The 72,089-nt window shown below is 43.2% G+C and overlaps 1 protein-coding gene and 2 long non-coding RNA genes across 4 annotated transcripts; 2 read left to right on the forward strand and 1 right to left on the reverse strand.

Annotated features, from left to right (window-relative positions):
• The first annotated feature begins 21,463 nt into the window (after window positions 1–21,463).
• On the forward strand, window positions 21,464–29,293 carry LOC136009437 (uncharacterized). Its single transcript, XR_010610560.1, has 3 exons — window positions 21,464–21,735; window positions 27,172–27,283; window positions 27,921–29,293. It is a non-coding gene; the product is annotated as an uncharacterized LOC136009437 (long non-coding RNA).
• An 8,217-nt stretch (window positions 29,294–37,510) lies between these two features.
• On the reverse strand, window positions 37,511–41,019 carry LRATD2 (LRAT domain containing 2). Of its 2 annotated transcripts, none has more exons than XM_065668947.1 (2): window positions 40,920–41,019; window positions 37,511–40,205 (listed from the first exon to the last, which is right to left on the reverse strand). In XM_065668947.1, exon 2 carries the CDS (start codon window positions 40,198–40,200, stop codon window positions 39,301–39,303), a length of 900 nt encoding a protein of 299 aa, XP_065525019.1. In that variant the 5' UTR covers window positions 40,201–40,205; window positions 40,920–41,019; the 3' UTR covers window positions 37,511–39,300. The 2 variants fall into 2 exon arrangements, with proteins under 2 accessions (XP_065525019.1, XP_065525018.1); XM_065668946.1 differs by lacking the exon at window positions 40,920–41,019 and adding an exon at window positions 40,561–40,823.
• Window positions 41,020–64,731: 23,712 nt separating this feature from the next.
• LOC136009438 (uncharacterized) lies at window positions 64,732–66,155 on the forward strand. Its single transcript, XR_010610561.1, has 3 exons — window positions 64,732–64,866; window positions 64,971–65,029; window positions 66,033–66,155. It is a non-coding gene; the product is annotated as an uncharacterized LOC136009438 (long non-coding RNA).
• The last annotated feature ends 5,934 nt before the right edge of the window (window positions 66,156–72,089 follow it).

The following is a 72,089-nucleotide window of genomic DNA, read 5'->3' on the forward strand; positions in this document are numbered from 1 at the left end:
GAGTCTCACAAAACAATTTGAAGTTAAGCATAGCAGAGCTTATTCTGCTTAAGTTATCAAGGGATTTTACATAATGACTAATTTAAAAGCAAATGCACAAATTAACTAAATTCACATGTAAAGGAATATGCTTCAAAAGTTACCACATTTTTTGCTGTCTGGGATTCAGTGGATAATTAAAAAACCTCAACCCTCTTGCTGATCATCAGTTGAGAAAACGTGTAAGTAGGTTTATAGAACAAAAGGCGAAGGCGCTGCCCTCGGCATCCTGTCTAGACAATGAGATGACCTTATTTAAACTGGTGCAGTAGGGGGCATCTCCTGGGACTTGGAATCTATGGTAGTGAAGAGGCTAATTGCTTGAGATCTAATCAGAGATGTCTGAATATAGGTTCCAACAGGGAAGGTGTCCAAAATTTGTATGTGCTTGGGGAGTATTTTCAAAGAAAAAACTGAAGAACCTGGGAAGGAGGGCTGCTTAAGCAGGCAGCTGCAATTGCCTTGTCTGTTGCTCAAGCTTTCAAGCCTGCTTGTTCTTCTTGTGCTCTGCTAATGAAAACCTTTCATAGAATTATAGAATAGTAGAACAGTTTGTGTTGGAAGGGACCTTAAACAGTCATCTAGTCCTACCTCCCTGCACTGAGCAGTGACATCTCCAGCCAGATCATGTTGCCCAGAACCGCATCCAGCCTGGGCTTGAATGTCTCCAGAGATGATGCAACCACCACCTCTCTGGGCAACCTGTGCCAGTGTTTTACCACCCTCATTGTAAAGAAATTTTTCCACACATCCAGCCTGAATCCCCCCTCTTAGTTTAAAGCCACCACCCCTCATCCTATTGGACAACTCGGTGGATAAAGAGCTGGCTGATGACAGCATACAAAGACCTGTGGTCAGAGGCTCCATGTCCAGCTGGAGACCAGTAACGAGTGGTGTCCCTCAGGGACTGGTGTTGGGACCAGCCTTGTTCAACATCTTTGTCGCTGACATGGACAGTGGGATTGAGTGTGCCTTCAGCAAGTTTGCCAGTGACACCAAGCTGTGTGGTTCGGCTGATATGCTGGAGGGAAGGAATGCCATCCAGAGGGACCTTGACACGCTTGTGAGGTGGGCTGATGCCAACCTTATGAAGTTCAACCATGACAAGTGCAAGGTCCTACACCTGGGTCGGAGCAATCCCAGGCACAGCTACAGACTGGGCAGAGAAGAGATTCAGAGCAGCCCTGCAGAGAAGGACCTGGGGGTGCTGGTCGATGAGAAAATGAACATGAGCCAGCTTCAGTGTGCGCTCGCAGCCCAGAAAGCCAACCGTATCCTGGGCTGCATCAAAAGGAGCGTGACCAGCAGGTCGAAGGAGGTGATCCTGTCCCTCTACTCTGCTCTTGTGAGACCTCACCTGGAGTATTGTGTGCAGTTCTGGTGTCCTCAACATAAAAAGGACATGGAACTGTTGGAACAAGTCCAGAGGAGGGCCACGAGGATGATCAGGGGACTGGAGCACCTCCCGTATGAAGACAGGCTGAGGAAGTTGGGGCTGTTCATCCTGGAGAAGAGAAGGCTGCGTGGGGACCTCATAGCAGCCTTCCAGTACCTGAAGGGGGCCTATAGGGATGCTGGGGAGGGACTCTTCATTAGGGACTGTAGTGACAGGACAAGCGGTAACGGGTTCAAACTTAAACAGGGGAAGTTTAAATTGGATATAAGGAGGACGTTTTTACTGTGAGGGTGGTGAGGCACTGGAATGGGCTCCCAGGGAAGCTGTGAATGCTCCATCCCTGGCAGTGTTCAAGGCCAGGTTGGACAGAGCCTTGGATGAGATGGTTTAGTGTGAGGTGTCCCTGCCCGTGGCATGAGGGTTGGAATTGGATGATCTTAAGGTCCTTTCCAACCCTAACTATTCTATGATTCTATCTCAACAGGCCTTGCTAAAGGTCATTTCCAACGCTATACTATTCTGTGATTCTATGATTCTATATTTCTTATAGGCCCCTTTTTAAGAACTGAAAGGCCATGCACAATAACATCTCCCCAGAGTCTTCTGCTCTCCAGGCTGTATACCACCATCTTTCTCAACCTGTCCTCATAGGAGATTGTACAGTTGTGTTGTGAGCCATACTGACGAAATAAACCAGTTGAAAGCTGAAACTTTTTCTCTTTATGTGTTTTCCAGACAGATCAGTTCCTCAGTCTGATGGACCACCAAAGGGTCTTGCACAGGCACAGCCTTAAGAATGATGCTAGGACAGAAAGGAATAGCAAAGAAATTAAAGTGTAATTACCCCTTTACTGACCACTGAATACATAATTCATGTAAACCCATGCTAAGAAATATGTTTATATGTCTTCTTGACTTTCAAGCTGGCAGGTAACTATTGTAATAGACTCTGATAAAGTTTAGTACCTCTCTTTTCCCCAGTCCAATGTAAAGACCAAGATGTTCAGCATATTACCAGGAAAAGAGGAGAGACTAAAACATTCTGGAAAAGCTACATCATACTTCAGTAATTACCTAATTAACCTGCTTAATCTGATGAAACTAAAACCATGATCAAATTGGCTGTCATTTAATTATGCTCTTTTCACTAATATTATTAGAATATTTCTTAGGTGCTTGGCATAGCTCATTTAGTGTAAATTATGCTCTGTTTAAAAAAGCTGTGATTGTGGGAACGTGTAAAATGATCTTTTAATGTTTTTTTCACTGCATCATTCAGTCTGTGTTTCAAAATCAGCTGTAGATTATAACTGAAAAGAAAAATAAGTGTTTATGACAAGGATTTGTACTTCTTATAATTATTTTCTCCTGGGCTTTGAGGTACATTTAACCATCCTAGTGAAAGCATGAGTCTTAGGATGATCCATAGTATCACTATGAAGATCAACAGGGGAAATAATAATCAAAAGCTTGACCTGAGGAAGGTCTGGATGTTTTGACTCAGCAAAAAGCTTCAGCACAGAATTTGAAGACAGAATACATTTTAATATCCTGAAAAGTAATTTGTTGCACAAAGCAAGCACTGAAGCAGTATGTGTGTATATGTATGTATATGCAAGTACTCTGTATTTGAAGAATTGTAGCTGTTTCAGATGATGTCTTGAGAAGATCTGCATGATTGTTTTAATCAGCATTCCTTGAGATAACATCATTCTCTGTGGGCTAAGGAGCTACAGGAAAATTCTGAAAACATGAAGGTTTTGATTTTAAGCTACAAAACATGGATTTTGTGGCATAAATTCCGTTAGTGTGGGATTGTGGAGGAATTTAAATTAGTGTGGAAGTGATTGTTCTAGACTTTTGAAGTTCAGATGTGCAATAGAGCACAGAATGGCAGCTACCTGTGAAGCTGTGCTGGGTCTTTTTACCTGCTAGGATCACCACCTCTGCTCTCCCAGTTCCGTCATGTCCTCTTTTTCTTCTTTCTGGCTTGTGTGTCCTGTGGAAGAGTCAGTTCATACATCATTGTATCATTTACAATGCAGCTGGACTCTTCCAGAGCCTTTGGGGGATCTACACTGCATGACTTGAAGCATCCAGCTGAGATGCTTAAATCTGAAAGCTTTTTTCCCCTGCTGTGTCAGCAGTCAGAGGAGGAAGAGGAGCTCTTGCCTTTTCAGGCTTATTTAGGCACATACATTCAGTTCTTGGCTGGATTGCCCTCTCTCTCCATTGACCACATAGGGAGCCTCATGAGACCAATGTCCTGCATTGGGCATCTAACATCTGATGACTCTAAATTGGCTTTGTGTGCTATCATGATTACAGGGTTTTTTTTTCCTTCCACCTTTATTTACAGCTTTAATAATTTCAGTTATTGTTTTTGTAGTTTCTATGACCTCTCTTTTTGACAGCAAGATGCAGTTTTAGGTGTTCCACCTTGGCCATATAAGTTAGTTTTCTTATTCTAATAATTCACATCAGAGAGCCTTCATCTGCAGTTCCAGTCCACTTTCTAAGCTGCTGTTAAGTACACTCTCCAAGGCCCCTATGAAGTAGGAAGGGAACGCATAAGACCAACATTGAGATCCCACTGCAATTATCCACATCTGAGCTGGAAAGTGTTGTTTGTTAAATCAAAACACCATGAAGTTACAATTTCATTGAAGTCATAGAATCATAGAATAGTTCTGCCAGCTTAAAAAACATCATCAGAGTAAGAAGTGGGTTTAAGATGAGATTGCTGAGAAAGTGAAGTCATAGTTAAAGCTAATCTGGGGGAATAGTATTAACTCATCTTTGCTTATAAGAATGCTGTGGGAGCTTCACTGACCGGAGATCCAGCACATCCTAATTCTTGTTTGCTGTCTGGTCAGCAAAGTTTCTGCAGACAGAATTTTACATGATGCCTCATTTGCGAAAGCTGTCCCCAACTTGTGGTCTGCTTGACTTTTCAAACTTACATAAAATAAATCCTCCCAGGTTTCTTAGCATAGTGGAAAATTATTTAGCTTTAGACAATAGTTATTTTTAATGAGTTTTGTCTATGTATTTTAGTTATGGCTTTCTGGACATAAGCCTGTGTTTAGGGTTTTTTTTTTTTTACATTAAGCAGTCATTTTGTAAGCAGTGAAGCTAAGCTGGTGTCATATATTATGTGCAGCTCCTGAAATTAGTGACTAACAATTCAACCTGAAGAGCAGCAAATGCCTAAAGTGCTTGACATCAAAAAGACATTTGTAATTAGAGTTACCAACTGATCTGTTCTTTTATTAGGGACTGTCCTTTCCAGAAGGAACAACCTTCTACCTTTGTGCTAGCTATTTCCCTGGGAAATGAAACAAGAACATTGCTCTTGAACTCAGCCATCTTGTTATCCTTGAGAAACAGGAGATTTGATCTGTTAAAAAGTGATGTGTGATTCATACCATTATATCCTGGATAGGATGCATTCAAATATTTTTATTTAAGGTCCAACCAATGACTGGTTTGGGCACAATGCGGGCTTACAGCCTTTACATTTTTGCATTCTTTAAAGTATGCTTGCAAATAATATTTTAAAAGTACCTGAAGCTTCCACTATATTTGAAACAAACAAAAAAAAAAAACCAAAAAAAACCAAAAAATATTTTTGCATACATATGATTAAAATTTGAAGACCCTTAAATGGCTGCATGAAGTAGATTTCTGCTGGAACGGAAGGCAAGAAATAAAAACCCTCTTCGATGCAGCAAAATTTTATTTGATGTCCTACAGTTCCTACTTTGTCTTTTACATTTCTATTATTTTAGAAAGTGTTCTCTGGCATATAGTTTCTAATTCAGTATTTATTAGAAGCACATTTATGTTCATATAAATCTTTAACTAAAGAAGACATTAACCACCTTATTCCGATTACTGCTATCTTCAGGCACAGCATGGATCTTGTCCTTTTGCTCCATAAGACCAACCCAAAATTTGGAATATTTTAGAATCCATTAATTTATGACATTAAAATGCCACAGCTGGACTTCACTTCGAGTTTTAAAAATCTTCTCTCTGAAATAAGAAGCAAAAATTAAATCTATGGTGTGAGACCTATTCTGTTTACTCAGTGTTGAACCTGTTATTATAATGACTACATTAGATTTTAGCTTCTTTCAAACTTACGGCTTCAGTGTTTCAATACGAATAAGTGCTGGATCTTGTATTCTTCTTATTAATTTTACTGTTTATTAAGTACCATGCCAACATGGGGTAGTTTGTAATAGCCACTATTTTCATGATGTGCTCTGCAAAGTCTGTTAATTTATGATGGTGATAGGATAGCGTTTAACAGCCAGACCTGTCAGCACTTCCTTTGAGGTATCTCTTTAAGACCCCAGATCCTGGCATTGTGCAAGAGAGGGTAATTTTCAAATAGCCTTCTATCAGCTTCTACTTTCAGAGATGCATTTTAAACTGCCAAAAATGATATTTGATATTTCAACATTTTGATATTTTTAAAAGAGAATTTTTCTCCTTTTCTGATCAATATAAGTAATGCTTTTTGGTTTTAATATAATGAGGGTGAAGTTGAAACAAGACATGCTTAATTGAGGCTGGCTGTCAACCTTCTTAAAATTTTTCATTTGCAAAAGTTCCATTTCGTTATCAATATGCGGTGGGGAAAATATATCAAGATCTCAACAAGCAGTTGCAAATTGGGAAAAACAGCTAACCTGTCAGACTGCGGGTTAAGCTGAAAAGGAAGCTAGGAAATTTGGCTGGGTGAGAGTTGTTGATTAAATATACTTATTCTATGAAAGGACAATAAATGTGTAATGTTATTGTGGCATCTTTATGCACTCAGTTTAAAATGAGAACTGTAATTTAATGTGATCATAATTCAGACAACATACAATGAATTCCTCTTCTTCTTCCCTTCCTCATTTTTCAGGGGCTAAATAAAATAGAGCCTTTCTTTGAACATTTTAAAGATTTTACTACTCTTGGGCTGCCTGGATACTTGCTTTTATTAATATTTTATCCCACATCTTCCCTTGCATTACATTTTTTGTGGCAATGCTTTAATTAAAGGAAGCTGAGGAGTAGAAGAATTGTTCTTCATATCTTCAATTGAAACAAAAGTGCTTTTGGTGCTGTTAACTTGAGACTGGATAGTTCATGTTTGAGGTTTAATTTATATCAATTATAATGACCATCCTGCAAGACTAACATGGATAAATGTTAAGCAGGAAATACTGCTATGATTTCCCATGCACAGGTGTACATAGTTTGCAGAGTCTTTAATACTGGGTAGCTAATGAGATATATTAATATTGTGTGATAACAGCCACCTATACGACCCAGGTTGCAACATGCCATCCTTACTAACTCCTGTATGTCCTTCTTGCATGAGAGTGAAATGAAGGCAACATAAATATATCTGACAAAGTCATCAGGGATTAGAAAACAGAATCCAGCAATAAATATGGTAATTAGGCAATTTGAGACTTAAAGCACAGGGTTTTTTGAAAATGCAATTTCGGGACTGAGAACCAGCACTGAAATTTTTACCATTAAGGAGAATTATGATAGAACTGAAACTTTTTAATGACATTTAAACATTTTTTATTGGGAATTTAATAACTTTTCTGCTCATGCTAGGGAAATTTTAATGATGAAGCCATGTATAGAGAGTTTTCTGCACACACCAGTCCTCCCTACTCCGTCTGATCTCCAGCAGCTGAATTTGGTCCCCTCCAACATTCTTCCTTCTATTGCAGTGTGACGATGGGGGACTACTTAGTTAGCAGTAGGAATGTGGAGTTTCTTGATTAAAAGTAATTTTAGACAGATAGCACTATAACTAATTTCACGGATTTGATAACTTTAAATAAGTTTTGCCATTTTACAGTATTATGCTCCCCGTTAATATCTGCACACATTTTTGTGGTTGGTGTTTTCTATTATGATAACACATTAATAACGCAAATAGTTTGACGTTTTGTAAGTATGTGCTTCCTATTAAAGAAGCTATAATGACTTTTTAAACAAAGGTTAAACAACCAAAGCCTAATCTAAATGTGTGAAAACAGCAAAAGTTTCTTTTCATGAATGACATTTTTCTGCCATGTCACCTGTGCTCCTTCCTGCTCTCCAGTCTGTCATCAGCTGCAGAACTGCTCCTCAGCATATGGGAAAACCTCTTAGGCTTTCAAGCAATGGCAAAACTCAAATAGGAAACCTGCTAATGGCACCTTTGGGGAGTGTATGATGGTAATTTGGTCTCTTGGTGATGAGCCATAAACTCTCTGGCACACTTGTGGGGACCATACTAGGTATAATCGCAGACTTACACCCTTTCAGTAGTCCAGAGTATGAAGGGGTGGTGGAGGCTTTTTTAACAGTATCTGCAGCAGTGCTATGTTTAATTAAGACCCATTGCTGATGACTAACAACAGCATAACTAAGCAGGCCTCACTGTGACTAGCAAAAGTATTAAAACTAGCCTTGAAAGCTGTGGCAGAGGGAGGAGTAGTTTGTAAGGATCTGTGCATCAGTTGCATTTCATCTCTGGCTAAACATAATGCAAGGTGCTCCAGCCTGGGGAGCACGTGCACTCAGCTTGGCAGGGCAACTATAGACTCACACCACCACCTCATTTTTGCAGTGACCTCTGTCTCATACTTTAGATGCAGGCTTTACAGTGTAAAATGTACATATGTGCAGGTGAGGAGTGCTGTGCTGCTTTTGAAAGTGTATAATTAAAGATGAAACACTGAATTGCTTCCTAGACCCTAAATCTGTACACAGAAAAATACTCAGGCAAATAGTTCAGTCAGTTCTGAGCCCTTTTGCCAGGGGTAGGGTAATCAATATATCTGTTTCCCCAAAATATGCTTTCCTCCCATCTGGTTGCAGTGCAGGAGAGGGGATGAAGAGAATTATGTGCTGGTAACAGTTAATGAATGCTTTGTGTACTACTCAGGAAACAGACCCCCTTATTTTTAAATCTCTTCTGTGCCACTTCAGCTCCCCAGACTGATCAGTATCTCTCAGACAAGGCTTTGTCATCGGATTGTGGCCAAAGCATATTTTGGAGTACACAATACTAACAATCTGGTACACTGCGGATAAACCCCCCCACACATTTACAACGTTGTGTGTTTAAAGACTAATCCTGAAAGGCATTACTTTGTATTTGCAAATGTCTTCAGGGCAAGTCTGGGTATTCCCGATGTCCTCAAGATAGTTACGCCCTGAGCTCCCTTTCTTGGCATTTAACAGCATCCATGATTTCTGCCTGAGCACTGTATCGTACTTTTTCTTCCTTCTCCTGTTTTTTTACATTAAAAATACCAGCCTGAATCATGTCTATGTAATTCAGCTATCTTTGCTGTTACTGCTTTTGTGCAAAGTCAAGGTCAAGTTAAAAATTATCTCAACTGGGCAGCAAATCTGCAGTCCACCTCATAGCTTTGGATTGGTCTTTTACATTACAGAGCACCAAAACAGGTGGAACAATACAGAGGGGAAAAATTGCTATCTATGTACATCTACTGCACCATTACAGTTTTCAAAGAAGGAGCAAACAATGCTTTTCCATTAAAAGGAATAATTGACCTTGACACTCCAAAACCTTTCAAACCCCTAAACAAACCCATATCCATTTCCAGCCCTGAACTGATCCATGGGTGTTCCCTTGAAATCATAGCGCCTTGATTTGATGTTTATAGGTAAATGCTTTAAGTAAGGATAATGAACCCAGAAAGGAGGGAAGCAACATCAATCCCAGAGCACATTTGGTTTCTTGGAATAAATCCTTATAAGCTGGTAGCACTGTGATCTTATGTTGCTTTTTGTCCCTCAATTTTAGCATCACCACAGTTTGCATTGCCGTCTCCTACCGTCTCTGTGGGACTGCAGGTTCATAAACCAGTGAATGAATTATATTCACCCATTTGTTTAGTTTTATCGTCTGTGGCAGATACGATAAGGAAAATAACTTTGTGTAATAAGGAATCTGTGACTGATGCTATGTATGCTGGAAATAATATAAGTCATGGCTGCTCCTGTGTGGGTGACTGAGTGGAGTTTGGTGTAAAGAATTCATACAAATGCGCCTGATTTGTGGCATTTTTGCAGCCTGGAACCACAACCACGTTTCATCACTGTTTCCTTGGTCTCAGTACTTCCTAACCACTTCCCCCAGTTCTCTGGTGCTGCTGGTTCCTACTCACTCTCTGACCACACAGCTGCAGCCATCTCCTGGCTGCAGGTGAGGACCAGAGCTGCTGCAGGACCCAAGCACCACTTTGTCCCCAGCCAAATGGCGCTTGTCCCAGCTTTCCTGTGGAGCTGGATCCAGATGCAAATGCCTATTCCTAAGCAGCTGCACTTCCCCTGTGTTATTCAGAAAGGTTCTGCACTGGCTTTGTGGTATAGCAGAAATGGTCACAACTGGTCCCTAGAGAGACCCCTCAGCCTGGAGAAGGCCCCACACTGCAGCAGCAGGGTATTTCCTGCAGAAGCTTCAGCCGTTGTCCCCAGAAGTAGGTTGTTCCTGAAGGACGCAAGCTGGGGAAAGGCCTGTGCCTCAGCTCTGTTCCCTGTAGCATGCTACAGATTACTTCTGTGTGTTGAATGACTTGAGATAATCAGTTGTGACCTGTGATATCTCTAGTGGGCACCCCTCAGGGCATCTGGGAGAGCTGCTTTCTCCTCTTGATCACTCTCGACACACATACAACACCAATAAAAGGCGGGGAAAGGTGTTTTAGTGAAAGGTCTGAGATTTGGGAAATGTCTCAGCGATATTTCGAAGTTTTTGGTTTCCATTTGGAATATTTTTGGTCTACCTAATTACTTAGTAGCAGCCTTTCCATCATAGAGACCAGCTGACCAAGGGCAACAATAGAAAATAAGCAAAGGTCTGCAAGTGAGGTTGAGAGCTTGGCCATTATACACTGGGAAAGGTGAGTGCATTGGGGGCAGTTGGGCTGGTTTGTTTGCATAGTTTTAACTCCCTGAATGGAATTTTGTGTGAAGTCATGGTGAGATGCTCCTATCTGACCCTGCACACTGGACCTGAATGGAGATGTAGCGAGGTGGGTATTGGTCTCTTTTGCCAAGTAGCAAGTGATAGGATGAGATAAAACAGGCTCAAGTTGTGCCAGAGAAAGTTTAGATTGGATATTAGGAAAAATTTCTCCACTGGAACAGGCTGCCCAGGAAAATGGTTGAATCCCTAGAGGTATATTGTAGATGGGGTACTTAGGGATATGGTTTAGTGGTGGACTCAGAAGTGGTAGGTTAATGGTTGGATTTGATGATCTTCGAGTATTTTTCCAACCTAAATGATTCCAGGATTATATTCTATACTTGTATGATTCTGTGACACTGTGCCTTGACTACTAAGGGCTGACTCAGTGCTGGAAATTCAAACATTGAGCTATAATACTCACACTCTAAAGAAAGAAAAAAAATTATGTGCTAATAATATATTTTACAGCAGTTCTTGGAATATGGGAGGTGGAAGTGTAGTAGCCTGCCTGGAGTCCAGTATCCCTTTTAGTTCATATAATATAATTAATCTTACACATTTTGCTTGCTCTCTGGGCATTGCTCTGGCTATTTATTATGAGGAGAATAACACTACCTTATTTTACCAAGCCCAAAGGATCCAAGATTTTATAGGATAAGACCAACACCTCGGTTTCTAACTGGAAGTTAAATGGCAAGCAGTGAGGACTGCGGATTTCTAATCTTAGTGTCTCTCCAGTGAACCACTACATTTAATAATCAAGCTGCTTGCCGCCTTCGCTCCAGTGCCTGAGCAGTTCCAGAGCATGGCCCCACGTGTAGTGTATTTCAGCAACCTCGCTAATTTAGTTAAACTGGTGGAGGAGCTGGTCAGTTAAAACAACACCCACAACACGCATTGCTGTGTATGATTTGGATGTTAAGGATGGGATGGGATTTTACAGCAGCTAAGACTCTTCAATACATTTGCATGTATTATGTAAATGTCCTTGAAAATATATTGACATATATTAAACATGTGAACTCTGTAATTTGCAGTACAATCTCCTCCACTGGAGGAGTTTCTATGTGGAAGCGAGTTAAGTTTAGCTCGAAAATGCACATGGTAAATGTTTATACAATTAGGCAGACACACAAACCATAAGGCTAATTATTTTAATTGATTCATTTCAGTTGTGCAGACCAATTCTTGGAGTAATTGCTTGACAAATCTTAATTGATTAGTTTACTTTTTTTGGAAGGCATTATTAAAGAGACCATTCCCTGTGGGGAAATTCATTTCCAAGAGAAATAGATATCATATATAGCTAATGTCCCAGGCATTGTCGTGGCTCATGCTGTTCAGGGACAAAGTGCTGCCATCCCAGGGAAGCTTTCTCACCATCCAGTGCTAAAGGTGCTCAGCTGAACGGTGTGGAAAAGAGCTGTTCCTGCAGTGAGTAATTCTCAAACATCCAAGTGCCCGTGTGGGCCTGAAAATGGCTGAGCAAAGAGCAGGAGCTGCCGCCACACGAGTGCGTGTGCAGAGGATGTGGTAGCAGGGAAAGCAAGAGCTGCATTTTCTGCGTAGGAGCAGCCTGAGCTGCATAACTTTACTTAAAATGAAGGTTGCAGAGAGCTTCACCAAGGAAACAATGCTTTTCCCAGCAAAGTCAACAGGAAAATATTCCAACTATTTCAGAGGAGGAAACGTTTTGACTGAAATCTTTGGGTCTGCATATCTTTATATAATACGGCTGTATATCTGTTCCATGAGTGTGTGCGTGCCTGGGTATGCTAGCTGAAACTTCCAGAGGAAGGATATGAAAGTTTCTGGTTTGTATTTTCTGTGGTCGGACTAGTTCAAAGTTGTTTCTTTAAACGAATTGTTCTTAAACCAGGGAGCTCAAAAGCCAGTGCTACACAAGGAAGGCTCATGCATTGTTCACAATGGTTTTATTGTTCGTGAGACTGGCGCATGGATTAAAAATAGTGAACCTGTCAATTCACTTCACCACAACCTTCCTACCAAAACGCAACATCCTTGTCCCAGATTCAACAGCCCTACGAAACAAAAATTAACATTAGGAAATACATTTGTTTCTTTTTTGAAAATAACAGAATAGCTTTTGCTGAAAAACAGGGAGAAAAAAAACAATCTGGGGCAAGAAGCAAGCATGAAGTGCTTAAGCCCAAATGGATAAAATGAGATATAAGCAACTGAACACAGAGATTTATCATGAAAAACGTTAAGCAACCTTATCTCTCTCTGTGTTGCTAGCAGCTCCATCTGTTACACATAGTAAAAATACTGAAACCAGGAGAGCAAACACAGCAACAATCAACTTTATTTATTGAAATAAAGATGCATAAAACAACACTCCTATATCAAAATGTCCTAGAGGAAGAAAGCCAATCTCACCAGGCAAGGTTTCCCAGTACTGAAAGAACTACGAAGGGAATTGCTGGAGGCAAAGAGCTGCTGTTGTGTAGGAAGCAATACACCCTGAGATACAGAAGACAGAAGGATTTCTGACACAACAGAGGCTTTCTATAAAATATTCCAGGATGTATTTTCTATGGCAGTATTAGAATTCTCTTTATTATTCTCCTTTCTTGAAATGAGCTGTTCTGAGAGTACACTGGTCAAAGTGATTTGCCCTTTCCCTAGGAGATTATAAAGTGGGAATCTATTTTGATAGTTAATCATTAAATGGAGTCCTTTCCATATTCAGGAACAGAACGTTTCCTAAAAGAAACGGTGACTGAAGTGAAATGCTATGTATTCCAGCAACCTCGGCTTGCAAATAAGCTGACGGTTATGCAAGCAATGGCACATGTGGATCAGGTACTGTCTGAATAAGCAACTGGAACCATTTTGTTTACAGTGAGCTAGTACCCATGGCACCTTAGGAAACAGGCAACTGCTTCTGTGCAGGTTGTTATCATCTGGGTTATCTAAAATATGCTTTCTGCTGCACTTGTTGCAGGTCTTCAACATTTATTTGTTCTACACGTTCCTGGACAACTTACTTCAATTGGAAGTTCACTCAGGATGTCAGTAATCACACTGAAGTATAATTTTCTCTTTTCCCGGGAAGAAGGAGTAGACATTCTACATGAACAGCCTGATTCAGCTCCCTTCCCCAGCATTGCTGAAATGAGGCTGTACAAGCACTGACACCTCCATTTGCAGCATTCATTGCAGATTCCCTAAATCAAGGATTGATTTCAAATCAAAACTTTTCCCAAAGCAAAAATCAGTCCTACAAAGGCAAATACATCATTGCATTTGATTCAGGGAACTTCTGATCAAATACAAGAAACTACTTCCTCCTAACTAGTTCCTTTCATACCCAGACATTATCAGTGATGGTCTAAAATACTGTACATAGTTATGCTAAATTTTATAGCCATCTGCTTAGCTGAAGCAAACTTTGTATTTTTTTTTCTGGAAATATGAACACAAAGAAATAAATGTGAATTAAATATTTGTGGGACTAGTGCTTGCATGTCAATGTTTGCATCCCTATCCAGAATCTTTAAAAGAGCTCCTGAAATAACCAGAGTTCCAGTATAACACAGCAGAATATGCTGAATTACTTAGCCGCATCACCACATGTGGCTGGTGTGTGTGGATATGTATGTGCTTGTGCACGTAGGGAGCAATTTCTATTATACTAAACACAGGAAATAACAAGGGTGGAGGCTCTGCTCCACCAAACAGCTGACTAGTCCTGATAACCCTGGTAATGACTCTACAGAGTTTCAATGTACAACCCAGGTGCCATCCTGCAGTCAAGAATCAGGTCCCAGGATACTTCCGCTAGTCTTCTGGTACTGGCCCACAGTCATTTTGCAGAGGCCTCAAATACCATGTAGTGAATGAACCCTAACCTGATTTCCTTGTAATGTGATCGCGGCTTGAAGAGGTTCCAAAGCTACCTCGATGTTCAGAAGAAAAACAACGGCATGACACAAGGTTGTTCTCTGTCCTGCAGACACCCATACTCTAAATGATTAGTATGCTTCTTAGCATAGCTTTTGCCCACACCTATTAGTGGTCACCTGCAGATTGCTCTGTCCTGATCTGGGGCCAACATAGACCAGTTGTTGTGGGTTTGAAGATCTTGTGCTGGGGTCAGGGGCTTGGAATGGGGGAATTAGCTGTATGGACGTAGACTCTATAATACAACTTATTCTACTTCCTAGGACCAGAGAATGGTCCCTGGTCTGTCTTACTCAAATACATGATCTGAAAGATGTGAGGACAGCTTTTTCATATGAAGCTTCTGCATCACTAAGCCTTGAAATTTCAAAACCCACTTTAAACAAGAAAGTTGACATTTTGCACCTATAATATTACCCCTCCTCCCCAGCACAGATAAATCTAAATGAACTCTTACCTTCTTTCACATTAACACTTGAGCTGTGATTGCTCCAGTCATAATTCAAGGAACTGTTCTGTAGTTTGGAATGAGCACAGCTAATGACCTAGTTTTGTTGCCAGGGTTTCACTAATAATTTTCAGCTCTAGGAAGATACTAGGAAATATGAATGTGCCATGTTGTTCAAAAAGTCCTTATGCTCATAGACTGCTAGTGTCAAGTACCGTGGTTGGTCTCCAGCAGCAAAGATCTGTCTGAGCTTACACAGGTCATGGAGGTTGTTGAAACCATCACCCTTTCTCCCCACTTCAAATGTGAAAGCACATTTTTCTCACTTCTGCCTGTTATGTTTGAGCTCTACAGACAATCTTGTTGTCCTGGCTTTAAAAGTTTGTATTATTTGTTTGATCATAGAACGGTTTAGGTTGGAAGGGACCTTAAAGATCATCCGGTTCAATCCCCTGCCACAGGCCTTCCACTAGACCAGTTTACCCAAAGCCCCATCTAGACTGAAACTTTTATGCTTTTTGTTTTCTTTTCCCAGCTATCACAAAAGAGTGAACCAAAGTTTTCCTGTGAGATTGGTGTTCCATGTAAATCTTCCAGGAGTTCACCTGAGTGAAAGATTTACATAATTTCCTGCACTCACCTCCGTATATTCCGCTCTAGTTTTGCAGGGATTGGTTTAAACTCGCCTTGTGTATCCATATCAGAGGTAAATATTCCCTCAGATGTTGATGAACCTGTGGTAATAATTTAATATAAGCAGCTTTGCTGTGGTGGGAGTGAGGTGGGCAGAGAACCGATGCCTGTGACGTTGCCCCTTTGTTGAACCTGTAGTGCGGTGCCTGAGGGGAAGCGCACAGGATCCTGTCTGTGATGAGGATAATCTCAACCCAAGTAAAATTGTAATGAATTTTCCTTCTTTCACTGGAGAATTTCAGGTTCTTGCGATACCCAGTTGTACACCCCCATGTAGCATTTGCACAAGAGGCTCCCTCACCCCAGTTATCAAATCCACCCAACTACATCTTCTTTGTGTTTTGCCATTTACCTTCCATTTCCAGGGGACTGCAGTGTTTATCAGATTTATGGACTTGTACCTCTGTAATTCTCACAGAACTGGATGGTCATGAGTTGCTCTCCTTATGAACCCTCCAGGCTTGGTACATGGAAAAGGCTTGCAAATTGGTTTCTTCTTTTTCCACTGTGATTTCTTGAGGACACCATTAACAGATACAGTATGATTTTGGCTTTTTTGTTGTGATAGAATGAACACCAACGCATTTGCATTTATAGTTTCTATCTAGGTCGAAACAAGCCTGTGTCTATAGGTGCTTGGTTCAGCTTGGTGCTGCTTATCTGAATGCTTGCTGGTGAAAGGAACTGCAGCCCCTTTAGAGCCTCATTAGAACTAATTATTTCCACCATTGCTTTGTTGGTTGCAGTTGCTTTTATGTACAATAAATTGTACACATACAGTATGATCCCTCTGCCTTTTCTCCTCACAGAAAACAAAAATTGATTTTTTCCCTTTCCCTGTGTTCTCTGAGGGTGGAGACTACCTTCAAGGCAGATGCTAGTTAGCATCTACAAGCTATGGTCCTGCTCTTGACATTGATGTATTATATGTAGATAATTTGCATCTACAGGTTCATATAAAATGAACCCAGGGCAAGAGTCATGATCTTCAGAGACGGTTTTATGCTCTGCTTTGTTTATTGAGTCAGATTGTGTGTCCCTGAATTCTGACTACTGCTTATGGAATTGCTAATCCAGCATCTTTTGGTCAAGCTCTGTTTCCCTCTGCCACATAAAGCCTTTGAAGTCTTTCATCACTAATACCACACAGCTGCACTGAAGCATGATTGGTTTCCAAGACATTTCTCAGTACATGTTCATTTTGCTTTTTATCTCTGGCATTAATCTCCTGTTTAACTTCCTTATTCTATTATGAAATTTGAAGGTGTCTACAATGCTGCCTAGCTTTGAGCTTTCAGTACTCTGCTGAGAACCTTTACAAGTCTTGTGGACATATGGTTCCTGGTTTCTGAGATTGCAACAAGGCACATCATAGGGCGTTAACTTTTACTGCCACACATAGTGAGAAAATTGCTTTCTGTTTATCTTTATCTATAATCCTATTTGCAAGAAAATAGGGGCTCAACCTTTTTAACCTTCTGAACTTTCTGTATACTTTCAGACAGCTGCTATATTTCACTATCTTCCTTTTTCTAATCAACCTGTTCATGAAGTGTTATCTTCTATTCCCAAACAGAATTTCATTCCTTGAATTACTTGGACTGAATGTAAAAGAGATAATATTTAATCTCTTTCTGTGTGAATAACAAACAGTGTATTCATCTATCACTGGTCAAAGTGAGCAGTGGATATGCATCATGAGTGTTTCTTTTAAGCAATGGATCCATCTTGGGGAATGTGAAGTATCTGTTATTTTCTTTTCAGTCTGAACTTCTGATTGGGCTCATGGTAAGTCAACTTCACAGACAGAATGACAGAAATACCAGTAAAAATGCAAAAAATAAGGCACTGCTAGTCATATGCAGTATTTATAGTAGGTTAGTTCGTTTAGTGTCCAGCTTTTGTTAGCCTGTTTTGCCACTCTGTCTGTTTATACAGTTACACCCAAAATGTTAACTTATGATGCACCATGCTACTGTGGTTTGTGTTCTTCATACTATATCACAGATCAGACGAGAGATTCAATGAATCAAGAGAGATTCAGTGGCATCTACAGAGCAGATGGTTTATTGGTTTTTCATTAGATTCATTACAATTACAAGATTCGTTAAAATTTTACTTGGGTTGAGATTATCCTCATCACAGGCAGCAGTATTGGTTTATTAATCAATATATCAGTTGGAGATCTGTCACTTTATATGTAGACATACATTCATACATACAAGAACTATAGATATCCCCTACATATCCTGTATATCTATGGTCATTAAGTTCCTTATACTTGAAAAGGAGAGTTGATAGATGAGGCATGATGAGTGTCCAAGTGATTATGTGCTTTTATTTTACAAATGACACCACAGATCAATGAAATAAGCCGAGACCCTGCTCCACAAAAAGTTCAATACTGATTCTGACAAGAAAAACGCACAACTATGCTCTATTCTATTCTATTCTAGTCTAGTCTAGTCTAGTCCAGTCCCTATTCTTTTAGCCTGCACACGTGTGTATGCATATGAATGTGTCTTTAGAGTGTACATGTGCGCTATGCAATATACACATAATATCAGCTAGAGTATCAGCTTCCTGTACAGCAGAAGCTGTATGGGGAGCATGAACAGGAGCAGAAAAACGTGTGAAAACAGCTGTCTCTAAAAAAATCCCTTGCCTCTTCTGACTGCAGGTTGCCAGTGTTTCCTAGAGACTGCACAAGCTACAAGGTTGTGCATTATTAAAAAGGAAGGCATATAAATCCCTCATGAGGATTCAACATGAATGTGCTCTTTAAAGAGAGAGGTTGGTGATGCCTGTGCTTGAATGTGTTATAAAATTGTGCATGTGTTGAAATCTGGCACTTTTCCACGCAGCACAGTACTTGCACTGAGCAGTCATTCGATGCCTCAAAAACATCTCTGGCCAGATACTTCATTCAGTTTAATCCTTCACCTTGCCAGGACTTTTGCAAGGCATTTCATGCTAAATGCAATGTGCCCTTCAGCTTCCTTTCTGAAACCATCATCCAGCTCTATAAAATACTCCACTGCTCATATTTATTGGAGGATATCAGCTGTAATGTAGAATACATGACAAAAAGTTACTGTATGGATCCTGATTATCTACCCAAAGCAAATACGGACTTTCTTAGAAGTCTTTAATATTTGTCATATGCAAAGATACTTATGGTCCCTTCCTGTGTCCCCCCACCAAGGCAGTGCATGGAGGTGGAGGAGGTCAGATTGGGGCACCAAATTTAAAGACACCCAGCAAAGTGCATTCACCACAGCCTGCTACAGACACAGCTATAGCTTCTCAGCCCTCTTTTATGGTGCTGCTTAACATGATGCTGAGAAAATTACATAGCCCTCTTGAGACTACCACAACTCAAACTTTACCTGCAGGGCTGAAAAGCTTCTTGGTTACAGGATCTGTTTGCGGCTACTGTCATTGCTTGGCATGTGTGGGTGCAGTTCTATAGGTGTTTTCTGCCTGGCAGTTACCAAGACTGTGGTTCCGCTGACTAATCAGTGAGTTTCTGGAATTGTTTTTTCTGTACATTTTCTGCTCAGAGATTAAGCTGAGCAGAATGACAGCCCTTGATCTGCTCTCAGTTCAACATGAGGGAGGAAAATTAACACAGACGTGGGTGGAAGAATCAAGAACTGAAGTCTAAATCAAGAGGAAAGGCAGGTTTTGAGATGGGCTGATGAGTGATACAGTAGGTTATGAGCAGTTTAAGGAAGAAGGATGAGGTAGCACAAAGAAAGGCCATCTCACATCATAGAATTATTAAGGTAGTTTGGGTTGGAAGGGACCTTTAAAGGTCATCTACATGGTTGGTGAGTGCCTACATTGCTTTATTTTGGTTTATAATGATCACCCGTTGCTGCTGCCTTGCTAGAACATCTCAGAACAGACATCCAGTTCACTATCTCCACTACTAGATTTCGTGGGTTACAGCCACTGAGCACCATTGCATGCCACATCATGTTTATGTGCTGGACTAACACCTCCATGTCCCCTAGAAACTGATTTACCTGCAGAGGGAGAAGAAAAAAGATCATCAACAATGCAAAGGTGCTAATGAGCTACAGGAATAAATTAATGTCAATAGAGTGAAAATGGATCAAGTTTGGACAAACTGAAATACTCCAGCAATGAGTTTGGAACATTAATAAAGACAGAGGGAAACACATGAAACCAGCTCTACAGAGTGCAGGAGTTAACAGACAAGTAACACGCTAGTGACACAGAGATAAGCCACTTAGGCTGTCAGCTCATGATATATTCATCAAGCCATCTCAGTTTAGATATGCTCAGTAAACCTTTGCCTTCTTAGAGTTTTTACCATCTATGCAGTATGTTTTGGTTATTTTTAAATCTCTTCCTAATTTCAGGGGAAGGTTAGATTGGATAAAAGAAGGAAGTTCTTTCCTGTGAGGGTGGTGAGGCACTGGAATGGTCTGCCCAAGGAAGCTGTGAATGCTTCATCCCTGGCAGTGTTCAAGGGCAGGTTGGACAGAGCCTTGGGTGACATGGTTAGTGCGAGGTGCTCCTGCTCATGGCAGGAGGCTTGGAACTTGATGATCTTAAGTCCTTTCCAACCCTAACTCTTCTATGATTCTAAGAAAGAAGAAGGTACTCCAGTCTGTGATCTGGCTGCTCTTTTCGTAGCTAGAAGTCACCTTTATACCTAAACAGCATCTATATTGAGCTAAATGCTCTTTTTTTCTCAGTCATCAAAGCTTTGGCATGATAAGACAGCCTGAGTTTAAAGTTCATATTGAGGGGAATGACATAATGGGCAGCATACAAGCAAGAAAAATATGTAGTATCTATTTTTCCCCACATCTAGAACCCCACTTTGTTTATGGTCATTGGAAGTAACCAGCACCACTCAGTGGTAATAGTAGTGATGGCTCTTTAAACATCCAAGCACAGCTACTAGAGTGCAAGACTAAGTATACACACTAGGGCGAAGGTTGTTGTGGAGTCTATAGATTTCCGTATAAGCTTACCCTGCAGTAAACCAAAGCGAGTATGTGCTTAATAACCTAGAGCTGTCTCCTTCTGTATTTCAAGGATGAAGAGCACTGCAACTACAATTAGTGGAAATAACATCTACCTAAGGTCCAATATTTGGTAGGTAGAAGGTATTAGGAAGTCACCTTTGTTCTTTAAGTGACTTACTAAATGGAGGACTGGATGTCATCTGTGGGGCCCAGCAGTCATGTCCATATGAGAGGATGAGGGGTTGATTTGGCCGGTGCTGCTGTGGATTTCTTGTATTCAGGCTCTCTGTTACAGTCACAGCAAATGCAGTCAGAGATGCCTAAAAATGACTGGCTGCCACATGCAAACTAGGGTCCATGCTCAGGATGTGGAGCTGGCAGTTCAGTGATACGTGCATCGCCTAACATTTGGTGTTCTCCTTCAGCCACCTGCTTTGGATTTTTAGTTAGAACATGAGGAGAAGACAGCAATCATTAATAACAGTATTAATCACTCTAACTGGGGTAAAACATTATGCAGTTACAGAGCTTTTTACTCAGGTATCTCAGCCAACACCAATCCCCGTAAAACCTGTGAGCCGCATTAGGCAACTGAGTAAGTATTTGCAGTAAGATAAGCCCAGCAATTGTTGATGTTCATGTTTTTTCTTACACAGCGAAGAACTGCAGACACAGAGTTTACCTGTTTATCTCCAGTTATATTTAAGAATCTTGAAAGATCGTGGAACACAATGGTAACAGTCACACTATGATAACCACAATGATACTAGAAGGTAAAATGTTTTGTGTCTGATTGAGATGGAGTAGCTTCTGCCCAAGCTTCTCTGTAATCAGCATTTAGAAGGATATATATTTACTTTCTGTCATAGCTCCTGCAGTGACCTCCAAACAAGAGTTAAAATACTGTTCTCCTGCGTGTGGGAGGCCAAGTCTTCTTCCCTGAGCACTGAGCAGGATGCATGCAGCTCAGTAACATCCACGCATTTTACATTGGTAGCTGCAGAGTTTTGTTTCCCCAGCATGCTCAGTGCTGAAATGCAGCCACCTCCAGGTCAGAGAGATCTGTCTGGCCTCAGAGCATTGCAGAACAGCCCACAGGGGCACACAGAAAGATCCAAATTCTGATCAAGGACAGGTTCCTCAAGTGGCCTGTGGAGGGCTGAAGTCTTGGGAGCTCCACAGTTTACATGAGCTGAAGATGTGACTACGTATCTCTCAGGTATGATACTGAGTTTGCTGAACCATGTATTAATTCTTTAACTACCAGCTTCTGTTTAAAGCCATGTATATATTATTCTGATATGCTTTATTCTCAAAGCCTTATGCTGATATGAAGTGAATCAGAGTAAGTCAGAACAAACTCTGTGCAGCAGTTGTAAAAACAGTGGAAACTTAGAATCATAATTTGCTCTGTCAAACTTCCATGCTTGGATTTATCCTGTGTAGGGAAGGGTTCTGTGTTTGAAGTGCAGCTTGCTGGGGACTGTTGACAACTGCACACATGCTTGTGTACACAGGCAAATGTGTGTGTAACCTAGATACTCACAGAGACATATGTGCATATACACATATAAATCTTCCCTTGTGTGTGTGTGTGTGTTTCTGTCTGTGTACACATATATTAAGAGGGAGAGAAGGAAAGAGATTGAGTACATATGAGAAAATAATTCAGTTCTCCTATGATCTGAAATGCTTTCTGGATGTGCTCGCCTCTCTTTACTAAGTACAAAGAATACCTAGGGAGACTGAAAAAATGCTATTTTTAGTAATAAATTTCCTAGCTTGTGCCACTAATACCGTTGTAACTTATTACACTGAAAGGTATTTGGAATTTAATTAACTTGGCTTTTAATCCTGTTTGCTTTGTTCTTTCTTCCACTGTGAGCAATGAAAATGAACTGTGTACTTTCACCTTTATTACCAATCAGTGTCCAATCGCTTTCACTTTTACAGTCTCAGATGCATACACAGTACTGCTGTGTGAGAGCTGGCATTTCTCCTCAAGTCAACAACTCTTTTTGCTAGCAGAAATAAAAAAAATAAATAGAAATTCAGGAAACCTTTTTGCTTCATAAAACCATATATTCTATATTGTATTTTTGATCATAATTCAAACTATTCCAGTTCAATTCTGCCTTTAAAGCTGTTTAAGATATCCCTGGACTTAATCTGAAGGTGTTGTGGTGACAGGAGCAGACGCTAGACTGAGGTCCACACAGAACACTTCTTATCTTCTCCACGAAAGTGGCTCTCATGTCTGTGGGTCCAGGCTGCACATCTGATTCAAACAGTTGAATTCACCCTACCCAAACCTCCTTTCAACCCCAGCCAGTCCAGAGTAGTTCTTTCCCACTTTGAAAAAGCCCAGCTGCAGAAGGTGGTTTGTCTTTACCCAGGCACAGTGACCCTAGGTACACAATGGGGCACATAAATGCTCTTTCTACTTCACCAGCTGTAACATTTTCTTAATTCAAAGGATGCATCTGAGCTTACTGCTTCATAGAGAAGAAGGAACATTTTCCCAGTTCTGCCAGTGGGTGTTGTTATTTAATATAGGAAGACTGCATTGAGAAACATTGCCTAAACCCACGACAGTGCCTACCTGTTGGTAAAGCTGTTGTGACAGTATATCTCTGTCAAAGAACAGAAAAAGCATAACTGCATTTAGTGACCAATTAACACATGAAAATAAGGGGTTTATTGTCGTCCCCTTTGACTGGTCCCTGAAGCAGAATCTCTCACAGCTATCTACAACCACAGGAGTTCAGTGCAAGAGGCTGAAAAAAGCACTTACCTCTCTGCTCCTTATTTATAGCACTCAGCTTGTTATTCAGAACATGCTACCTTTGTGAAAATAGCTATTGATGAGCATTTCAGTTCTGTCGAGTTTTAGTCATGTAAATTGTTTTGAATTTCATAACTTTTAATGCTCAGCTGAGACAGCACAATTCCTTTCAGATCTGAGTGTTGGAATTGCTTCTTGATCTCACATCAACACAGAAGTAATTTCTGTGTACAAATGGCACTGCTGCTTATGTTATCCATAGTGACACTTCCATGCAGCCACTGGCCTGATGTGGAGGACAGGCCTGACACTTCCTCAAACCAAACCTTTATTTCTGTGTACAGTTCTGTTTCTTATTTGCTCCCCATTCCGCTTTCCAATTTGCAGATGCTCCTTCTGCAGGGAACTGGAAAGAAGAAAATCTCAACTTCAAAATGGCATTGCATTTAGCTCACTTCACTGTAGAATTTTTGACACATAGAGATGGAATAGTGAATGCTGCTGTCAATAAATAACCACATCTTCCAAGCGCCCTTTCTTTGTAGTGGTAGCTTCTGTTTGGCCTCTATTAGAACATACCACCTGTGTTTCGCTATGCTGTATTTTGTTTTCCCATCAGAGATACTGAAGTGTGTTTCAGTGCTTGAGTGGAAATCCCACTCAGCATTATTTGGAAAATGCTCTGTTTGTTAACCAAACAGTTTGTGCTAGTTATCACTGAGTCTAAAAGGATATCAGACTTCTGGAGATTTATCTAAGGCAAAAAAGGTTGCTAGAGATCAATGTCCAGATCGCAAACTTCATTCATTTTCTTTATGCATACCAGAGACAATGACTCATACTCTCTGCGTTTTGCATGAGCCTTAGTAGATGGCTCATTTGCAGCCGAAGAGTACAAAAACCTGCAAATGGCAAATTCTTGCAATTCAGTTTCATCATCTTTTCCTCAAATTTGCAAAAGATTCTTTGCTGACACAAAACTTTAAAATCTGCAATAGATATTTCATCCCAGTCATAGGTGGGCATCCTTATTAAATCACAAAATCTTAACTGTAGTACCCTACAATAACAGTCCCAGGAGTGGCAGGGAAATTACCGTCATTCCCCCCTTGGAAAAATAGGCAAAACCACACACAAATTCAAGCAATGTTTCTGCAAAATACCACACCCCCTTTTTTTCATTCAAGAGCTCTGTTTCCCATGTTAACATTGCACATCACTTACTGGCATTACAGTTCTTGTTTTTCAGGAGCTAAATAATAATATAATTTAAAAATATGAACCACAAGTTTTGTACAAAGTCATTAAATTCTTTCAAATTACTTTTCATAATACAATGTGATCAATCGCCCTGTTTTCATATTTCATAACAACATTCCAGCCTGCCACAATTTTTGCCTGCATGGAATATATAGGAAACCGATAGAGCTGCCAGGCTGCTGGGACCATGCTTCCTCAGTCTGCTTCCTTACGTTTTAAATGTTAACATTGCTTTAACCTTCACGCTTCTGCAAAAGTGCATGAGGGATTTGAAACCTCTCACATCCTCCACAACCACATCATGTCAGTGCACTTTGCTTTTCTGGTTACCAAGCTAATGGAAAGTGGCTGAATGAGCCCTCTGCTCAGACTTGGGCAACAGGGGAAAATGCCTTGCCTTGGGAAGAGTTAATCCTGCCTAGCCTAGCATGGCTGGCTGCGTCATGGTGACTTCCCTGCAGGACTGAAAAGTTTGACACCACTGTTTGCTTAGGGTTGAGTCCAAAAGCACAGTCGCGCCCTGTCAGGAGCGGCAAGCGTCAACAGCGTTCCCTTGGTGCCAGCTCTCTGTGCAACCCCCAAGGACCAACAGGGAGCAAAATAGCCTGGTGAGGCAGAGCTGGAGCAACAGCAAACACTGAGACGAGGCTTTATCGCTTGATCGTTCATTTACTTCTGATGTCAGAGCATTTTAAGGTGCTGGCTTACAAAGGAGCAGTAACTTCCTCAGTGTCAAAGGGTGTTCTTTCAAGTGCACTTCCCTCTCTAATAGGCTTACGAATTTCCTGTCAGATTGGTGCCTACTTAGCTCTGAAATTTGTTTTCCTGTAACAAAGTGGAAAGAATTAAATTCGCCTAAAACGAAGCGCTTCCAGGCTCATCCCCATTTTTAAGTAAGCCCCTGATACTGTAAAGCCATGACTCTGCTCTGTTGCACTTTATCTTTATATGCACATTTCAGTTGTTTGCAGAGCCAAATTCTGCGTCTGCAAGAGACCTGTTTTTCAAAGGCGTGCTGTGGAGACAAAGGTTGAAACCCAAATCACTTCACAGCAGTCTGCAAGTCTGCCTCTCTCTTCAGAAGTTGTAAATGTGTCTAAGCAAAAAGCAACAGTTCTCCTACCTGTAAATAATGGGCTTGGGTGAAACAGCTCAAATACCTGAAAAAATCCTTGTTTAAAAAGGAGAAGGAACTTCTGGTTCTGGGCACCAACCTGGAACACTCTGGGGCTGGCTTAGTATGCAGGAAGTAAAGAAATGAAAAGGCAAACTATGGCTTAAAAATGTCATTGCACAAACATGCATGCATACTCTATCAGACCCTGCTTGGTGGTTCAGTACTGCAGCAGGCAACGATAATGATACAATTTCATAGTTCCACTGATCCCAGGGGATGCACATAATGCTTGACAAACTGATGTTCTGTATAAGCAATAGGCTGGGCCGTTCCTTTTCATCTGTAGAGGAGCAGGAGAGATTACAGTACAAATATAGCAAAATCTGTCTGGTAAACCCAGAAGCAAGGGGAAACATAATTTATTCCATTCAATGAGCACATTAAAATTGTGTTAATAAAGAGATTCAGACAACTTTACACTTAATTAGCAGACAAGCAGAATTGTTCCATTATTTTGAGGGGGAAGCAGTGTGGTATAATAAGAAACAAAAACCACGTAGAAGACACATAGACCATTTGTGTGCGTAAATCCCTGATTCAGAAGAGAATATGGAGGTCTCTGATCTCATTATATCGGGGAGAGAAAAAAATCCAGCCCTGGCAAACTTCATTTATAACCCTTGTGCTGAGCTCTACTTTCTCCTACTGTTGTCTTTGCTTTTGGCAGTTTGTTTGCGATTTTAGTAGAGGCGATACTAGTTTATCAAATGACACCATGTTAGGGTAATGTAAAAATTTTCCTGAGTAAGTGGTCACCACGTGTGAGCCATAGGCTTTATCTGCGTGGGAAGCTGAAGTCCAGCAAACTAGGGTTTGTTTCTGGCTGAAGCCCCTAAACACAGGCTGGCTTCCAGGGAGCCTCCTGCGGGTGCGTGGATTCTTTCTGAGAGAAGTCTGTACTTTTTCGTAGATAGGGAACCCTGTCACACTAGGTTTATCATTTCCGTACCTAACATTAGGCTCACAAAGTACTCTCCTGCAGTGAAAATGAGCAAATCAGTTGGCTTCTGGATTCTTGTGCAACGTAAATTTACAAGCTACCAGGCCAATAGTAGTGTTCACAGGCTTAATACATTGAGATACGTCAGCTGCTTAAAGACAAAAAAAGAAGATTATTTAATAGGACATCAAAAGCTTGCAGAAAACTGATTTCAACCCCTTACCATCTCTGGAATAAAGCAGCCCAAAAGGCCGAGAAAGGACATCTTCTGCTTTGAAGGTCTTGGCAGAGACGATACTGCTGCTTTGCAATGTTATCATCTGTTATTTCCCTGTGGCATATTTCTGCAAGTATCTTCAAGAGGTGTTTATAACTTGAATGACAATTTCTCATGAGAAAACAAGAACTCTGAAGTGTTCTTCATAGTCACTTTAACTGCAGTCTATTCCAGCAATATGTAGCGACAGCTAACAAGCATCTCTATTTCACACAGGAGGAATGCAGGAGTGGGATGCTGGCACAGATCCCCATGCCCAAACAGTAGTATCTGTGTGGGGGAACCTGCAAGACTGTGAGGCTGAGTCCCCAGTTCAGCAGTGAGCAAGGTAAGTGCTTGTGCTGAATGGTGATTCCTCACCTATCCCCTCTCCCAAAAGCAGAGCTGAAATCCCAGGCAGAGTGCACATACATAAACAACAGCTCCACTCATCAGAGTGGCTTAGCCTCATACCTTTAAGAAATCAGGCTACAAATATTCATCATGAGACCACTTGTGACAGTTGCAATGTCATGGATTATTCAAGGTGTATCAGATGCAAAGGGACAGATGCTGTGGGCATCTGCAGCATTTACAGACTGTTCATAAATGTTATGAATTTATATATCTTCTGCAGGTTCTGCTTACCAATTAAATTCCCAGTTAAATGGGTCAGACAAGGAAGTACATTCACTAAAGGAACTGCAGTTTCCTAGACATCAGAAACTTTAGTTCCAGATGAGACATATTGATTTGTTGTGGTTCAAGAAAGTGGCAGGGAGAGGACTAGGAGTTCTACAGGAACACCGGCTTGACTCAGAAGACAGGCTGTGTGCTGCAGGCTCAAGACTCTTATGGATGAAAGAGCCCTAGAGAACAGCAAAGAAACATTCTTGGTCTCCATGTAGAAGGTGAATAGAGACATTCTGATAATCTCTGTATTATGTGAAGAACCTCTTTTTTTTTCATCATGCTTTTTATTCCAGCGACAATGCTACTGTTCCAATAGCTCTGTCAGAGATACTGAGCTGTGAGTTAACCCTGCTGTTGCCCCGGGAGAAGAAGGTGGAAGCTGCTGAGCTAAAGCAAAGCCTGTGGATAGACATTTTAAAGCTGCAGAAACCATCGGCTCAGTGGAGAGGAAGTGACTAAAAAGGAGGCTAAAGGAGACCTAATAATGATACCCTAAGGAAAACTGTTGGTCAGAGTAATTAGATATGAATCTAGGAAAAGCCATAATTGAGGGAGAACAGAGGGTTTATTTTTATTCCTCAGTGTCTGGGAGCACTTTGGATGCAAGCTAAAGGAAAAAGTTTCAAGATGAAACACATGGTATCCCTAGGATATAGAGGCCACTTGGTGGCCAGGGCTGCCTTCCAGCCCTAGCTCTTCATTCCTCATTATGGCACATTATGGGACAACTGGAACATTAAATATGTTACATTCATTATGGAGAGCTGTGGTCTATAAATGTGACTGTGTGGGATATCTGGTTTCTAATGCAGGCTGTGAAGGGATGTCCCTTTTTACCATGGTCGGGGAGGAGCTGACAGGCTCATCAGAGGCTTAAAAAAACTCTCAGCCTTTCAGTTAGCAAGAAACCCAGTGCTCTCATGTATCCAATTTGTTGTAAGGGGAATGCCATGCAATATTGCTGTAGTAGTTATAAGGCATTAGCTGCCATCTGATTTGAAAAAGTCATTTCTCTGGAGCAATTCACCAATGATCAGCTACACACAGTCATACAACCCTGATCAACTGTCAATGGGAAGCCTTCTTTTGATGTCACTGGGCTTTAGATTTAGCTTGTGAGAGACCAGGCCAGTTAATTATGTGCTTTAAAATGAAACATGATTATTACTGATTATTTTTCCCCACGGAATTCAGCAGAAAAGTTCACTTGATTCTTTGTCCTTTAATCAAAGGAGTAAAGCATTTCAGCAATCTGTAAATCTGGCCGTACAGAGTTACAAAACGGAAAATTCACAATAGTGCCATTTTTCTTTGCAGCTCCTTTATCTCAGTGAAAGATATTTAAGCAAATCTGCCACAAAACACGCTGCTGTACAATGGCGTATAAATTGACTGATGTTCCGGTTAGGAATTTTGCTGTAAGTTTTGCAGCAGAGGGGAAAGGCAGAGCACAATCATGTTGAAAACCATTGGTGTTGGTGTTTAAAAAATCGCAGTTCCTTTTAAAAACCCAATCTTGTATCCAGGATGAACCATGAGACACTTAAAAGCTGTGTTATATTAAAATGTTTAATTAGAAATATGAGTTATGTCTTGCACAGTAACAGGAAACCACCATAAATATCAAATAATGTATACTCTTGATAGTCTCATACTATCAGAGCAGTCATGCATAAGTTCAAATCCCTTTTCAGTGGGACATTGATTAAATTCTTTGATGAATCTAGGCCCGTGCATTCAGCAGCTTCTTCGCTTTCTCAGCATGGGTTTAGTTATGTGAAGCCAGAAATGGCCTTTGTATGTTTAGACTTTGGGAGCACATTCAGCTGGAATCTAGCCTTGCACCTAGGGCTAGACCTCTGCAATAATCCAACTCTGCTTGTTCCGGCTCTGAACAAAGAGAAGCAGGGCTATGGGGTTATGTTACTCACTACAAGTTGAGGAATCAGCTTTCCATGTGGCATTATCCTCCCACCCCTTTTCCCACAGGAACTGTGCAACGTAAGTTAAGCTTGAGCCTTTGCCATTATCTTGCTCTAGTGGCTCGGTTCCAACACACAGCCGTGTTCCACCTCATTATTTATACCCTGCTAGCATCTTATTTAGTACCTCAGCTTCCATCACAAATGTATTGGGATAACTGCTTTTTCGTGGAAAAGAGACTCATTATAATTGCAGCTTCTCTGTGGGGGTCAGCACCTCCTCCTCCCCGTGAATACAATAAGGTGCTCCAAGTGCCACCTCACCTGCAAATGGTGTTTTTTCTCTTCAGAGTCACTTCTCATGGGCTATAAGCTGCTATTGAATTTCTGCAGTAATATTTTAATTTAACAACTTAAGATTTAATGGCTTTTTTACCTGTGCATTGTAGTATAATTAATTCACGTGATGGGAACTGGTTAGACTTGGGGATCTGAGATGCATCTGGGCATGCAAGGGCTGTAAACACATAAACCTGCATTAGGGCCTATTGAAGGCGGCCAAATGCAGAGCTGTGCATGGAAAGAATAAACTATTTTATCCTTAGGAATAATCAGAAAATAAAAGCAACTAAACTCTGATCCATTGACATTTAAAGTAGCTAAGCCCTAGGCTTCCCGGACCTCAGAGTTTTGGCTCAACACCTCCAAACATCATCTTGCATGCATGTATGCATGCCCAGGAGCTGTGGGCACTTTGGCCACTTGAAAAAGTAGCTTAAGCAGATACTACAGAGACAACAGTCCAAGGAGACTTGGTCTCCTTGGCTTAGAGCTGTGGTGCTGCGCATATCATATAGAAGAGATAAGGCCTTTTGCTGGCATTGAACATCCTGAATTGCTGGAAGAACTGAAGCCTTGGTGTCCCACTCCTCCAGAGAAGTTACAGGACAGACTGTAACTCCAAGACTGTCAGCTATTTGAAGGTGGAGGTTTCTTGCTCACTCCTGCTAGTGCTTTCCTGCTATGATGGGTCAAATGTTCACTGGTCGAGAGAATATACATGGCTTTGGCCCAAAGACCTGCTTAAAGCATTTGCTCAAATATTATGTTCAAGCCCGTGCTCTGGATTAGGCAGAGCAGAGGTCTGAAACCGATTTCCAGGCAAACACTTGAGCTCTCCATTAATCTGAGAGTCTGGGCGTAGATATCTCATTTCTTCAGTCTGCAGTGAAGGCTGAAGAACCCAGCTCCAGGAGGCAGGTTGTAGCACAGAACACCGCAGCCTAGTGTGCACACCAGTCTGCCCCATAACAATACATTTCTCTTTTCATAAGGATGTTGCTTTCTCGATGAGATGAGGAACAAGAGCACAGAAAACACAAAGAGGACAAAACATCAAAGGTGTTTCCATAGAGACCTTTGGCTTTCAAGGATATGTTCCTCACTGTGTAAGCAGTGCTGAGGTTCCCAGCAGAGCATCTTTTTCCCATTGGACATGGCCAACAGGTCTAGTGAAAGCATTCTAGAGTTCTGCCAGCTGACTTCCATGGGAGAAGGAGAGTTGTGTATGGAGACTTATTCTCTACAGACATTGCACACATTTGTCTGCTTGCTGTCAAGTGCCTTGATCCTTCTCTCTAGAGGTTCATCTTCCTCTATGCAATTTCTGTGGAGAGCCAGGTACACTTGTGTACCTGTTTTGCTCAATTAAACCTTTTCCAGTGACGTGAGTCATCTATTTCATGGTCCAGAACGTGTTCATTTCATTTCCTCTGCCCTCTGGTGATTGACTTGATTAATACTCTGTATAACACTTGAGACCTCATTGCACTAACTACTGTACAGAAAGAACAGAGCTTGTCCCAGAATGCTTGTTCTGAATAGGACAGAAGCAGCTCAGGAGCAAGAAAAAATTAGAGAGAGGCCAGATTTTTATATGATCCTCAATTAACTTGATTCTCAACAGTCCCAGTTAATTTCTGCTGACGAACTTGATACAAGCAACAAATTCTGGTTCCAAAACAGGGACTGACCAGTCCTTAGTGACCCAGAGTGAGACAAATGAGTCTCACTGACATGAGTTTCTACCAAGCTCCAAACCCTTCTAGTAAGCTCTATAGAGCAGAGGAGAAGTCAAGGAGGGAGCAGCAGCAGAGGGACCCCAAGGGAGGACGGAGGAGGAGGGGAGGATGTGCTGCAGGTCCGACGCAGGGATCCCCTTAGCCCCGGAGAGACCCCACAGGAGCAGATTGTCCCTTAAGGATGCAGATGGGGAAGGGCCTGCACTGGAGCAGGGGGACAGGTGAGGAGGGAGCAGTGGCCAAGAGAGGCTATAGTGGGGTGACTGCGACCCCATCTGCACCCCTGCATGGGGAAAGTGGGGGGAAACAATCCATTTTTTCTATCCTTGTCACCACTCAAATCCATTTTGATTGACAGTAAATTTAACTTTCGCTGTTGAGTGTGTTTTGCCCATGACAGCAATTTGGTAAGTGATCTCCCAGTCTTTATCCTGACCCATGAGTTCCTCCATCTCATTTTCTCCATCACTAGGATGACAGGATGATCGGGGAGTCTGGGCCCTTAGCCAAGGTTAACTCACCACAAGGAGGATGCAGCTCTGCAGGTCTCAGGCAGCAAGAAGTTCCTGGGGCTTCTTGCTGGGGCCAGGAGAGATGGGCTCCCTGTCTGCAGGTGTGTGCTGATGAAGGATCAGTGTCACCGCAGGAGTCAGCAGACAGTGCAGCATCAGGGATGGTGAACAGGAGATTGACCGGATCCTCTCTGGTACTTGGATACAATGGCAGCCTGACTCTCCAGCTGTACTGAAGGAGGGACAGGCATAGTCTGTCCTTATTGGGTTGCAAAATAGAGACTCCAATGATGGTGAAGGCTGCAAACCTGCTACTTTTGGAAATGGTAGGAAGGCTTCTGCTTTTCCTGAAGATGTGCAACTACTGGATAAGTTTATTGCTCTGGTGGCAAACGACTGACTGAGAGGTCTGTGCAATGAGCTATGAGGCAGCACCAGGAGGGAGCAGTGAATGACAGCAGGGGTGACATCCTGCTGCTGGGGACACAGGATCACATAGAATCCTCATAGACTCATTGAAAGGTCTGGTTTGGAAGGGTCCTTAAAGCTCATCCAGTTCCAATCCCCTGCATTGGCAAGACACCTTCCACTGGACCAGGCTGCTCAATGCTCCATCCAGCCTAGCCCTGAACACTTGTAGGGATGAGGCATACCTGTTCCGATGTCTCATCACCCTCATAGTATAGAATTTCTTCCTCATATTTAATCTAACTCTTCCCTCTCTCAGCTTAAAGCCCTTACCCCTTGCCCTGTCCCTACACTCCCTCTCCAGATTTCAGTGCTAGGTGGCAGCTGATGAGGGATTTCAGGTATTGATTCAGCTACACAGCTCACATTCCTGGTTCTTCATGTTCTTTTTCAGATCTAATACCAGAGACCTGAGCACACAGGCACTCTTCCAGTCACAGAGAACACAGCTGGGTGCCTCATACATCTTGTTCAAAGTCACCTAAGTCCATGCCAGAGCTATAAATTAAATGTTATGGTGGGATACCACCTGCCGCCCTGAGCCTTAAAAGCTGCTGTTTGTTAGAAGGATTTGTCTCACTCTGTCACACTTGTGACAAGTCTGTGAAGGACAGTTGTGACCCACAGAAGAGCCAAGATCTCCACTATTACTTTCAGCAGAAGTCTTATCTTGCTACAGCTAAATTTCTTTGGGATGGAGTCACTTAAAATATCCTTGCTTCAACTGACTCAATGCTTTTGTGCAAGACTGACTGATCCTCCTGGTCAGGATCTCAGGGAAAAGTACAGTTTGTTGTACCGCTGGTTTTGTCATCATGGATGTGCACACAGTGGAAGGCTGTGATGAATTAAGAACCATTACCCTATGCATATAACATCTTACCACAATGAATGACCCTCATCACCTTCAGTAAGAAACATCCCTGCACCTGGTGCGGGTAGAACATAGATCCCACTCCATCCCTGGAGCTTCCCCGAGACAAAACATCACACAAACTGAACAGTTGTACAGATTTTCCAAAAACTCCCCATGAGTTCTGATATTCTCCCGTTTCTCCCTATCGCAGACACTACATCTGTTCCTTTAGCAGTTGCTGGCAGACAAGACAAGCCTAGGTGCCAACTAATACTATAGGATCTTCTGCTGAATTCATTTTCCGCTTTTAAAATTAAATTATGGACCAGATCCTCATCGGATTTAATACAGCTATTGCCTATTAAGCAGATGATGGTCTGGCCTTGTACAGATTATTCTTCCTCTTTCTTTGGAGCAAAACTTAGATTTGATCCAACACATGAAGTCAGTGAAAACATCAATTGTTTTGTGTCTGATAACATCCATCATGAGAAATCACTACTTTTCAGAGAGCTGGAAAAAAAACCCACCCCACTCCAAAAGCAAAGGAAAACAAGAAAGGTTCTAAAAGATACTATAAATCTTTTATTTCTTTTTAGTTACTATGCGATGCCCTTCATTTTGAAGGAAATGGTACAATCAATGATCTGTACTTCTTTCTCAGGAAAAGAAGATATTTGCACTAACAATTCAACATTTACTGACAAAAGACAGCGTACAGAAAATGCTCATGGTGGGGAAATAAAATCATATTCTGTGATTACACTTGTTATTGTGGATGATTCCATGAAGTGTTACAATGTCAGGAATTTCAAATGTGCATTTAAAGAAAGCCTCTAATTCAATATTAACGCAAAAGAACCCTCTAAACCACGGTGTTTGAAGCCACCCCGATTTCTTCCTATCCAGTTTTAAAACAAAAAGTCTAATCGGAAAGTCTAAGCCCATTATACAATACACCCAGCCTTATCACTGGACATTGATTTGTAAGAGTAGTCAACACGTACTGAATTAACAGTAGATTTCTTACAAAGAGAAACTGCTGTTGGAAACAGTGTATTTCTTACCTCTACTTAGTTACTAGTCTCTGATCAGTTATACAAAATCAAAGTTTTGTTTTCAAAAAACCAAGATTTGTTCCTACATGGCTGTTAGAATGATGGTTGGTGCTGTTACTGGTCAGAAAAGCACAGGTGGGAAAGCACTCGACAACACATTTCACACACCCAAGGACAGGCCTTTGGTAGAACTTAACCAAAGGAGAAGAGAAAAAGAAAACCACCGTTACATTCAAAATCAGAAATATATTCATCACATAATATTACCTACGTTACTACTGAAATTTTTTTAAATTTTGAATTTAAATGAACAAAACTTAAGAAGTTTGCCTAGGGTTTCATTTATACAAAACAATTCCATAGTCTAGGGTCCTTCAGTCTGAAGAATATATTTTTCCGAGTAAGAAAATATAGGTTTTGAATTAGCTTTTTGGGTATTTTCCCTGTCTACCCTACAACTGTCTACTATGCTGGTCAGGTGAGCTCTACAGCATTGCTATAATCAAATACTTTGCATTCACACAGAACCAGGGATAACTTGAAATAGTCTTGTTTATGTCCTTGTTCGCTGCCATGGAAGGTGAATGTCTGAATTGTGTTTTTAAAATTAGTCAATCAAGGGATAATTGTAGGTTTTACTATAAAGCCTTTTCCAAGACATTATTTGCATCAAACACACCAATACTCTGGGGAAATAAGACTGCTCATCTACATTTCCTAGCTGGAGCTACATTTACACATCTGGGGCTCAGTCTTGCCAGCCTTAACATGTGCATAATGATAGTCACAGCAGTCATCCTATCAGTAGCAGTAGGTATGCCCAAACGAGTAAATTCATACAGAAGATTAAGTGTTTGCACAATCAAAGGGCTTTTAAAACAAACGATATTAACTTTAAATGTTAAAAACGCAAGGGAAATTTCAAGCATGACAAGACAAAGATACCAGAGAAGAGTCTGCAGCACGATCACCAGCTTAGTTTACAACTGCTGTGTAGTACAATCCTCACTGAATCAGTGCGGCTCCCGGATTTCCAGTGGGAAACTGAGGCCAAAGTTTGGGCTGGATGCCATGAGCTTTGTTTTGACAAGAGGCCCTTTGAGAAACAGCTTTCACAGCACTGCTTGTTCTCCCCTGGTCATTATGCAACCTCAGATCCTCCACGCTCCCACCAGAGACCTCAGATTGAAATTCCAGGCCCTTATTCACAAAGAAAAGTAAATACACGCTTAACTTCAAGCACATGAATAGTCTTACTGTTGTCAAGTGGCTCAAGGTAGGGCCTATTCACAACTTCAAACTTCAGTATAGGCTTAGGACCTTTGCTGAACCAGAAGTTCTGCAGAAGGATCACACCTGAATTTCTATGTGTTAAAGAAGAAGCTGCAGAGAACACTTTTATCTATTCTTCTCTTTTGTGATCTACAAAAACCTCTTGAAGTAGACACATACATAAAAAAGTCCATTTTCCTGGGAGATCTGTTTCTTTAAAATCAAGCTCTAGATTTCCCAACCTTGTCTGCAGACAGTAACTGAGTAAAGTACAGCAAAGACAAGAAATTAAGGAGTTGTGATGTGCTTCTACAGCAATTCCTGTTCTCACATCCAGCTCATTACAGGTCCATGGCTTAAAAAGTAGACTGCTTAGAAATGTTTGCAGTGGTGTTCAGTAGCACCTATTAAATAACAGTGCCTGGGGCAAGGAAAACGGACCCGCCTGTTAAAGATTAAACAGTTGCATCTTTATCTGCTGGAATAAGAAATCCCTGTATGGAGGTAGCCCTCTTCCAGATTAAATAAAAAATTCCAGGCTTCCCCCTTCTCCTTCTCCACAGAATGGTATGCCAGGAGACAGAATAAATTCCCAAACACAGCTTACAGAGAAATTCAAAGATTCCAAATATCTATGCTTTAAATACTGAACACCTGTATCCCAGGTGTTAGAGGAGCATACAGGTTTTATAACACAGCAGAACATGTGCCAGACTCCACTACGCTGTGAGGCAAGCTCCCCCCTTCATTCTCCATGCTCAGAAGGCAATGCAAGCTCTGGGATTCTTTGCTAAGGCCTTATGCCTGGGTGGGAATTTATCCCCAAAGGCATGACCGGTACAGAGAAGCACTAAGATCAGCACCAGACACGATTTCAGCTGGTTAAAGAAGCTTTGCTCTCCATTCCCAAGCAGATTTGGTCCTTTTTTTTTATTATTAAGCAAAACTGGGGTAAAAAAAAGAACAAAGAAGACAAAGCCAGACTATGCAGGGTATCTCAGAAGAGAAATAGCTACGTGTCATAGTTCTGATGTTTCAGACACAAGGGAAAAATATTTTCACAACTAGTTTACTGTTTAGTACCCTGTAGATACATAATATTTGACATTTATAGCAGTTTCTATACTTTATGACCTAGAATATACTTTAGATCACTAATGAAAAATAAACCCATTCAGAGGACTGGAAAATAATGTGCATAACAATTTACTTTCAAATGCAAGGTTATGAAGGGATTTTTTTTAACTTTCAAAAATATCTGTAAGAAAATATTATTTTACATACCTATATTACACAGTGAAATAAACTTTGTTATGTACAACGTTTCAGTATGAAAGAAACCAAAGCCAGACATTTACTCATGGTCTAGATAATCTGTTGTCACTTATCAGTCAGTACAACAGAGACTCTCCTTCACTCTTTTTCAGACTATTTCAGTGATTTCAACTTCTAGCAGTTACCAGTAGTTCTATAAAACCTGTGTGCATCCACATATTAACCCTATTACATTTAGATATGGGCAGCTATGCTATCAAAGCAAGGTTGTACATCTGCTTGACAACCACAGTAACTTGAGTATAACTCAGTCGCATCTTGGAGGAAAAAAAAACATTCAGTGCAGACACTTGAGCTTTAGCATTCTAAGGGAGTTTGGTGTTAAACTCTCCTTTGCATTTGGGTATTTCACAGCCCAAAAATGAGGGCACAGGAGTCATTAAGGAAATAATATATGGTTTATTTGCACAACCCCAAAACTTATTTTCCCTCCTGAAGCGAGGATGAAGTAGTCTTTCACAGCTTTTTCCTAGCTTGTGTATTTTAGGCAGAAAATACAACACCACAATCTATTTGGATCACGTTGGCAAAATTGCTTCATGTAGTCTTAACTAATCAAAAGCTGGTATCTACCTATTCTTAAGTGACAAACTTTGCTCCCATCTGAGGAGTGGAAAGGACACAGAGTACTTTGCTATTTGTGGTATAACTGTAAACAACTGCAGGGAAAACTGTATTAACTACGCTTCAAGTTTACATCAGACTGTTTGTTGCCATTATTTAAAGGAACTGAAGCTTATCTTCAAGTTCACCTCATCGCTATTGTGCTTTAAGGGGAAAGAATTTTGCACTACAAACTGCCTTCAAATCTGTGTTTGCTCACACACTTCAGATTCCAGGACAAAGATCTGACAGTGCTGCCTGTGCAGGAGACCACTTCAACAGTTGAAAACAAGTTCAGGGAATATTCAAGGCAGACCGCGCCGCATCTCCCTCCCCTCCTGTTTAATGAGGACTTGCACAACAACTTTGGAGGCATGTCCTCTCCTTTGCTCTAATGCTATAGCTCAGCTGCATACCATAAATAATAGCAAAAAAAGGAAACACAAAAGCCCTAATGAAAGAGAAATTGCTTTGTGGTAAGGAAGGCAAAAAGGAAAACCCAAACCCCCTGCCTGTGGTGCCTTCCAGCCTGTGCTCCCTCCCATCACTTCCAATCTCAGCTGGGTTTACTGTGCTGCAGAACCTGCAACATGCCCACAGTCAAGAGCTCCCAGCCAAGAGGCCACACTCTCAAGGGACAGCTTACTCAAGACATACTCTTGCACATGAGCAACCGGCTTCTGCTGCCTTGATATGTACCACAGACATGATCAGGAGCTCTCCCATTTGCTTTAGGAAAGCCAAGCAGCCTATACAAGCACTGGTACAGCTCAGGATCTGACTGAAAGAGTCCCAGCACAGACCAGCATGCAGATTCCTCCTTAATCAGCATGCCCTGGGACCAGTCAGCAAGAAATACATATTCTGTCCTCAAAACCACACACTAATAGCAATAGAGGAGGTCCCCCAGCCCACCTGCAAGTTTCTATCAGTTAAGAAGGCACCAGGCATGTCAAACCCAGTTCCATTAACACTGGTGGAGATTTCTGCCTTACACCTTCTGGGAGGCTGGCTACCTGTCCATGTAACCTTGCACCAGGCAAGCAAGCAGCTTGTTGCAATACCAACGTGACCCACAACTGAACAGAAGCAGGGGCAGAGAAAGGAAAACAATACCCTCATGCTTCTCACCTACCAATTCAGAGCTACATGGACATGTCCTGAAAGTAGTTGGCTCCTTCTTAATAGTATTAAATACTCTTAGCTTCTGCTGATAAGTAGATGTCAAAGGCATTTAATATCTTACAGAGTCAGGCCTACTGGCAGATGGCTGAGAGAAAGGCTATGCACAGAAAGGGCAGAAAGGAAGGGAAAGAACTGGGAGTAGAGAGGTGTAGAATTGCCCTGAGTTTTATCCTCTACAAATAAGTCAGGGGTTTTATCATCAAGCACTGAAGGAGTTAATCACTAAAGCACAGACACGTAATCAGCTTTCCCCCTTCCTTTCACATGTGATTGGAATGAAGCTGCACCGAAGCAGCCCAAAGGGCTTATAACAGCTCAATTTCGCAGCCTTCAGTTTTAATCCCCATCACCCAGGCTAAGCACCATGGTGGTGTGGGGCTGCTACTCCACGGCAGTCTGAGCACCTGGATGATGATGGTCTTCATCCTCCTCTTCCTCCTCCTCCTCTGCAGCCTGCAGGTGGCTGGAGAGCTCCTGGATCACAGCAGCTCTACCGATCTGATCATTTCTCCTCTTCTCCATAATCAGATCCTCCAGGCTCTGGAACTCCAGCGTGTGGCTGCGCTTGTCACCCAGCCGGATCTGCAGTCGGTAGGGCTGCTTGCCTATGCGCAGCTCCCCACCGATTTTAAACTCCCGCTTGCCGTACCGGCACCAGGCAGCAAAGCACTCAGAGTTTCTCCAACTCAAGTCCCGGTCCTTGCAACCCACCTGCTCCAGGGCATTGCGCACCACCACGGCCGGGCTGAGGGGTTTGTAGCGGTACAGCTGGTTGGCAATGCGGCCCCGTCTGCCCTGGCTGGCATCGGTGAGGAAGCTGTTCACCACCTCCAGCCTGTGCAGATGCACAACTTGAAAATCTCCAACATAAACCACCCAGTGAGGGTACTGGGCCTGGCACACAAACTCCACCAGGTCACCCGGTTTGCACCTATTCAGCAGGTTCTCCGGGGTGTAGGTGCTCAGATGTCCCCCACCTCCTTCATCACCCTCCTCTGGCAGCGTGTCCTCCTCTGCAAAGCTCTTCTGGTAAATACACTCATCCCGGTAATAGACTGAGCACTCCACCTCATGCAGCTGGGGATCATAGGGCTGCAGGGCTGGGTGCTCACCCCCCAGGTCGTGCACTGAATCCTGCTGCTGCTCCAGCTCATCATCATCATTCGAGAAGATGTAGGAGACCCCGATCCTGGGCCCTTCATCTCTGTCCATACCTGTCGGGTCTGCCGTGGGAACTTCCTTGTAGTTCAGATGGGTCAGCTTCTCCACCTGGTTCCCCATGCCCGCTGCAACGACAGACACACAGCGGGACCATGAAGGCAGGCGCTGGGTGGCAAACCACAGCTCCCCCTCCACACACGCACACACCCGGGTCTCCCCGCTGCACCGCAACCCCTGCGGGAGCCCCTCGGGGCCGCAGGAGGTGCGGACCGCCCTACCTGCGCGGCGGCAGCGAGGGGCAGGAAGAGGAGGAAGGCGCAGGAGCCGCGGAAAGCGGGCAGGCTCCGAGCCACCTGTTAGAGGGGGGCTGCGAGCGCCGCGGGAGCGCTGGAGGGGCGAGTTGGGGATGGCTGCGCTGAACCGAGCCGGGCTGCCGCCTGCCCCCGCGCCCTCCCCGGCACCGGGCGGCTGCAAACTTACCCGGCGGGGACGGCTGCGCGGCGCCGGGTGCAGCCCTAGGGCGAGCGGGCGGCGGTGCGGAGGTTGGGGCTGGGTGCACGGCGCGCCTGGATCGCGATCATGGCTCCGGCCCGGCGCGGTTCCGCGCTCCCCGCGCAGCAGCAGCGCCCGTGCGCCGCGCCGCCGGCACCGGGGCTGTGCATAAGAACCGGAGAAGCGCGGCCGAGGGGAGGGAGGCTGGATCCGGCTGCGGACGCCCCGGCGAGCGAGCAGCCCCCAGCATTTAAAGAGGCAGCTCTTTTTTTTTTCTTTTCCTTTTTTTTTCCCCCTCTGCCCCCTCCCTTTCCCTTCCACCCCTCTCCCTTCCCTCTTTTCCGCACCTCTCTCCCCTACATGCCAAGCGCCGCGCTCCCCGCCGAGGCCGGTGTGCAGGCGGAGATCGGACGCCGAGGCTCTCCGCGGCGCTTGGCAGCGGGCGTGCAACGCGCTCCAACACTAACTCGCTCACACGCGGCCCCTTTAAGGGACCGGTGCCACGAGGGAGCCCAACCCGCCCGTTTGGTCAGGGGGGAGTAACCGGGAGCCGGAGTTTGCCCGGGACGGCGCGGAGGGGCGATGCGGAGGGGCTGTGCGGAGGGGCGATGCGGAGGGGCGATGCGGAGGGGCGATGCGAGGGGCGATGCGGAGGGGCGATGCGAGGGGCGATGCGGAGGCTCAGTGCGGAGGCTCAGTGCGCGGCTGTGGGAATCCCTCCCGCACCCCCGGGGCGCGGAGCGGAGCGGAGCGGAGCTCCCACGGGAGCAGCGCCCGCCCCGCAGCCCCTTTCCGGGAGCCCGGGGAGTGCGTCTGGGGGGCACAAACAATAGCAGGGAAGTTGTAAAGGGAGCAAGAATGGAAGAGCCCGGCTCTCCTGGGCTGATTTAGTGCCTTCGATTCCTCCATGAGCGGAGTGCGCAATTAGTTTTATTAATTTCTTCCCTTCCCGACTCTTAAGAGATCGCTCTTTTTCAATATAGAAGATGAGGATTCTTTCCCACCCGGAAAGGCATTATCAGAACTGGTGGGAATATTTTTCTTTCTGTGTTTTGGAGAACTCAAACCAGTATTCCGCTTTTTCATTAATGCCTAGTTAGCCAGCTAGGTGGGTTTATTGTTCCTACTATTTTAACACGCGCTGGTAAATGCATGCTGGTAAAACAGACTACAGAGATAATTTATGGGAGCTGGGAGTAATGTCTTTAATTTTGTCTCATGTATTCCCTTTGTCTGTTGTCTTGTAATTTATAAACCCAACTGCACACTGCTGTTTTGAGGCGAATGAAGGAACAAATGTCATGTTACCAGGGTGCTGAGCACTGCCTACAGTACTCAAAGGGTACCGTTTCCATCAGATTATACGCCTCTGCGGTTTCGAATATAGTCCTGCCCTTCGGAGTAGAAAGAGTTGCTGATGCTGGGGCTGGAGGACTGTGTACCCTGCTCTGCTTGGGACAGTGGGGCAGGCACAAGCAATTGCAGCAGGTGACAGGCAGCCAGACCAGGAACCCTTTGTTTTCAGGTCACCTGGTGACTATGTCTACAGGAGCATTTTCGAAGACTGAAAAGCATGCCGGGAGTGTGCTTTTGAAATGAATCTCCCAAACACCCACCTCCAACACACACATACAGTTCAGTCTGCATCCCGGTGTGGTTTCGAACAGTGCTTACAGCTTCCTTTCACATTCAGCCAAACTAGACATGCTCCAGGTGCAGGATTGGACCAAGGCTAGTTGAGCAAACCTCCAAAATGTGTTTAATGTAGGTTTCTCAGCACTCTGCGGTTCACTCTATAGTTCCTTTCCCCTATAGCTGCTGTTGGACAAAAGAGGACCCTGCTTCAGAGCTTTGTGAAATTGCCCCAGTAACCCATGGGCATGTGTAAAGGTGCGAATATCCTAAAAGTAAGAGCTAGAGTGAGCATAGCAGTGAATTTTTTATGTTCTCCCATTTGTACCGGAAGCTGTGTCCCAGCGCCATACCTTACTATTGTTGGAGCCATTATGTTTCTTGACTAAAGCAGTTTGGCAGCCCTGTGTTGAAGGCCGAGCTTCCTTTTGAATCTGCTGCAATGTATAGAAAGTTGTGTCTGTGCAGGAGTAGAAACTCAGTGTTGCTCAGAGGAGTCACTCCTGTGTGCATGCACATCCACGCATACTTGCAGCTTGCTGTCTTGTTCTTTCATTTTGTCCTGTCTGTTGCAATACACCCCAGTGCCTAATTTTTTGCACCTTCTCAGCTGCTTTGATCTCTGATCTCTCTGAGTTTTCTTTCAGTGTTTGGTCTTCAGAATCCACATTCTGTGACCAATCTGCTGCTTTCTAGGATCAGAAACTATTGGCGAGTATTCTGTCATAGAACACATCCGTAATGGCATACTGCCCATTCAGATAAGGCCTTGGATGGAAGATCCAGAAAGAGGTTACAGTGCCTGTATATCACGTGGCTGGTGCCTAAGCATGCCTTCTGCATGCTTAACCTCTAAGCAGTGTCATAGGCACACGGGAAGGGGCTGGTGGCAGTGACATGCTATCCTAGTGACTATGCTTTTCGAAAGAGCATTGACCTCTTGCATAGCTTTCAAAAACCAAAAAGCACTTTGGTGCTTATCTGCTAAAGATAACAGAGTCTGTGTGTATGGAGTGGGGGAGGAATGGTTGCACAGTTGCTGAGCTGGGGTCCCAAACTGCAGCAGGGCAGAGTTTGACATACCTCTGACCTTACTATTGGAGGCTCCTCAATTAAGTGACTTCTTGCTCAGTCTGATGGCATTTGTTATCCGGTTTTGATATACTCAGCTCTGTGCACTTGTTACAGAACCAGTAAATTGAGGCTAAATGAAGTTTATTGTTTCAACTCAGTAAAAGCTCCACCAACATTAACTACATATTCAGAATGTCACTTGGATTTGTCACTACGCTGCTGAATCTTAAACTTCATGGCCAGTGATCCAACATACACAATCACTCACCTGAAAAAGGAGGGCTCAACCTTGAGGAGTTCCCTTGGATGACATCCGGACCCATGGGGAGAGTCCCTGACTGCAGGAGCTGCTTCAAGGACTGACTCCAGGTGGCTGCCCAAGGGGCTCCGTTGCTGCCCTGCTCAGATCTGAGCTGTGATCGGATATGGTCATGTACCCCCATGGGCTCAGGACCCAGCTTCCTTCCCCTGCACCTGCCAGTCACCACCATATGGCTATATAGTCCATTGACGTATACAGAACACAGAGGGGACTCTACCTCTTGGCTTAGAGACTGTGGACCGTCTATGGAGCAAGTACATTTATTATTGGTCTATCTGACTATTTAGCTGGTACAATCCAGGGACCTGTGTGGTGCTACCTCTGGTTGCTTTAAACTTAAGCTCTTTAGTTTTGAGAATTGAGGTGTCAAAGTTCTATTGTTGCCCCAATGCTATATCATCTTGTTGTTCTGAAGTTATGTTATGTTTAGTGTTAATACAGATCTTACATCCAGAGATTAAAAAGGTGATATTGATTTGAAATCACAGGTCATCCTTGTGTTCCCATTGTTATTGTCATTAAAAAAGTATCTGCTATGGGAAGAAATAAGTCTGCTTATTATACATTTATATTTTTTCCTTAGCAGTGCTTCTGGGTAAGACAAGGTTTAGTGTTTTGTAAGCATGTTGTGTTTCACAGGTATTCAGCCAGTTGATGGCTATGACACCCTTGAATTATTTAATAGCTTCCATTTCTTTTTTTTTTTCAGTAGAGTTTTATGAGAACGGAGATAAACTATGCTCCATTTGGCATGTAAGCACTCTACATCATAAACCTAGCAAAGCAGAGTGCTTAAACACCATGGTGGAATTAGGGGCAGTGGCAGAATAGACCACTTCCTAGTGAAGTCCATGGGTGTTCTTCCAGAGAGTTCTGTAGAAACCAGTCCTGCCCTTAATAGAGGGAGGTGTGTGACCTGATGGACATGTCCTTGATAGAGGATGTCCTTCCATGGCAGCCATTGCTGAGTCCATCATGGACGTTTGGATTCAGGATTGTAACATTTTATTTGCTCCCTCTTTGTCCTCCAGTGGAAGCTGCGTTCCTGAATCAGGCACCAAGTTCCTGTAAAGCTAGGAATGACACTAAAATGAGATTCACCAAAGCTGGTATGCTCGAGGTAGCTGGTGGGGAATAGGACAGAGAGTTAGCATCCCGACAGCCGCTGGAATCTGGCTCTTCCTTTCATTCATCGTGTTCACAGCCTAATACTCTCCCAAGGTTAAGTGCTTTAATGAGGTTGGCTGTTTGTCACACACAAGAGGAAATGGTGCCGCATCAGTTAATAAAAAGCATTAATATTTCAGATTGCTTCCTTGGGGTATGAAAGACCAAGGTTGAAGTCTCTCATCTTACTGAAGGAACTTGAACCGATATCTCCCAAAGGAGTACTGAAAGCCACCAGACTGTAGGCTATTTTGGAGCAAGTCAAGCTCTCTCTGTCCCACTGAAGCTGCTCTGCTTTGTATGGGCTCATTAAATATCCATTCAGTCAGCTGGGAAAAAGAGAAAAGTATGACAATGGCTCTTAGATGCAGGAAGGAGTTGAGAGTGCTTTGAGGTCCTTTCTAACGGCTATTCAGATATCTCACGATCATGCAGTATCTTCATCAGGAGTAATTCAGTCAGAACCACCAGAAAGATCTGACAGTTTTACTTTCAGAACATGCTCATGGAAGAGCTTTGTTCATGTTTTCTCAGGAAGAAACTGGGGCTCTTCTCATATCCTGCACGACTAGTGTAACCCAGATGCTACTACGTATCAGCTCCTCTGCCTTTCTGTTGCCTTAGAGCCATCCTGATACCTCTGCTGGACCCCAGGCAGGGCACAACCAGTTTGTGGCTTCGGGCATATGTGTGAAATAAGCGTGGAGCTGTCACTGCGTGCTGGCTCTGCTTGTACCTCCAGGAGAAATATTGGGAATTCAGATAACCATAAAATTTATGCATCTCAAAATGCTGAAAAATGAATCTTGGTATTTCTAAAACTTGAGATTCATGATATTCTGACACAATACGAGAGATATAACGAGTCTCTGGTGTCAGGAAGATTTTATCTGCATTTAGCCTATAAACCTTTAATAACACAAAGAGATTGACATCTATGTGCTTCTACACGTATGACCTTTGGTATTCGGTATAGCGTAGCATGGCCCACTATATATTCAAGACCTGAAAGTGAAGCAAGCTGCAGATCAGAGAGAGACCCAAATGTGAGAACCAAGAGGGGGAATTCTAAGTGCCTTGTTCATCACATCAGCAAACTCAGTTTGTCCTAAAACCCTCGCTGGAAGCTTATAGTTCTGTTAACTACTTTCAACATTGTAATTTGTGACTAAATGTGATCTGTTGCAAAACAAATTGCTGAGATTGCCGGAGCTACAGAGTTTTTGACTGAGACATCCAAGCGGTATCTCAGAGAAGCTCGTCCGCTGTGAGATTTTAATTGGTGCATTCCAGCAAATGAAAATGAAGTAATTCATATGTCAGTAGAGGCCTGGATTCTTAGGAATTGCTATCAAACTGACTTAAGCAGCAGGCAAAGCTCGATTAAAATGCAGTCTTTTTCCTCCCCCAGAAAATAGCAACTGTATTTCAAACATAACTTAACAAGGAAGGACGTACTGCACATGCATCTTTCCAGCATGGGAACCGCTAGCCTCTTGCATCTCTCATCCCTCTCCCACGCTGAGCTTCTCCCCCAGAAGCTCCTCCTTTAATGTGTCTTTTAGCACATCAATGAACTGCTGGCTGCCTTGGTAGCACAGCATGTCCTTCTGTATGTAGCTAGGAAAGGGTGGGACTGCTGCATTCAGTAGAGAAACTTGAGATGATTGCTCCTGGTGTGCAATACCTAAGCAGAAACCATTAGTAAAAGGAAGGAGTCTTTCCTTTGGCTGTTGCCATGCTGCAAATAAAACAGTTGAATATTGAAAGTAACGAACATCACTCCTTCCAGCAAATCTATGATGTAACTACAGGTTGCTCAGAGAAGCTGTGGCTGCCCCATCCACGGCAGTGTTTAAGGTGAGGTTGGACGGGGCTTGGAGCAACCTGGTCTAGTGAAAGGTGTCCCTGCCCCCATGGCAGTGGGGTGGAACTGGGTGAGCTTTAAGGTCCCTTTGAACCCAAACCATTCTGGGATTCTGTGAATATGTGCTCATGCCTCCATTTTAAATTGGTAGGAACAGAGGAATCACTGAGCAAAGTGTCTCCTTCTGTGACACTGGTGGTGTCTGTGCCAGATTATGAGGTTGTTCATGACAGAACATGTAGTGATGCACAAAGTGTTAACACAGCTGGGGATCTGTGAGGTCTGTTGTCTTTATCACATCTTTGGATGCTTGCTGATTTGACCCAGTGGTACTGGCCACAGCTGCTCCCCACAACCATCTCAGCAGGCCATGGCAGGGTAGAGGAGCAGGAGTTGGGAGGGTAATCAACCTTGTCATTCACCCATTAGATGATGCAACAGGTTAATGTCTTCCCCAGGCAATGGAAAGCAGCAGAGACACAAAGCCTCAAACCACCTGCGAAAGTGATGTTTGAGGCTGGACCTGTTCCAAATCCAGCTGAGCAGCTCTCATCCCTTGCTGGTCTGAGTTGCTGAGGCTGCAGTGCTGCAGGGGGAGCCACTGTGGGGTTTGTACACAGCCACCTCCACTGGGGAAGACCTGGGGCTAACCTGGCTCCCCATGTGTGAGTGCAGGGTGGAAGGGAACAGTGCACAGCCTGTTCTCTGCTCTCACCTTGTGTCACAGTTATTGTTTACAGCCCTCACCGCAGATGAATGCAGAGAGTGAGCCTGCGTCTGCCCCAGGTGTGTTATGAGTGGCTCATGGGGCAGGGATTTGCTGAGCAAGACAAGGACGGAACAGGCAACTGAAGGATCTGCACTGGGGCGTTAGCACTGAGGGAGGGCTTGGGAAAGCTTGCGGCATGGAGTCTGCATCAGCCTGAGGCGACAGCAAACTTGGGTGAGATCAGTATGACATCCTTGAGAGGTGGAGGAAATGGAATGGGAGGATCTATTCCTCCAGGTCTCTGGTCTCCATTTGTGGATAGAAGCTACTCCTACTTGTTGCACTGAAGTGCTGCGAAGATAAATAAACCCGTTAAGGTCCTGAGGTGCTCAGAGTGCCTGCTAACAAGGCCCATGGAGACAGAGAAGGAAATGGCTAGGTAGGTGCTGTTTTTCTAGGCAGTAGGAGTGTCTGAGTTTGAATCAGTACTCAGGGAGGTTCTTAACTCCTTACCCCGGCTTGCCTCTGGACACAACATACAGCAAATGCCTGCAGCACACATTCCAAACACCTTCCATGGCTTCAAGCATCCTTCTCCCACCAGTGATGCTGCTGAGACCTTGGAGGCCACAGGGGACCAGCCCAGCTAAGGCAGGCTGAAGTCACTCCTGTGGATTCATTCCTGCCTGCAACCAAGAACCATTTTCTACTTTGTTTAAGTGCACACCTGGAGACAACCTGCTCAGCTTCATAGACAGATAGCAGGTACTTCTGTCCCTTTGCAGAAGGCATATGAGCATCAGGAAATGCCACTGTGCTGAGCATACAGAAATGCCACTGTGCTTCTTGTTTCAGAACGCATCAGTATTACCCTTGACTTCTGCTAAGCCCTTTCTGTTAATACCTGTGGGAGGAGAGCAAGGAGCAGATGGTTATTCCTTCAGTCCTGTGAACTAGTTAGATGAAAATCATATTCCTAGTAGAATCTACTGTCAAGAAAGCTTCTGGCCTGCTGAATAGCACTGCTGGGTTGGGTTTATAAAGTGCTCTCTGGATAATGATGTGTGTACTCATAATAATGACTTCAATTCCTGTAGAACTGACAACTGTATGCATTTGGCTTTCTGGAGACAGATGTTCTCTTGCTTGGTTATGTGGATTGATTCCAGCTGGGGAAATAGGGAAAGAAGGCATCATGAAGCAATGTGCTGTTCATTGCTCTTTCATTTTCTCTCCCTCCCCTCTTTCCTTCCCTGGGCTGTCTGCTAGGCAGGAGTCTGACCCATCACATCAGCTGCTGCAGGGAAGCCCCTTGGCCATTCCAGCTCATCCTCCTCCACTGGCTGTCAGAGCAGAGGGGCAGGGCAGGGCTCTGAACACATCTCAACTCAGCAGCACGCAAAGCAGCGTGATGATGCTTTCTGTCTTCACATGTGAGACTAGCTGCAGACTGGCCTTGACACTAATTCATATAGGCAATGCTTAATTTCAGACAGTCCCTGTATATGTTCAAGTTGTCAGCTCCACACCGAATCCCTTTTCGTGTCTCTTTCTGTGCAGCATGGTGTTCTCTTGCTCTGATTTAAGTGTTTTATGGTTCCACATGAAGGAGATAACAGCATGAGCAAAGCTGTGGGTAAAGATAAATCATCTGTAGGGGAAAATATGAACACTCTCCTTTTTGGAAAGCAGCAAGGCCACAGTGCCAAGGGACCAAAGCACTTTCTGTGTAAGTGTCTGCAACAATCTGCTTAAATCTCCACTGCCTCAAATTCAAAGCGATTTCAATGTTAAACCATTTTTCAGTGCAGCTTTTGTACTAGAATAAGCAATATAAAGACACTCTTCTAAGGAAGATGTAGATTCCTACTTTTCACCTGAAATGTCCTTCATTTGTTGTTATAAGCTAACTTTAATTTGTAGTTAAGTTGAAGGAAAGACTCCAACTGACTTTAAGGGAAAATGAGTGAAGTTGTATGCATTGTGCTTTTCTAGGAATGTTCAACTCAACAGTCTAATTCTACTGAATTCTGCTGGATGTTCTCTCTTTTTTGCATTTCAGAAGCAGGACAGTGTTATTTTGCTGGTATGGACTTGAAGATCAGGACAAACAATTACTATAGCTGTGCCATTTCTTTGTTCAAAGGTCTAACAGTAAAATCTAGGTGAAGGTAGTGTCTTCAGGATAACATGTCATCAACTGTGGTTTGGTTACAACAGGGAAAATGATAAATCAGTCTGATTTTGGTCCTCTAAAGAGGTGCCTCCATGGCTGTGTCACACAGGGCAGTTTTGTGTATTAACAAAATTCAGCAAGATTCACAAGTCCTGTGAAGCATCATTCATTTTTCTTCTTACTTTTTTCTTTTTTCCCATTTCATTCTTCACCCGTGAGGAACTCTGAACAGTTTGTGGCCTTTTAGAGTCTCAGTTGCATCTTCTTCCAGAAGCATAAAAGTGAAACATTGCCAGTTCTGGGTTTGCAGTGCAGACAAATTAGAATCATAGAATAGCCGTATTTTGAACATGTCCAGCTGCATCCTGGCTGTATTAATAATAGCATAGCCAGCAGGTCCAGTGAGGTGATCTTTCCCCTCTGTTCAGCACTTGTGAGATTGCATCTGGAGTGCTGCTTCAGTTTTGGGCTCCCCAGTGGGAGGACAGTGACAGAGCCAACAGATATAAGTTGGAATATGGAAAATCCCATTTTAAATACTAAGGTGTTGGGGGGTTTCTACCAAGAGGGTGGTCAAATACTGGAATGAGTTACCCAGAAATGCTGTGTAATCTCCACCTTTAAAAGTGTTAAAGACTCTGTTGGGGATATCCCCAGGGAACATGATCTAAGTAGACCTGCTTTGCACAGAGGGTTGGATTAAATGACCTCTCAAGGTGTCTTTCAGCCCAAATTATGATTTAATAGTTCTCACAGGACACAGTAGATCTTCTTACTAATAATGCCTACTAGATCCAGCGAATCCACTTTACAACTTCTTTCAACTCCATCCTGGAGTCTGATTCAGGAAGAGCTAGATAAAATCTTCTGTTTGGTTTGAAACTCCATAAAGAGATAAACCCCTTGAGGCTCTCTGTGCTTAAATACTTGAGTTCTGATTTCCGTGGACTTCAAAGGCAGAAACACTTTTCTGCCTGGGAGTGTCTCTGTCTATGGATACCTGAGAAAATAACTTTTCTTATCCTTGTAGATATACCAGTCATCTGAAGAAATGATGAATCACAGAGCTGCTTCCCTGAGTCTCCCCAAGGTGTATGTATTTTGTAGGAGTGTGTGTGCACTCTATCCATGGTGAATAGTACCCTCTTAGTTACTTTGCAGTGGTACCCAGGGGACCTGGTCACTGCTCCGTGCTGGGACTGACAGGCTCAAGCAGTGATTGCTCTTCTTCTGGACAAGGGTTTAGTGAATTCTCTTCCCCATTAGAAATTGTGACATACTAATACTGGTGGACTGAAGTCTGAAACCCAAGCTCAACACAGTATTAAAATGACTGCAGCATTAGGTTTTATGAAAGATACGCATTACAGATACCAAATAACTGTATACCTTATGGCCAGCAGTTGCTTCCATTCTTTACTGATCCAAACATGATTGTGAGAAGGTGCTACTCTGGTAAGCAAGGCTGTGAGAGCTCAGCTCTCAAGGGATATGGTTGCTTTGGTACTTCTGTATTCAGTGCTTGTAAGGAAGGGCAATTGGGTGTTGCCTTCCATGCTGGAATGAAGTCACTGCGTGCCCTGCATGTCCAGGGTCCTTTAGCTCTCTTGAATCCAGCCTCATTCATTCCCCAAAAGAGGCTTTGCAAATTTGATTACTTAGGTTTTAACTTTTCCAAAAAGGTTTCTCTGTTAAAGGCTTCGGGTTGAAAATACCAAACCCTGTTGTTGCTAAGATTAAGGTATTTGTTTCTTAGAAGTGGCTTATAAGCAGAGACCAGCACACGGATTATAGTTACTTCTTTAGCCAAGTGGAGCGAAGGTGCTTCAAGTAAATTGAGCTTTCAGTAGGATCAGTTTTGCATGTGATTTTAATAATGGCTTTGGGGAAGGAGAGGTGAAATCTAAATTTCTACATTTGCAACTCCAATGGAAAAGAGCAGAAGAGCAGTCCTTACCACTGACATATTGGGGGTTTAGGCTGTTTTAAATGCAGGCAGGAAAACCGACTATGGTGTTTCAGTAGAAATTTAGATTGTGATTTATTTTTGCACAGTAATGAAAAAATGCTCCATGATCAGATTTATGTGTTTTGTTTTTCTGGAACAGGATTTTTTCCCACTTTATTTTTGGGTTGTTCCCCTCCCCCCCCCCCCAACCAAGATTAATGTCATCAGTAAAATAAAATCAGACTAATTAACTCAGCCTTGGGAAGACTGTAAATACCTCTCAGGAAACAGAAGATTTTTTGCTGTTGCTAGACAATGACCTTAACGGTGACCTGGAAAGATCATGCTTGTAGTTTGTGAATGAAGTCAGTAACCGTGCTGTGGTACTTCTGGCCTTATTATGAAATACACATCACAGATTGTGTCTAATTGCACATGGTGGTTTTATGGTATCTGTACCTACTGAGCCAAGACTCAGATGTCAGATATCAGCATTCTCACTATAGCTAAATGCTGCTGACATATAATAGGTTCTGTTTATCTCTCCTCCAGCTTCCAAATTGCTGTGTCTTGGGTCAGTGCCCTAAGTTCATTTTTCGTAAATCCTGACCAATGTTATTAGCTTTCCCCTTTAAAAACCAGGATGAATTAGTTCTGCATTATCCCCCATTCTGGGAAGCATGGCCCCAGCTTTTATCATCATTGCTGGGCTGACTTATGCTAGTTTCAGCAGAAGCAGATTGGTGGAATTACTGCAGTGGGGGTTATCCAGTCTTTTGCTTAAATGAAGAGGGGAGTCTTCTGCTAGTTTTGGGATTGCTTTATCACTTTGGAAACCTTGCAGAAGGTAGAACTTTGTCTGTGGGGAATAGATCCATCCTCATTCACCCCAGCCTCAAACACATGTGCCTGGCTTGAGCTGGAGATGTACTTACAAACAGAATGTTCAATAAATAATGGATATTCATGTTCTGAAAAGTTCAAGGGTGCAGTGCTGATGCCTCAGGCAGTGTCACCATTAGGGTACTGGCCTCGGTCCTCTCGGCCAGTCCTCCCTGTGCCTACCAGATTCTGAACAAAACAATCTGTTTCTGCGGTGCAAAATGTCTCTTGTGGTGCCTGTACCTGGATGGACCCTACTGTAATGGCCTCTGTCTATCCCTCTCCCCTCTGACTTTTTCAGATTACACATGATGCCAACAAATAGCAATATTTTTACAAGGTCTTTCCACCAGCAGCACTGAAATAAGATACTGCTGAGAGCAAATGCATGGTGCTCTGCCCCATGTCTGCTTTTCAGACAGCCACCACTGCCTATAGCCACTTTCTGTCTTTGCATACATGGTGTCAGCTGCCAGGAATAGGACTAAAGGGCTGGGCTCCTTTCTGAATTTTGTCTTCATGCAGCCCTGTGTTCCTCCCAGTTTCCAGTTTCATAACAGTTTTTGCAGTGTGTTTTGTTCCTCTCTCATGCATTTGGTACTGGCAGTAAAATGGGAGTTGTTCTCAATGTTTAGCATCAAGTCCTACATATGGAAGTGATTTATCAACAAGATTACAGGCTGGAGGCCTGTAGAAATTGGACTCCGAGGTCCCATAATTCTTTGGAAAATGCCAGCCATGGAAGGTTTTGCCTCCCAGCGGCTGTCCATTATTGATAGCCTTATTCAAATATTATGTTCAGATTGTAAACAATGACCAGTCTCTCAACTTTATACTTACAGAGGTGCAGCTAATTCAAGCCTTCATTATGACACTCACCTCTGTTCTTTCATGTCAGTCCCCTCTTCCTTTGGCTTCACAGTCTTTGATTCTTTGAATTTATGCAAGAAAGGTGACATCTTGTCCCAAAACCTTTTTCTGTTCGAAGGACTACCATAAGAAGTCATCATCATGAAGACATTCTCCTGGAAATGTCAGTGCCCAGAACATTCTGTGACAGATGAGATAAGAACCCGGTACAGTTGCACAATGCTATTGAATCTCCATATCACTTATAGCTTGTGCTTGGTGGCTGAGAGAAAAGGATGGTGTAATTCCCCTGGGACATTACTGGACCTATGGAAAGGGAAAGGAATAAAATTAGTACAAATGCCCAATGTAAGATACCCAGCCATGGGGTATTTCTTTCCAGGGAGGACTATTGGCTGCTTTAAGAACCATGCTTAATGGGATAGTGTGGCTGTTCTTGAGCGTCACAGCAAGGAACAAAGTGGTATTTCTGTCTGCCTAACTCCCATTGTTTTCCCCTGCTTTCTCTTACCTTCTCAGCTCCATGGCAGAGCTTGCTGGCCCATGATCACTGGTGATGCTCCTTGCTGATAGCCAGCCCACTGAGGCAGAGGTCCTTAAACTCCCCTATGCAACATCAGAAGTCTCAGAGACGAAGTCATCTGGAGGACCAAAGAAACTGAGAAACTCAAGATGTGTTTCCCATGACCCCATGAAGCTTAGATAAGTGCCTGGCTAAATTTCTCTTTACCTTTATTGTTTATGTCCTTTTTTATCTGCCTGTCAGGACATTGTCTCTCTCCCTGAGAAAATGAAGAACATCAGGCACTGAACAAAATCAGAGTGGCTGATGATCATCTCAGTGAACTGCTTGGAGACTGCAATCAGTGGTCACAGTAAAGTTGGCAGGGAGGAAGGTATGAAGACTTCTGAGGCTGTTATCTAGAAGCTGGAATAAAATGTCTGAGAAGTCATCATGGGTAAAATTTACCCCTAACTGTGCCAGTCCCTTTTTAGAATGAAATTCTTTGATATCAAAATAGACATCACAGACTATCCATAAATATTTTTGAACCAGGAAATTTAGGAGGCTACTGTGATATAAATAAAAGAAATTCCAAGGGTCCTTGGGCAAGAAAGATTAGCAGAACTCCTACCGACTTCAGCAGGAGCGAGTCTGGACCTGGAGTTATTTGGCTCATAACTCTCCAGCAAGATTGAAATAAGAAAAGTCTGGGATTTTATTTTTGATCTAAGATTTTATTAATGTCCAACCTGGATGTTGTTTAATCTTTAAAACAAACACCAGCACTCAGAACACATAAATTGCTTGGATTCTGAGCCCTGCGTTACACTTATTCTTGGACAGGCAAATTACAATGGGAATAATCATTGTCAGAATACTAATGCTATGTAAACTAATGTAAAGATATTTATTCAATGGAATGCAATTACCAGCAATACACTATTTTCTGAACAGTATGACTGTAATCCAATTTAGGCTGTTTAACCCCTGGTGATTTGTTTCCTTTTGTGTTGTGATAGGCTGAAAACAGGCAGGATTGCTGGGGGCAGCAAAAGGGAGAGTAAGGGGAAATAGCACCACATGTAATCTGAGATCTTAATGACTTTACTAAATCTACATAACCACAGGGCTGTTCATCATGGCTGTGCTGCTAATTGAATTTTAAAGTAAGTATAGATCCTACACTCACTTTCTCCCAGCATCATTTCATTTTCTGATGAATGCTTAGTCACCAGTTTGAGAAAATCCCTTATGGCTTTAACCTGAAGTTGCATTAGGACCTTGGATTTCATACAAGACAGGATACTCAGGTACGCAGTGGCAAGTGACAAAGAGGGTGTAGAAGGCGACTTTCTTGCACTTCTCTTGCAGAAGTTTTCTTGACTGGAGGAGTTGCAGCAGGATCCCATGGGTAGAGGACAGCTTCTCTCCTTCAGAGAGAGAAGGGAACCATGGGAAGGACAGAGCATGGGAACCTTGCTGCAGGCACTTTCTGAAGATGAGAAACCTTCAGCTAGATCCTGGTACATTCATTAGCACAGAGGAGTCCCCCTGAAACTAGCACAGTTTCTGTGCTTCTGAAGCTAGCACAGGGTGGAAGTCTCAAGGTCTGGTCTTTAAATAAAAGAAGTGCTAGGGTAATCTAGTTTAAGTGCGTATTTTGTAAGCACACAGAAATAAGTGGAAAAGCTTTCAATGTCTGCCTGGTGCAGCGTTAGTTCTCTAGTGGTGCTGGCAATTCTGACACTGAGCTGAGTGCACATGCTGACTGGATCCTGAAGGGTGGAGCTGGAGCAGTAAGGGGAACTGAGGGTCTGGAGTATTTTGCTACTCCCCAAACACTAGGAAAAAGGGTTGAGGAATGAGGATAACCATCACTTGCAGGAGGATGTACCTATTTTCGCAAAAAACTACACACAGCTCTGATGTTCAGGTTGGAAGAGCCTAGGGAACAGCTATTCATACCTTTTGGTAGTGCCACACCATCCCCCCGCCTACAGTGAAATTAGGCCCTTTAGTTACAAAACCCAGAAGGGGCAGGGATGCAAGGTTTCATCACAGTGGTAGGTCAGCATGGAACAGGCTAGAACATGTACATTACATGCCAACCCTGCCTATCTGCACAGGACACGGTTCTGTGCGGGTTTTCAGCTCTGCCTCTGTGGTCATCATAGTGGAGGACAGCAAATAAAGTGGGAGGAATGAGATAGGATGGAGGCTTAGCTAATGGTTTTAGACATGCATTTCTTGAAGGTCTGGTGATAAGATAATATCAACATTTGATTACCTGTTTGTGCCTGTGCAGAAGAATGTTTTACCTCCTGGCAGGCTTAGAAAGGCTGGGTTCTGGTATATCCCCAGGTGTTATCTTGGCAAATGAGTTATGCTTTACATTCCCTGTACCTCACCCCTGCTTGAGAGATGACTCCAGTTCTTGAAGGCTCACTGGTATAACCACTCATAGCTGTGGAAGGCCTAGCTCCCTAGCAACTGATTTGAGAGTTCGGTATTATTGATGATGTGCATTGCAGCAGAGATCAGAGGCCCCAGCTTTACTGTGTTTAGCACAGTGTAAATACAGCATAAGAAAACTATTCATGGCCAGAGGAATGCATGACTAAGGCCATGGCTATCCAAAGGTAATTTCCCCATGACTGGAAACCTTCAAACAGAAACCGCTGCGACTGCTTCCAGACTACAAAGCACAGAAAAACAGTTATCTCAAGAGAAATGGGACCTGGATGGGAACCTGAGTAAGATTTCCAGCTTCAGGGAATTTGCACTTTTATTCAAGTTTTTTGTGTAATGTAAGCAGCTATATTGTGGAAAAGATGCCAGCTGGGGCTTGCCCACAGGTGCTGTCTGTTTGTCTGTATTCTTGCAGTGGTAAGAAGGAAGCAGAAATAAATTGAAATGAAAAGAGCCAGTAAGAATGGCACAGTTAGGACAGAGTGGTCTTAACTCCCAGGGATTCCGCATGTGAGAGACTTGCCAAATCAAACCCTCAGTATTTTCAGCAGTCATTCAGCCATGAGAACGTAAGCTGTGAGTGAAAAGCACAGAGTGCTGCTATTATTCTTTCAAGTCCCAGTCGAGCTGTTTGTTTCTTCACTTTTAATTTTTAATATTATTTGTCTTGTGTGTTTGCATGAAGTATCCCTCCCCAGTCATTTACCACGAGTGCTGCAGGGACTTCTGACAGTGCAATGAGGGCTCACCACATCAGTGAGCTAAGGAAGAAGGCAGTTGTGTTTCTTACAACAGTCCTTACTTAGGCCGGATTAGATGTAAATTGCATGCCGCTAGGGGCTTTGTACAAGACATCTGTAATAGCAGAAACATCTGCACAGCAGAGTTTCAGGATGACACATTTTCTCTCTCTCTGGACTAACTCTTTCTGTTCTCGAAGCTGGATTCTCTATGCTGACTTGCATAGTCCGTGTTATTTACACTGGTGTAAATGAAAGGAGAATCAGAGCCTTTCTTTCTTTTGCTGAGAGGAAGTTATCCAGTGTGTGGCTGCAAAGCCAACCTGCCTGCACACTGCCCAACCACCTCCCCTTCAAAGTGCCATTCCCAACAAGCAGTCTGCTCAGCTTTGAGCGAATTGAAACATATAGCCTCTGTGAAAAGCCAGACCCTCTTTGCACTTCTCATACCACTGAGCTTTGAAAGGATGATGTTTTACAGTGAAGCCGAGTGTCAGTTTCTATTCAATACATAAGAACTTTGAAATGAATCATGGTTTCTTCTGAGCCACCTTCATCATTCCTGCAGTTCGATGCTATGGATTTCACTTCGTGAAGATTCAGTGCACAAAGTTCGAGGTAATGTTTTTGGCTATGAAGAGAAGGCCACGATCAGGACTGGGAAGAATTAGCTCCCCTAGTGCGTACTGATCCTCAATGGCTTCGATTTCTTCCTCCCTTGACGTGCTTTTCCATACTTCAGCTAAGAAAGCGTTGTTCTTTACTCAGTACTTAACACACAAGATTTCTTCCTCTTGTTCCACTCATTCTGAAGTTTGATCCTGACCTTTGGCTGTAAGACAAAGATGTGTGAAAGCCATCTAGCATCTTTCATATGTTCGTGTATCAGTTATCTGACTACAAGGGCTTATTCCTTGTGTCGCAACCATCTTCAGTCTGTATGACTTGAGAATGCACCCTATAGGGGTTGGCACTGCAGCATTCGTTGCTGCAGCTATGTAATTTTTGTCAGCTGGAGCTCTTGAACACAATTGCCATTAAATGAGCAGAAACAGATTACTGTATGCAAGGGAAGAGGCCCTTCAGGGTTTGAAAAGTTAGGGTTATTTTTATATTTCTGCACAAGAAAGGGGAGTTCAGCAGGATTTGCTTCCCAGTAACTCCCTGTCGTTATCCAACCTGCATTCACCGTTTTGGAAAGTCCCTAGAATAATACCAAGGAGACCTGCCATGCATAGACATGTCTAATAACCTCCCAACAGTGTCACCTAGGGTATGGTATGGTCAGTGGTGGACTTGTGGATGAGCAAGAGATTAGGTTGAAACTAAGCCTACAGTACATCTTGACATCCTGCCTAGCCATAGGAATAAGAATTTCATTTGTTGGCATTATCCAAAGCACATAATGATTCTCTTCCTATTTGTCTTTATTTATTTGCTGTATTCATGTATCACTGCTCATCACTGCCAATGACTGGGCATTATTTAGAGTCCTTTCTAAGAGTTAAAACAGCTGAACTGTAGAAGAATGCTAGGATCATAGAATCTTTTGTGTTAGAAAAGACCTTTAAGATCATTGAGTCCAACTACCAACATAACACTGCCAAGACCACCACTAAACCATGTTCCTAAGCACCGTATCTACATGCCTTTTAAATAGCTCCAGGGACGGTGACTCCAATTCTTTAAGCTGCCCATTCCAATGCCTGGCAACCTTTTCGATTAAGAAATTTTTCCAAATACCCAATCTAAACCTCCCAATGGCACAACTTGAGGCCATTTCCTCTTGTCCTTTCACTTTTTAGCTGGTAAAAGAGACTGACTGACACCCACCTCACTACAACCTCCTTCAAGTAGTTGCAAGGAGTGATAAGATCTCCCCTGAGCCTCCTTTTTTCAAGGCAAACAACCCCAATTTCCTCATCTGCTGTTGTTCTCTAGACCCTTCACCAGCTTTTTTGACCTTCTCTGGACACTGTCTAGCACCTCAGTGTCTTTCTTGGAGTTAGTGGCCCAAAACTGAGCACAGTATTCAAGGTGCAGCCTCACCAATGCCAAGTACAGGGGGACAATTACTTCCTTATTCCTGCTGGCCACACTATTTCTGATACAAGCCACTATGCCATTGGCTTTCTCTTCATACTGGTTGTGTGGTCTGTAACAGACACCCACCATGATGCCTGATATGTTGGCCTTCCCTCTGATTCTTACCCATAAACACTCATTCCTTTCATCACCATCATCAAGCTCTAGACAGTCAAAACATTCCCTAACACAAAGGGCTACCCTATCGCCTCTCGTTGCTTGCCTATCCCTCTGAAGAGTTTATAGCCATCCATTTCAGCACTCCAGTTGTGCAAGTCATCCCACCATGTTTCCATGATGGTAACTATGTCATAGCTTTCCTGCTGCACAATGGCTGCCAGCTCCTCAAGTTTGTTGCCCAAGCTGTGTGTGTTGGTGTAGATGCACTTCAGTTGATCCTGCTAAGTTTCTGGGGAGAGAAGCCCCAGTTCCTACATGAACAGCTGTGAGGTGCTTTCATGGTTTATAGCACATCAACAGCTCCCATGTCTTTGCTGTCACCTGGATCTCCATCCCTACTTCCACTGAGAAAGCAGACTGAAAGACCTCACTAGCACACCTCCCCTCAAACACAGACGTGCCGCTCCCAAGCAAGCCTGGTTTTATTCCTTTCCCCCTTCATATGTAGTTAAAGCTCCTCCAGTGAGTCCTGCTGTCCCATGTGCAAAGACCCTTTTCCCCCTTTGAGATAGGCATATGCCATCTATCACCAGTAGGCCTGCTGTCATGTACATTGACCCCTGATCAAAAAACCCAAAATTCTGCCAGTGACACCAGGCTTGGAGCCAGATAGTTATCTACTTCCTGTTTCTTTCCTCATCATTCCCTGCAACTGGAAGGCTGGAGGAGAACACTACTTGTGCTTCAAATGTTTTTCAGCTTGCAACCTTACTGTAATTTGCAGTGATGAATTCCTATTTTTAGAAGTAAATATGGAGGCTAAAATCCTCATTTGAGGCGATGGTGGGAGCCAAAGAGCCACATTTGGCATCCAGTCAGATCTCAAAGTTTTGCAGCCCAAGCAAATTTTGCAGCTGGGCAAGCCAAGTGCTCTGCAGAGGCTTAAATGGGAGTGTGTGATGAAGAGCAGCCTTTGAAGAGGTTACTAGGAAGAAGGAAAAAGAAATACATTATTAACATTCATATTGCCCATGAAGAAGCAAAATAAGGTGGAAGATGACATTTTTCTATACTATTCACCACTGTCATGGTCTAAAAGATCCTGGTGTGTGCTCCAGACCAAATGAGGGAGATCCTGCCGTCTACAAGCAATATACTTGTTCCAAGCAGAGTTCCTCCTCATCCTTTCCCTTGTTACTGATAGGGATAATGCTGTAGAAACAACTGCAGGGGCAGTGTTTTGTCACTCATTTGGTGACAAGATTGAACATGGAAGAATCCCATATAGTATCCCATAGTATCCCAGTCCTTCTTCCATAAAGTATTCCCCACCTCCCCTTTCAGCAAAAGCAGCAGCTGAGGAAGGATGAGGGGGCACAAAAAGATGAAGAACTGCTGAGAAGTTGTGCACATCTATGCCTCAATGCACACCTATTTCCTGGGCATGTGCCCATGAACATTGGATCTTTGCTGCTTTAGCACTGGTGCACTTTTCATCAACCTTCCCTCTAAGGCACCATTCATAAATCGCTTACAGAGTGTGAATAAGCCATGGGGATGCTTTAATAAATGGTTCCTCACATAAAGTTTTATTCCCCAGTAATAATTAGCTTATTAGTAAATCCCTAATGGCATTTCTAAGGAGGTCATTATCATTGGCCCTGTTTTATATCTGCACAAACTGAATCAGAGAAGGGAAAGTCACCCACATAGTAAGATTTGTAGATGCAGGTTCCAAAGTCAAGGTAAATGCTTTATTCAGTAACTCACAGGACTAATAGCAACTTGAAATAAATGCTTAATCAACTGGTGTAAACAGAATGTAATAGGGCAGTGATATCTTCTTGGTTGATGTTTAAAAATATCTAGAATAGTTACTTGTGTCAGAGATTGGTTGTCAACATTGAACAGCGCTAACTGTGCTTAGTGTCCGTCTTTAGGATTCTGCATAGTTTGTGTACCATCAGAATTTGTGGCATTGTCTCCTGAATTGCCAGAAAGAAACTGGCATGCCATTTATTAAGGTTTTTACCCAAAGATATCCTTTTTATTCAGCTTATTTCTGATCATTTTGAAAATTGTGCTAGTACACTCTATTGTTTTAGCAGTCCATTACTGGCCATAGAAAAATCTGCTGCTGTCTCAATATATGCAAAGTGGAGTTAGATCAGAATAGCTGTGACAAAGGCCACTGAAATCCTTGCATCATACAAGGCAGTGTGCATTTGAGTAAAAGACCTGCATGCATTTTTCTGGCAGAAACCAGAGTGGATTTCCAATATATAAGGATTCCCCTTAAAATGAAAAACTGTACTATGTCCAGCTATACACTTGGACCTAAGTACTCCTTAAGGTGGAGAGAGAAGTTTATGCAGACAGTGCTTCATGTCAGAATTGTATGACAATGTGGTAACTGCAGCTCCTCCAAGTTGGCTCAGGCTCTGGGAATTTACAGTGTTTTAAATTCAGTAGAGTAACATTTGTGTAAATTCAGTACCTTACTCAGCAACTCCTCAATTCCTTGTGTATTGAATGGTGGGGAAAATAGATGTTTAACCATGTGATTTACAACATCTAATGTGCTGACCACTGATGCACAACCAAGATGCAATGCAAGAAAGTGTGTGATACTGTCATCTGGGCTTATCTGCTCTCTGACTCCGAAACCTCTCTCAAATTAAGGTCATATATTTGAAGACTCTTCAAATACTTCTGCTCCTATTTTGCCTGCTGATGTAGTGGTGAGAGCACCCACTCAGCAGGTAGGATTTGAAGGTTTGGAGTCCTCCACCTGAGGAGGTTTGACTCTGTGACTTCTGCACTGCATGGCAAAGCCCTGAATGTCAGGGTATGATGGAGTCTAAGAGAGCAATGGGGTGACAAAAGGCACTCTCTTCTCATCACCAAGTTGCAGGGTAGCCAGGGATTCATTGCTGCAATGGGCAGAGAAGTACAAGAGAGGGCAGCCTTTGTAGCAGCCTGTGCCAAAGTTCCTGTCTGATTCCTGGAGCTCTTCTTGCTGCTCCTAGGCTTTCTTCCTGGCTACTGTTTTTATTCTGCCAATCCAGGCTTTCTAATGAGGAACGTGTAAAGAGTTGTGGGAGCAGTACAGATTCCTCAGGCTGTCCCTTGCCAGCTGAATATGCAGGAAAGCTCACACGCCATGCGTGTTACTCAGGGGAGCTGGTTAAGGTAGGATTGTGTGTATGAAATATGCATAGTTAATGCCTGTGAAGTAGTTTAGAACATCTAAAGACAACTCAGACTCAAAGCCCCCTGCTCCTGAGTGCTGCAGAGACCTGCAAGACCCTCTAGAGAAGTTTTTATCCCCCTCGCTCCAAAAACTGCCTGTAAATTGATCCCTTCCACCGAGGTTCTGCATGTGCAGATAGCCAACCAACCCCTGCAACGCTGAACAAAGTGCAAGGCAAATACCAGCACTCGGAGTGTGATGTGAAGTGTTTGACATGCTGGTAAGGAAGCCACACATCCCCATAATTACTGAAAATTCCATGGTGGAAATGAGGTGCAGTTCGGAGACCTTTGGGAGAATCTTGTAAGCAGGCAGCAAAGCATATGACCTTTTTTGAATTTTCCTATTAGGTTTCCTGCAGAGATCCCAAAAGCATCCCTTGATCACCACCTCAAACTTCATTTAGGTTTCATTCATTGCAAACACAAGGCATCTCCATTAGATTCAGAAGCTGCTGCACATGCTTTAAATCATTACACTGGTGATTATGACAAGCAAACAGATCCCCCCACCCCACATCCTTTTGCTTAAGACTAATGACTCTTGTGACTGTTGTGGCAAACAATTCCCCATTCTTCCTTTTAGAGCCTTGTGGTGCTGCTGGTTGGAGCTGAAATGATTGAGACTGCCACTGCTGAACATAAGGCTGTTCTTGCATGAGGTTTTCTATTCTCCAAAATCATGGCAATAGGAGCCTGACTTGTGTGTTTGCAATTGGTAGCTCCTTTGGTTGCAGTGAGCTTTTGCACAAGTACTTGGTGTTTCTCTCCTGTTCATAGACTCATAGAACAGTTAGGGCTGGAAAGGACCTTAAGATCCTCCAGTTCCAACCCCCTGCCATGGGCACGGACACCTCACACTAAACCATCTCACCCAGGGCTCTGTCCAATCTGGCCTTGAACACTGCCAGGGATGGAGCATTCACAACTTCCCTGGGCAACCCATTCCAGTGCCTCACCACCCTTACAGTAAAGAATTTCTTCCTTATATCCAATCTAAACTTCCCCTGTTTAAGTCTTAACCCGTTTCCCCTTGTCCTATCACTACAGTCCATAGCTCGGTGTATTGTTTTTCTCCTCCACCACACCATTTTTTTTTCCCTAGTTATTGCTATGGTGCAAGTCCTGCATTTCAGTCTTGCATTTCAGTCCTGCAAACTTTTATCAGGGTAAGAGATATTTCTCCAGACTATGCTAAGACTAAAGGACAGGTAGTCTCTCCCTATCAGCCTGCACAAAGCTTTGCTGGAGAAGGAAAGGTAAAAGGTAGGAAGGGGCCATAGCCTGAAAGACAGCACCAGTCTACCTCTGGACCTCCCTCAGTCCATTCTCCAGCTAATGAAAACCCACTGCTGCTCATGGATGTCTTCCCACTGGTCGTAACAACAACTGGTTTCACATCAGCAGCAGCTCTGGAGAGAGGGAAGGGGGGTTACTTGCTGTGTCCAGCTGCAGAATGTGCTGCCAAAGGAGTGTAAGAACAGTCTTATTTAAGTGCCCCAATTCCTCCTGCCCCACACATACGGTCTGCTTCTGCACAGTAAAGAAATCCTTGCTTTCAAAGGGAGTGGATCCCTAGTGTCAAGACAGGAGCAAATAATAACCTTTACATCTGTCCAGACAGAAATCGTGCTTGGAATAACTCACTCTGAGGGTTACAGTGAGTTTCATTATTACCGTGGTACCTCTTTTTTTGTGACAACGACATCAAGAAATTCACCTTCTGCCTTTTGGGCACCGCTGTGATCCTAAGCAGCAACCTTCACCGTGGACTGCATGCAGCCCCCACGGAGCAGGAATGTCATGCTCACTGTGTGCTGCCATTTTTCCATTATACGTGTGTAAGTGAAATCAAACCTGGGGGATTTCTTCCCAGCACTCCAGACACGCAGCCACACCACAGAATACAAATGCGAGAGCCAGGCTGACGCATGCGTGAGGAGTTCAGCTCTCGGCCCCAGGGACCAGCAACAGGCGAGCAAACCTTGAAGGGCAGGATAGCTCATTAAATCAGTGCCTTAATTAATGGCAGTGGTGGGGGTACTGGTGATATGTGTATCTGTGGGTGTGTGGTTTGACAACAGGCATAAAACCAGTGCTTGCTTCTTTGCTCTTCAGGCAACAGCCTTGAGGAATAGCATCAAGGAGGGCATAGGAAAGAAATTACTTTTTTCTTCTCCTTGTAGATTTTGGATTGATTAAAAAGCTTTTTTTTTTTTTTTTTTTGAAAGGAAAGCAACAAGAAAAAAAACATCCAGCTGTATGTGGCAGGGATAAAAGCATGCTTGACTCTTCCAATAAGTACAATAGCATTTAATATCTTTGCTGGTTGGCCCAATATTGTATCACAGGCATCACTGGTGGTGTGCTTCCCAGCATGCCCCAGCATTCCTTCAAACAAACGTTCGCTGTAGCAGAAAGTCCAAGAAAAGGCTTACTCCTTTGAGGATCAAGAAGAAAGCAACAGTGAAGAAAGGTACAGTAGCTATTAATATTAATGTTAAAGGAAGAAGGGGGAGATAGGACACAGGGGCAGTGAAGAAAAGACTACTTATGGCTTTGATGTGTTCATTTCCACAGGACCAATAGCAGCATGAAGAATACGGGAAGCAGATAAAGAGGAAAATGAGGAGGTGGAGGTGAGCAGAAGGCAGCTCAGGAAATTGCACAAGCTGTGGGGAGTTTTTTCGTCTAGACACACACACAGCAAAGGGAGCGACTGCCATCTGCATCTCCTCCGAAAAAAGGAAGGGAGAAAAGGGACAGAGCTGAGACAAGAAAAGAAACCCACCTGCCTGCCTCTCGTTTTGGCTGTGGTATGGCTGATCCAGGCTGAATGCCTGCTGTGGGAGGGGAGAGAAAGCTAATGGAAGTATTGTTTTGTCTAAGGAGGCACAACGTTGGGGAGCGTGTGAATCCTGCTGCATGGCGCTGTCCTACTGACACACTGGGAAGGGGAGGGAGGGAACTATTTCAGTCCTGTTGAGGCTGCTAAGAGTAAAAATGGAAGTAATTAAAGGCCTATTCTAGTCTCACTTAAATCTCTGTGTCTTCAGGCCAGAGTTATTTTTGTTACATCGCTTTAATGATGTTGCATTGATGTTTAGACTGGCTTGGGTTCTTTTCTTTAACATGAATTTAGGAAATGAGCCAGCACTTTCTATGGCAGTGCACTCACTCTGCTGAAATTTTGCCTGCATGAGGTTGTTCAGGTCTAAGAGGGATTTTACTGAATCCCAAGCTGCCCCAGCATAGCCAGTGTTTGGGCAGCAGGGTTACTGCTTTATGTTGTTGAAAGGGCAGGCTAGAGTCCCAGCAGTCCCAAAGCTACACTGGGAAAAAGAATGACTCCTGCTCCTTAGGTAAGGTGACTGCTTGATAAATAGTGACATAGAATCTTATTTGTCCACTATTTTTTCAATGAAAAAAAAAGGTATAAACTTCAGTGGTTAAGAATGGGAACAAAACCCAGAGCAAGATCAGGAAAGGTTTCCTGTAACAGCACCCCTGCTGCCCGTCTTGTCCCCAGTGGAGGCTGCTATGGCTGTAAGCAGCAACAGGAACTTCCTTCTCTTGCTGCCACATTCATCCCCAATGTAACTTGTCTCATCTCAGCATCACCTTTAATCTTTCTGCTCTCAGGCCCCCTGTGCAGCTCCTGCAGGCTCACGTGGTGTCGTGGGAGGTCTGATCTCACGCCTCCTGAGCCTGTGAACGTGACTGTGTCTCCTCAGTTAGCACTTGTCTGACGTGGGGCTTAGCCCACATCTGTGACCTTGTGTGGCCTCCTGACACTGCAGGGACTCACCAGGAAGAGACTGGACTCTTCACCACCACATATATGTGTCCTGTGCAGGCTGCCTGGATCTCACCTCGGATCCTGCATGGGAGCCAATATATAGAACAAAGAACTTGGTACTTCATTTTCCCCAAAAAGCAAAATCCATGTTGCCTGCATCCTGCATTATACCTCCCATGACTTTTATTACCAGTTCATATATGCAGAGACACAAAGTCTTCTTTTATCAAAGTCTTCTTTTATCAAAGTCAAGGAGGACTTTCAACCCAGTGCGCATTAGCTCTGGGTGGTCACAGAAAGCAGGAGCTAGGAATGGGAAGAATGCTATAGGAAGGTCCCTGGCTTCTCTTGCAAATGGGTGTGAACATCACATCCCATCAGAAACTGACTATATGCCCAAAACCTCTCAATCCTCCACTCCAGAATAACCACTGAGGATCATTCTCCTGCAGACCAGTTATCCCAAGGAGGGAAAGGATGCATTTAACTAGCCCCAGTGAGAGGTACTGACTGTTCCTGTGCTCATAATGGCACTGAAAATGCTGGTGGTTGCTGTGCCCTGGCAAAGGTACCACATGCTCATTTAGCGATGGGGAAAAAGCATCTCCCTGTCTTCGCAAAAAGAAGCAATAAAGATCAGAAAGGACTGAGCCATTGGAGCAGTGGCTCAGGTCAGCAGAGAAGGAACTGTTTGGACACAGTAAGCCATGATGAAGGAGAAGATAATTTTCTGGTGTGTAGAGGCGGGACTCACATCAGGTACTTTGAACCCCAGCCTATGTTTTCACCTATAAGTGGTGTTCATTCACAGTGACTGACTGAATGCTACATTCTTGTTACTCCATCCTGAGTTTTCTACAGCTTATGTTTCAAATCCTGAAAGCTGTTTTTCCATCTGGACAAGGGAAAACTGTGGAATTCCTCTGGCTCTGAGCACAGCACAAGAATTACAGACAATATATCTTATGGGCAATTCGACCCTTGATTCCTGTAAGTCGAGAGGTGGGTTGTGTTACATCTCAGTATCCCTTCTGAGACTATTTCCTGCAATTTATACAATTCTTGTAACCCCTCCAGGGACACCAATCACTATCACGTAAGCTCCTTAGACTTTGTTCCTTACTATTGCCACCCTGTGTGTCTCACTCTTCCATAGGTGTGTTAGAAATAAACAACCTTGTTGTTTTCCTGTAGTCACAGTCTACCAACCCCACCTAATCTATCTTCATAAGCACTTGGCTGGCAAACAATGCCACCAAATTCCCATGGCTGGCCATGTCCAGGTTTTCTTTTCTCCCTCTGTATTGTTCGAGAGCACAGATGCAGCACGGTGTCACAAGTGTGTGTAGAGGTGGGAGCTTTGCTGGGCCATGGATGGCTCCCAGTGGCAACAGAAAGGCAAGTGAGGCTGCTTGCTGTGCCTCAGCAGTCACTCATTCCAGAAGATTAAGGCTGATTATTCCCTGTTTTGGACTTAGTAATCTGTTCTACCAAGCATGGGTATTTACAACGATCTAAACAAGAGTCTGAAGAACGAGGGCAGCAAGGGCACTTCTAGTCCAGGGAACTGCTTGAGTCAGGTTATTGCTAACAAGTAGTTAGTGTCAGTAACTCTGATGAGGGCACATGAAGTATCCCCAGTGGTTTTGCTGCTTGTTACGGCTTGCCCTTTCCATAGAAGGAGACTCAGCAAGATGTTTAACCTAAAAGCAGGTGAGTAATCATGTGTGTCTGTTTGTAGGCTGAGATGAATGATGAGGGCACAAGCTGAAATATTCTTCTGAATCAGAGTTATGGTTACATTTGAGACCCTCTTTAAAATTCACCTCTGGCTACGTTCAGCTGCATGGCTAATACAAAGTGGGCTGGTTTTCAGTACTTTGCATTAAAAGCAATGCTTCTGTCCTGCCATCTGAACAGTAAGAAAAAATACACGCTCATCTTTTTTTTTATGGACTCATTTTAGATCCCTAAATGTGCAAACGCCAGCACCTCGTTGTCATCAAAACCCAATTAACATAACTGGTGAGTGACAGGAAATCAAAACACAGTCAGATCTAACAGCCCCAGAGTCAGGAATGTAAATTATACACTTGCACGTTTTTTCTGTGAGATGAGTGGGTTTGTTCTCTTTCCGTTGTAATCAAAAGTTACAGTCTTGAAAGGTTCTATCTCTCCCAGATAACTGAAAAAGCTAATTAAAAACAAAAGCCACAGATGTAATCATTGCTTAATGCTGTAAGCATAACATGACCTAGTGCTATTATGAGTTCTGAACAAATTTCAATTAGAACTTCAGCTGGTAAACAAATAAATGTGATAACGGCATCTTAATATTACATGATCACTTGTTAGTAGAAGTAATTTTTATTTCAGCCATTCATAAGTATCAAAGAAATGAGTTTAGATTTAAGTATGTTTTTCAGTACAATTAGAGGACAAAGTCTCTTAGATTAGTAACATTTGAGAAGATCCTCTATTCTGTTCTATTTTTTTAAGCTAAACAATTGCTTTTTTTTTATATACAGTCACCATCACTTTATAGCTTGCTAGTGATTTACACCAATACCAGATCAGAAAAGTAATTCAAACACATACTTCGTACTCTTGTACTGGGAGGAATCACTTCTAGGTTACCCTGGCCTTTTGTTTCACAAACTACTTTGTCATTTCTTGTCTTGCTGAGCTTTAAGGAATGTGGAAAGTTATAGCCCTTGATGGGGAGTCAGTGGGATTTCAGAACAAGTGGGAAAGATGGGGGTGCAAAACCATAAGCTCTTTGCAGCAGGGTATGTATTGGTGTAGTTCTGAGAAGAGGATAACCACAAGAGTGAATGGATCCCTGTGATAATTGGTGCATGGCCAAAGTGCTCACATGGCTTTGAAGAGCCAGGACTTGTTCCCTGCTCTTTCAAGGTCTTAGTGAAAAGTGAATAAAATACTCAACTTACTCATGCCTCGGTTTCCCTGGAAAAGAAAAACAAGATAGTGACTAGAAGTGGTTCCTCTGGCAACCAGGAGTGCCCAGGGAAACCACAGCCGTACTCCTGCCTTCTCTTGAGAAGTAAAGATGAAAAGTAGTGGCTCTGGAAGGATGCTCTCTCCTGCCAGGCTGGTGTCACACTTCTCTGCTGCAGTCAGTGCCCAGGCCCAGCATTTGATTTCAGGACAGACAGGTATGGAGTAGCTGCTTAGTAGATGATGAAAGCTTATTCATGTAATCAGCACACAGTTCCCCTCTTTTGTGGTTAAAAACACATAAAGTAAATTCCATTACTAGAGAACTATACTGGCCCGACAGCACCAAGGGAGGAAATCCACTCCAAAATTAAGACAGTGAAGGAAGGTGCAATGAAAGGCTCTCCCTGTTGTGCCATTATCCAGACTTAACCTTGTCCTCAACAAGCCACCTATAATGGGGGAGCATGCAGTATCCACCACTTGTCCTCCATGCTGAGAGACCAAGCTGCCACTCTGATGGAGATGATGCACATGATGTGGACACCTGTAATTTCATTTGACTTCATTTGCATGCAGCATTCCTCCTGAGGTCAGAGTTATTTGATGGCACAGACAACAGAAGCTGTCACTATCCTGAAATAAAATTCTTGCTATCCCTTTGTGACATGACTTTTTTTCCTTCCTGTTTCAATTACCCATTTTTAATTATTTATTACATCCCCTGTAGGGTTACTTTTACTCTGGAAAGAGCAAGGGTTAAACTTCTGTTCTTTAAACAAGACAAAACATGTTGAAATAAATCACTTTTTTCCAGCAGCAACAACAGTAACATGCACACACAAAGAGAAAGAAATGCAATATGAAAACATACTATTCTTAGTTAAAAGGGCAATCACTCTTGGGACTAAAAGCACTTCTGACTAGATGGCATGGCTTCTCCATTACTTACTTATATTGCAGTAGCAACTAGAGGTTTCAAACAAAGTACAGGACTGTATGTGCTAAGCCCTGTAAGATGCAATGGGAGTTTTCTGTCTGAGAGAACAGTCCAGGACGTGGAATGTCATTCTTGTCCATGTGAGAGGCAAAGGTGTCGAGAGACAAAGTGACTTGGTTACAGAGGTTGCAGATGAAGGTTCTGGTGAGGTCAGGACTGAAATCATGTATAGCTGTGAGTTCCTCGTTCCTCCAGGAAGTTAATGTGAACCTCCCAAGACCTGGGTTCTCACTCTGATCCCCATGTGTTGTCTTACTCCCCCTTATTATGGGGCAGATGACGTAGACCCAACAGTTGGGATGCTGGTTTTCTAACTCAAGATATCTAAAATAAAAATGTTTACCTTTGAGGCAGATATCTAGGCTTCAACTATGTTTATTGAGAACCAGTCAACACCATCCATAATACCTAGGGCATGATTCATCTGACCCAAATGTGGATGTCTGCTTTAGAATACACTGACTGATGCCTTATGGCTATATTGACCAGATCTCCAGTGACTGTAATGGGCATGCAGCCAACAGAGACAACCTAATTTAGAGAGATGAATAACACCCCATTCGAGTCTGTGCACAGAGATGCCTTTTCAAAAAAACTGTCTTGACAAAAGCTGGTGGGTTTTCCTGGTACACTTTAGGAAGTTGGGCAACCATGGTGCTGAGATCCTAAGTGGATATAGACTTTAATAAAGTTAGTTAATGAGAGACACATTTTGCCAGAGCCAGCACACAAGTCGGCAAATCAACAAAACAGCCTTTAGGCTGCTGGAGTCTGCATCACAGAAGCCTTCTTCTGTCTAGTATAGGTGGGGTTTTATTGTCTGCATGTCAAAATGGGCTTGGCTGTCTTTGAGCATGCCCTAGCAAAGCAGGCTGTCCAGACAACCAGAAACAATTCAACACAGCTTGAGGGTGAATTGCAGATGCAGGATATTCATCATTTTGACCATATGACCTGTCTGTGCCAAACTTGCCTGGCTTCAGGTAAAATAAGGTTCATGTCTGATGAGCATCCATATGACTCCTGTGTTTTGAAAGCCTGAAAGAAATGCTTGCAATGAGTCAGGATGCTGCCCACAGCTGCATAATGTCCCCTCAGACAAAGAAAACAGCCTGAAGACCTCAGCCAGGGAAGCTGGATCTGGTCTTTGGTGCTCTCCAGAGAACAAGACTGGCAAATGTTGTTCATGGAGGTCTCAGAGAACAAGGTAACTTCAGCACGGTTGTCCCAGCAGTAATTTAAATAGGCTCCCACAGAGGTTTCTTTCTTCGGCTCTGAGTTTAATTCTTCTCATGCGCATCCAAATTTTACTTCTCTGGTGAAGTCTTTTGAGGTTCATTCATGTGAATCATATCACACATTCCTGGAGGCAGGTAATTTCTTAAACCTCTACTTTGCTCTCCACACAAGATGTCACTGGTATCTCTCCATATCAGATATTGCATATCAGATAAAATATAACCAGCAGTTCCTTCCTTCAGTAACACTTACTTTATCTAACCCCTGCTGCTGTGCTTACTGTCACCATCCTCGCCTATCGCCTGTTTTCCTTTTATCCTACCCTCGTCTCCTCTTTCAGGCTCCTTATCTTCTTAGTGACACCTTTTTTGTAAAATAAGGCCTGCTTTAGTTTTAATTTGTCAAACCCCATTGCTTTCAACCATACATGAATCACAGCTACTTACAGCAGTCTTTGGGGATCCCCTTCCTAATCCTCTCCTTCAGTTCTATTGGCACTGCCCTAACCCAACCAGTCCTCCACCCTCAGCTGGCTTTGACATAGGATCACAGAATGGCTGAGGTTGGAAGAGACCACCAGGGATCATCTAGACCAACCTCCTTGCTCAGGCAGGGTCACCTATAGCAAATTGCTCAGGACTGTGTCCAGATGGCTCTTGAGTTTCTCCAGGGAAGGAGACTCCACAGCCTCTCCACACAACCT

The sequence above is a fragment of the Lathamus discolor genome, chromosome 2 (assembly GCF_037157495.1).
Source record: "Lathamus discolor isolate bLatDis1 chromosome 2, bLatDis1.hap1, whole genome shotgun sequence".
NCBI classification, from domain to species: domain Eukaryota; kingdom Metazoa; phylum Chordata; class Aves; order Psittaciformes; family Psittacidae; genus Lathamus; species Lathamus discolor.

Bases quoted from the DNA above. Each gene is read 5' to 3' on its own strand.
- LRATD2 (XM_065668947.1), bottom strand. From the start codon at position 40,200: ATGGGGAACCAGGTGGAGAAGCTGACCCATCTGAACTACAAGGAAGTT.